Raw genomic sequence first — 70,605 nt, forward strand, 5'->3', positions numbered from 1 at the left:
CGCCAGTCACCAGCTTCCGCTGAGCAGTGTGTGGAGCTGCGGGTGCGTGTGCCGTGGCACATCTCATGGGGAAGAGTGGCTGCTCCTTGAGGCTCAGTCCTTGCTCTGGGGCACAGCCCCAGTGTGGAAGGCCTGGTGCTCAGTCAGGGTGGGGTAAGGGCATTTCTCCCTAAGTCCCTTCGCAGCCTCGGGTGCCCAGAAGAGTTGGTGTCTTACTCAAGAGGTTCCACTCCATGTACAGGATCAACATCTATTCGAGACCAGAGCAGCTCCCACCTGCACACGCATGACCATGCGGTGCTTTCCGGCTTCTATAGATGCCTCTTCCCGCAGAAGCAGATCTCTCAAAGAAATGCCCAGCACCGTGTTTCCCCTTCCCCTCACAGAAACAGGTACAAGAAATTAGCCATCAGAGTAAGTTCCCACACAACCATCACATAATCTTTTGTCCAAACCAGCAGTCATATAAGCCTGGTTTTTTTCCCTTCTCTGCAGCCACGGGTTGAGATCCTGTGTCTTAAGGTGACACAGGCAGTAACATATCTTGTGTTATCAACTGAATAACTGAAGTTGCCTCATGATGCGTAACAGATCCTAAAACTCTATGCTTAGGTCCTGCCCCCGCCTGAGTGACAAAAAGGGCCATCTAACTGGTGCCAATTTTATTCTTCCTTGGATAGGTGGATACCAACCGTGACGCATTGCATGTATGCACAGCAGACAATTTACAAAGTGTAAGGTCCCTTTTTTGCCAAACTCTTAAGGTGAATTTACCTTCTCCTTTCCACCAAATTCCAGGTCTTCTCACGCTGACAAAAGAACTGCTTTCAAATTTAATATCTTTAGCATCTCTGAGCTTATCTGTATAAGCCATATTGAGTGCGCGTGCATGTGACACTCTTAAATCAGAATCCAGTACAGCAGAGCTTGTCTTCGAAAGCCCATCAACATTTAACTTAATGCGCTTCTCTCTCTCTCTCTCTCTCTCTCTCTCTCTCTCTCTCTCTCTCTCTCTCTCTCTCTCTCTCAATTCTGCTCGTGGCCTTTGTGTTACAGCAGGCCATGTTGCTGTGTGTGCTTGCAGAAAGACAGTGGTAAAAGATTGCTTTTCCCTTCCAGTTTAGCTGTCTGTAAACTGGCTTTTAGACGTTTATTAAATTGTTCAATTTTGCCATTTGCTTGTGGAGAGTACATAGATGACCGTCTATGTATGCTATTTTGTTCCACAAGAAAGTTTTTAGACTCCAGGGAAGTAAACTGGGGATCATTATCAGAAATTAATACTTTAGAGTTGCTTTCTCTACTAAAAACTACAGATAGAAAATCACAGCAGCAGAAGTGCCTTGTGATTGCCAGACTAAAATAGCCCATTGATGTCATAGCATGATGACAACCCGCAGGAGGAGTATCAAAGCCCCCCCTCCCCCCCCCCAAAATCTATCGGGGGCCTTTTCCATGCTGCCTGTGGAAATGGAACTGGCTGCAAGGATCATGCAACTGATGGAGCACGAGCATCAATAGCTGCTTCCACTAGAGAATCCATCCCTGGCCACCAGCACAGATCTCAGAACCGTTGCTTGGTTCCTTGAGGTGCACCATGAGCAGGATGTACACATGTAGGCTGCAGGTCTTCTGGAAGAAGAAAGCAGCGTGTTCCTCGTAAAATGCAGCCATTTGGTCATGAAAGGCTGCCATGCATCCTGAGGCAAGGCAGTCACCCTGGCTCAGGCCTCTGCATTGCTAGGCCATTTGTTCATCAAAAATTCCCTTCGCTTTTGCTGAGCTGGACACGTTAGACATGCAGCTTGGCATTTCTTCTCTGTCCCTGCAACAGCGGTCCCTGGAAGAAGTACCCCTACTGCTGCCTCCTCTTCAGGCAAAGTTTCTAGCACTGGCAGAGGCAACCGCGACAAACAGGCAGCTGTCACATTCAGTACTCCAGGCTTGGACTCCATAAATACAGGAAAGCAACTGTGCTCACCATCTAAGCATTTGATTTCTAGCCCTTTATAACCCTTTTAATGTCAGTAATGCCGTCAACAAACTGTGGGTGGACCCACAACTAAGTTCTCCATCCTTTGGTCACCCAAACACAACCACCACCACCAGATACTTCCTTCCGGCCTGGGCGAGTGCTCTTGAGGCTAATGCAACAGTCTTTTCAGTCTTATCCTCCTAAAACTGAGTCAACTCAGCTCCCAGTCCAGAAGCATCAGTTGTTACAGTTGTAGGCAGTGCTTGATCAAATAATGCCAAAACTGGACTATGGATAATCAAGGCTATTACAGTATCAAAACTGGCTTGTGCTGCTGTTGTCCACACCAGACTTGAATTGCCACACAAAAGCTCCCTAACTTGTTCAATAATCAAAGCACCATTTGGAACAAATTTTGCCTTATCATGAGCTGGGGGCCGGGGGTGCATGTTCTGCAATTGTCTCCATTCCAGCTCTTCCCTCTTGCCAGTGCTTGATCTAAGTAGCTGAAAAGGGCAGCTAAAATACCCAGTGAAAAGCAGTCGTTGCCACCACACCATCACAGGCACAGGCTGCAGCTAATCTTCGGAGTTCAGAGGCTGGTGTGCGTCAAGCTGCAGGGTGTAGGCTTAAACCCTGTGGTTTAAATGAGAAAATCTTATCAAGTACTTCTTCAAAAGTCCATTATGACATTGCAGATCTTACAGCAAAAGTAAATGCAGCCTAAATTTATCTTAGATTTCAAAAGGTGCTTAGTACAGTGCTTATTTAAAAGCTGATCTAGTCATGACCAGGCAATTAGCTTCATTTCTGTCAAGGAATATATATGAGAAGCATCGAAACCAGAGATTATGCTGTTCGATTTGAGGAGAAAACAGATGCAAAAAAACCACCAACCAACCCTTTATTTCACCTCTCATAAACTAAAGCTTGCAGTCACCCTAAGAAATTAACTGGAAGTAGATGGAGGACAAAACATAGAATTAATTTGTGGGAACCAGTGGTTTATCACCAATAAACATGGAAAGCTGGGCTCTACCCATGGAGAAGAGGCAATTGACCTCCTGTGGCAGTACCATTATAAGGGACACCCTCTCAAACTCAGAACATTCTTGGGCAGAGAAGGCAAGCTCATGGTTCAATCAAGGTGCCTCCCCCTCCACCCCTAGATCCTAGAGGAGGAGAAACAGCCAGATCTTGCCAGCAAACCTGTACAGAAACCTCAGAGTGGTGGTGGTGGGGGGGGGGGGGTTAAAAAAGAGCTACCTGCCTCACAAGCATATAAGGACATACACAAAGCCCTGCTGGATCAGAGCAAAGGGCCATCTAGTTCAACACTCTGTACACACGGTGCGAGCCAGCTGCCTCCAGGATCCCTCATGCAAGAGGTGTGCAAGACTTCAACCCACCCAAGCTCCTCAGGAACTGGTGTATGCAAGCAAGCCACCTCTTGTAAAAAGATAGCATATAGCCTGCAAAGCTAGTAGCCGCTGAGAGCTTTCTGCTCCTCCAAGACTGTCTGATCCTGTTCCACCCAGATTTGTGTCCCGCACCACTTCCTGTGGCAGTGAATGCCATGGTTTTAAGTATATGCTGTGTGAAGCAGTGCTTCCTTTTAGCTGTCCTGAACATCCCCCTGCAATCAGCATCATGGGATTATCCCGTGTTTGAGGGTTACAGGTGAGGAGGGGAAAAGGCTTCTATCCACAGGATTATTTTAAACACCTCTATCATGTCTCCCCTTGCACACCTTTTTCCTAAGCTGGACAATCGTGATGATTGTAGCCGCTCCTCACAAGGGGGCTACTCCAGCCCCCTGGTCATTGTCATTGCCCACCATCTGCAGAATCTTCCCCTTCTCCAGTGATCATCCTTCGGCATCTGCATGGCCCTCCCACTTTGGTTTTCATGGCAGTATCTCCAGGCAGTGGCCATCAGTCTTGAAGAGCAACAACTGAAGAGGCGGGATTAGCTTGTGACCAAGGAATTCTGTAGATGGCTGTCTACTCTTTCCAGGGGACACTGAATTAGCTGGTCCCACCCATTTCATGCCTGGCAAGAAAGCTCCCCTCTCTCTACCCAAACCTCCCAAAGTGAAGGATCAAGCCTGCTGCCTTGGTAAGCCAGACTCAGGGTAACCGTGAACAGTCTGGACTACTTTTTTACTCAAGTCAAGATGGATCGTGTCCACAACATTCCCACAGTCCATTTGGGAGGTTACCCAATGAAAAAACGGAACTAGATTGGTCCGACAGGATTCGTTCTTGAGACATCCATGCTGGCTTCTAGCAATTACTGCATTGTTTCCAAGGTGTTTTGGCAGACTGTTTCTTTTAAATTTAGTCTATGTTTGCTTCTCTTTCTCTGGCTGCCAGGGATGTTGTCCCAGCCGTTTCTTCTTTTTGCTGTTAAGTCGGTTCCCTGCTGAGCATCACTGATCCATGCAGAAGAAACGTCCTGCACTCACATAAGTCCTCCGTACACACGCGCACTCAGGGCCCTCCTCTCCTACTACCCTCCCGTTCCCTGCCTGTATGCAACCAAAGCGCAGCAAAATGGGCTGGTCCAATCCAGTTCCTGGATACACTGATGCTTCCCAGTACTGAGGAAACCGCGGCATGTGGGGTGGGGCTTACGAGATTCCTGATGAGCCTCTGGCAATGCAGTAACCTGTGCCTCAGAGAAGTCACATCCAACCAAACACACATGTTGCTGTTTTTTTATTAAATTCCATTAGTTTTTCTCCATATATTTTTTCCTCTAGGCACAATACAATACAAGGACTCTGTAGGTTTGACACAATGTACAGAAACTTCAATAATCTACAACTGCTCAAGGAAGTTACAAAATCTTCCAACTCACACCAGCCACAGCCGTTATTGTACAAATAAAAAAGGGGGGGCAATGTGCTCCAGGCTATGTACAATGTCTCAGGGCTTCGAATAACACTTCTATGCCTTTTAAAGAGAGCTGGGGAGGCTGCCGTCTGACCTGTGAAGAAAGCAGGCTACAGGACTTGCTTCAGGATTAAAGCCTATGCTTGGGGCGAGAGGGCTCAGTCACAGGGTCGTTAGCTGCATCCAAGAATCTCTCCCATGCCCATAAACACCTCCAACAATGCCAGATAATCCGGGAGCCTGGGAAGCCCTTCCCTCCCCACCCTGGGCTTCCTCACTAGGACAGTGCGAGCCCCAGCCAGCCCTCCACTGCATCAAGCCACTGAATGAGCAGAGGGCAGGGCAAGCTGTGCCAGAGGTGACGCCTGCTCCCTCTCCCCACATCCCAGAACAGGGGGCCACGGGCTGCAGACCCACACAGGCCCCGGCATCCTTGCCTGCTAGACTCGTGTGTTCGAGGCCTGTAATACTGTTCTACCCCAGCGGTGCCCCCTGAGCGTGCAGCTGAGCTTCTGGCCCTTTTCCTGGCGCAGCTCATGGCACGCTTGTTCAGGAAAGGAGCGACACGGAGGCCTTCTGGATCGGCCACTGCCCAGGAAAAGCAGGGGTCCTCCCACCTCGTGACTCCCACTAGCCCCTTGCTCCAGCAAGCAGGCCTGCGCTGTCCCGGCAAGAAGCGGCCACCGGTAGACTGTGGCACAGGCTGCAGAACAGCCCGGAGAGCCAGGCCGAGGGCCGTGGGAAGGGCGTTCTCCCCGCACCCTGTGCCTCCTTCGGTCCCAGTGCACCACCAGTCCGGCCCTGCTCTGCTTGCGGCAGCCCGGCAGGCTGCGCGAGGGCGACTTCAGGCATCAGACAGGCAGCTCTGGATACGGTCGATCCACTGCTGGGACAGCTGCACATCCTGGGCGCAGAAATTGTAAACACGCTTTGTCGTCTTCACCTGCAAGGGGAGAGGAGCGAAGCAGAGCGATGCAGGCATGCAGAGAAGGCAGGCTCTCTCCCTCCCTCCCTCCCTGAGAGCTCCACATGGGCAGATGCAGCGCAAACCAGGCTTCCTGATGGCAGCCAAGAAAAGGGGGAACGGGCTCCACCTCAGGCAAGGGCGGCTTACATCAAAGAAGGCCTTTTCATCCACCATCTTGGGAGCGCCCATGGTGGGGGTGCCTGGAGTGATGGACTCGACCTCAGCCAAGTCAATGACGCCTTTGCACTCGGAGTCCTGCCGGCTGTCATAGTACCGCAACTGAAGGAAGAGATGGCAAAAGTCATAGCCCCGGGGCAGGCAGGCCAGGAGAGACGCTCAGCAGTGGTCCCTCCCACCGCCACTCTACATCCCCCCCCTCAACCAACCTACCTGGTGCTTGGTTTTATCCAGCACAAACCAGCGGGGCTTCCACGGCTTCATGAAGGCTCCTTTCTTATAAAGGAATCCCTCATATGAGCTGCAGGGGACAAAAGTACTGTAGTGAGCAGAGGAGAAGAAGTGGGGGGAGGCGAGAGAGAGCAACGCCAAGGAGCTTTGTTCTCTGAGCAGCACCTCCCCTCCTGCCAGCCTCTGCTGCAAGGCTGGTGAGCCTCGTGCACCCACCGGTTCTCGCTTTCTGCTGGCTGGAACTGGCTGTAGAGGGTGCTGGTGCTTCGGCGGCCCCCCTGCCTCCCTCCGGAGGGCGTGGAGGTGCTGCTGGCATCACTGTCCAGGCTGAGGTTGATGGTGGAGCTACCGCCAGCACTCTCCTGCAGGTAGACGCCAAGCGAGCGCCGATGGTGCGACAGGCCGGATGCCATCAGCAGATTGCTGGCTGCTAGCTGGTAATGAAAGACCACATGCATTGAAAGGAAGCTTCTGGCAGCAGCTCGCAGAGCTGCCCCCGAGCCTCTGCCCCCAGCTCAAGAGCCCTTACTCTGCTGCCGGTGTCTGCCTGGGCCTCTGACCGTTGGAAAGCCTTTACTTTGTCCCATGTCTCCTTCCAGCGCCCTGGAACTTGCCCCAGTTCCATCTCCAGGTTTTGCAGCTCCTGCAAGGCAGTGGGTGTAGTCAAAGTGGGTAGTGAAGAAACTCATGGGCAGCCAACCCTATTCAGGGTGACAGCAACTCTGCAAGATGCCTCTCAAAGAACATACATTAACATCTGTTCTGGGTAAACTGCTTGAAATAATCAATAAAGACAGAATCAGCGAGCGCACAGAGGGACAAGCCCTGCTGAAAAAAATCGGCATTGCTTCTACGAGAAGTCTTGCCTCACTAACCTACTGGAGGTCTTTGAGTGTATTAATAAGCATGTAAAGGTAATGGTAAAGGTTTCCCCATGACATTAAGTCCAGTCATGTCTGGCTCTAGGGGGCAGTGCTCATCTCTGCTTCTTAGCCAAGGGAGCCAGTGTTTGTCACAGAAATGGGAACAAAGCAACAGGCACTCACCCTGTCATGGATTTGAACTGCTGACCTTTTGATCGGCAGGCCCAGCAGCTCGGCGGTTTAAACCACTGCGCCACCTGCATCCCTAATGAGCATCTAGAGCGGAGGGCAATCCAGGAGACATGGCTGGTTTGAATCTCAAGAAGGCCTTTGACAAAGTCCCTCCCCAAAGGATCCTGAGTGAACTAAGCAGTCGGGGCACAAAAGAGGGGTCCTCTCTTGGATCACCCACTGGTTGAAGAATGGAAGACTTGGGGTGGGAATAAATAGCAATTTCTCCCAGAGGAGAGATGTCGCCAGTGGAGTCCCACAGCGTTCTGTATTGGGACCAATACTTTTCAACCTATTCATAAATGATCTGGAATTACAGGTAGGTAGTGAAGTGGCCAAGTTTGCTGGTCACATTAAACCTTTTAATGTGGTCAAAAGGAAAAGGAATTATGAGGATCTCCAAAGAGACTTCTCCAAGCTGGAAGAATGAGCATCAATGGCAAATGTAGTTCAATGTAAGCAAGTGTAGAGTACGGCATGCTGAGGCAAAAAGAATCCCAACTTTGTGTATACACCGATAGGACCTGAGCTAGCAGTGAGTTAGCAAAACAAAGGACCTTGGGGGAGCGGCGCATGGCTTGATGAAAAATTCAGTCTAGTATTCAGCTGTTGTGAAGAATGCTAACTCAATCCTAGGCATAGCTGGGAATGGAACAGAAAACGGAACTGCCAAAATCTGCTTCTCTTAGGCACATCTTTGGTGCAACTGCCCTTGGAATATCGTGTTAAGTTCTGGTTGGCTTACCTGAAAAGAGACACTGAGTTTGAAAAAGTACAGAGAAGATTGGGGGTAAAAAGAGCAGGGGGCTGGAGCAGATCCCTTATGTAGAGTGACTACGACAACTAGGACTGTTCAGCTCAGAAAAAAGGACAGAGGCGGCATGATAGAGGTGTTCAGCATCATGCATGGAGTGCAGAAAGAGGAGAGAGAGAGAGAGATTTTTCTTCCTCTCCCATAACGCTTGAACCCGTGATCATCCCATGAAGCTGACTGGTGGGGTGCTTAGGACAGGTAACAGCATATAGCTCAAGTGTGGAATTTGCTGCCACAGGAAGTGGTGGTGGCTGCCAATCTGGGTGGCTTTAAAAGAGGACTGGACAGGTTCATGCAGGAGGGGCCATCAGTGGATCCTAGCCTTGCTAGCTGTGTGCTACCCCACGATGGGTCGGGCACGACTTTGCAACTAAGCACAATGGCATGCCTGCACACAACAGCTGTTAAGGAGCTTGGGCGAAGCCGAGGCTTCACACCCCTCCTGCGTGAGGGACCCTGCGGCAGCTGCTTGTCAGTGGACTGCTGGGCCAGGTGGACCTTTGGTAATGCAACAACTGAAGCCCGCGTGAGCTCACAATATTCCCTGGGAGGCTTCAGGAAGGTCGCCCCATTGTTTTCTCACTCGCTAAGCCAGAAAAAGTGGGGCAGTTGCAGTTACATCCCACCCAAAGAAAGCCCCAGGGCCAGTGGTGGGGCTGCACAGAGAGCAGTCAACAATAGCCCTGCAGGGTAGCCTGCTGCTGTCACAACCACACTGCAGATGGCACGCGTATGGCGGAGTTGCTCCCATCGTTTTGCTGTCCAGAGAATGGAAAGCTTTCAGAACGGTGCTTTTTGCAGTTTACCAGGTCACTGTTGGAAAAGCAGGTCTTGTGCAAACTGGAGAAGAGGGATCAAACCCTAACCCTAACCCTAACCCTAACCCTAACCCTAACCCTAAGGGGAAAGCTGTCAAAAATAAGCTCGAAGGAAGAAAACCATCAAGTCAAGGAATGCATTTATGAATGGACAAAGCCAAAGCCCCTTGCGAAAGACTCCTGCACTCACTCGGCAGGCATCGCATGAAAGGAGCGGGGAACCCTCCTCTGGAACGATGACCAGAAAACAGAGAGAGGAAATTTCACCCAGTGGAGGGACAGAAACAGGATTTTGGACTAGGACCAACGCTTTCAGGCTAAGTTTGCTGATACTACTGAACGTTTTTGTTGTTATTGTTTAGTCGCAAAGTCATGCCTGACCCATCGCGATCCCATGGACAACATCCCTCCAGGCCTTCCTGTCCTCCACCATCCCCCAGAGTCCACTTAAGCTCACACCCACTGCCCCAGTGACTCCATCCAGCCACCTCATTCTCTGCCATCGCCTTCTTCTTTTACCATCTATTGCTCCCAGCATTAGACTCTTCTCTAATGAGTCCTTCCTTCTCATTAGGTGACCAAAGTATTTGAGTTTCCGCTTCAGTCCCTGGCCTTCTAAAGAGCAGTCAGGGTTGAGTTCCTTTAAGATTGACTAGTTTGATCTCTGTGCACGTGAACTGTGTAATGTGATTAAAACCAGAAGGGAGGGTGCCAGGGGGATCTCTCTCAGCTGGGAGAATGGGTATCAAAACAGCAAATGCAATTCAGTGTGTCAAATAACGCGTGTTGGAGCAGAAAAATCCTAACTTTAAGTAAGGACAGATGGCATCTGGAGTAGCAGTGAACGAGCAAAAGCCAAACTCCAGGTTAAGTTTAATTAGGAAAGGAATTGAAAATACAATTGCCAAGAGCCAACTCCTCTAAACAACTCGTTGGTGTGACCTTACTTGGTGACTGCACCTAAAAAGGGCATACTTTGAGTTGGAAAAACATAGAAACAGAGAGAGTCAGAAGGGCCCTCCTGAGCCATCTAGTCTGACCCCCAGCTCCAGCTGGCTCTGCTCATGACGTGCCCACCACGTGCATGTCCAGCCTATCTTTGAAAAAGTTCATGGAAGGGCAAGAAAAATGATGAGGGATGGCTATGGGTTAGAGTTAGGTTTTAAAATAATGCCTGGTGTGGAGAAGGTGGAAAGGGAGGCATTTTTCTTCCTTTCCCGTAATACTAGAACTGAGGGGTATCCCACGAAGCGGGAGCTTTCGGAAGTGCATAGTTAAAACTATGGAATTCACAGCCACAGGAAGCGCTGCTGGTCACCAAACAGGACTGGAAAAATACTTGGAGGAGGTGGCTCTCAGTGGCTACTAGTCTTGCTAGCTAAGTGCCGCCTTCATTATGAGGGGCCACAGCCCTGCAATGCACCAGCTGCTCAGGAGCTTGGGCAGGGGAACTCCTGTTCATCCTGCTTTTGGGCTCCTGTGGGCAACTGCCTGGCTATCATTGTGCTGAACTGGACAGAGCGGCACATGGACCCCGCGTGGCCCCTCTTCTCTTCTGAGGACCTTCTCCAGCTGGAGCTGCTCAGGGTTCTGCAATATGGGACTGACCTTCCCTGTGTTCAAGCAAGGTTTTTCTTTCCAGTAACAGACAGGCTCTGTGTCCTTTTACTCTCTAATTTTAAGAATAATCATGGAAAACACCAGTTCACGATCCCTGGCATAATATTCTGAGAAGTGCAATGCTGCAGGACTTGCGCTTTCCCCCTTCTCTCACCCCCCCCACCCCACTTTGATGCTGTTTCGGGGATAGCGGAGACCTGCCTTGCCTGGGGCTGACCAGACGTAACTGAGCTGCTGAGGGGAGGAAACGGAGCGCCCTTCCTATAGATTCCTCACAGCAGCATTGTTCTTTGAGGACTGATGCACCTGGGGCAAGGGAAGGTAGAATGGGACTGCAGAAGAGTTTCAGCATCCCATGGATTTCAAGAGACAATCATCCTGACCCATGGACCAGTGCCTAGCCCCCCAAACCTCCTGCATTCGTAACCCCGAAACTGAAGACTCCAAACTAACCTAAGGGCCTGGAATCCACCCAAACACCACGTTCAGCACAGTTCTGCCCTCAACACCCCACCCCCAAAGGGGTGCGCTTGCTTCCCACATGGTCCCTCTACATCCCCTCACACCCCGTCATTCTTAGAGGAGAAACAGGAGGGCTGGACCCCCACTGACCTCCAGCAGCCGAGAGATGGCATCCGGCTCCGTGCGGCTGCGGTTATCGTAGCAGGGCCAGATGATCTTCCGCTGGCTCTGGGGGGTGCTCGTGTCCTGTTGACCAGCCTCTTCCAGGGGCTCCGCCTGGCCCTGCACCAACTCCCAGTCATAGGAGGGGCCCTCGGACAGGGTCTCCTGGGTGTAGTAATCCCACACCTTCAGGTTGGAGATGTTGCTGTAAGGACGCAGCACCTGGAGACGAGGCAGGGCCCAGACAAGTCACACACAGCAGGACTGGTCGGCGCAGCCTGCGCTGCGGGGACAGCAGGGCCCGGAGGCTTGTGGCTGTCCCCCCGGGTGACCAGCGGCTGCCAGGGAGGCGCACCTGACCCCCAAGCAGACGGGCCCTGCTGACGTGCCAGCCTCACCTCGCCATCTTCAGGGGCGTACATGTAGTTGAAGAATGCAGGCGTCTTCTTGTTCAGTCGGTCCATGTAGTCCCAAATGGAGCAGAACAGTGGGGGGCCCTTCCGCTCCCCTTTTTCCTCATAGAGGAGGCCTGGCGTGAAAAAGCATGTGCTGCAGCTTGTACCACGGCCTCGGCAACTGCCCCACCACAGACCCCGTGCGGGCCCTTACCCAGCTCCAGTCTCTCATAGTCAGAGTCCAGCAGGAAAGTACGGAAGCGACCGGACACGCAGTGGTAGCTCAGAAACTTCAGGTAGTACTGGCTGAACTCAAACTCCATGGGGAACTGCAAGTGGATCTGCGGAGGAGGGAGGGAGGGAGATGCCAGGGCCCGAGGGAAGCGGCCAGGGCCCACAGGTCATGGCTTCCCTCCTTCCCACCACCGCAGGCAGAGTGGTGACCGGCTCTTACCTGATGGACGCAGTCTAGGAATTGCAAGAAGATGGGCGTGAAGCCGCTGCCCTGGCTAGCAAAGGTCTGGGCCCCGCGATGGCCAAAGCGGTGCCCGAAGGAGAGCCATTCCTTCTCGACGAGGAGGCGGAAGCCCTCCATGGTGCGGTAGTAGGGATCCGACAGCAGCTGCACCAAGGACACGACCTGTGCGGGGGGAGCGGCGTCAGCACCCCCGGGTGGGCTTGGGGGGCCTGGGGCAGGGTCCCGAGCCTTACCTGGGTGGTGATATCCCAGCCTTCCTCCAGGCTGACCAGCACAGAGGAGCCCCTGTCAAGCAACTCCACCACCAGCACGGAGATCTGCAGGATCTTGTGGATCTGCCAGGAGGTAGAGGGCACAGAGCACGGGGGTCACGACTGCCGGCACTGCCCATCCAGGCAGCATTCCTCTTTCCCCAAGTGCCCACAAGAGGGCTCGGTTTCCCCTCTCGCCCCGGTCCTGTGGGTCTGTGTCGGACTTCAACAGCGAGCATCACCTCGGCATGCGCAGAAACAACAGTCGTGCTACTGGGCCACCTGAGACACTGGGAGACAAGGTCCTGCGCAGAACTGAAAGGTGGCCAGTGCCTCCCTGGCCTCGTTGCGTCACTGATAGCTCCTTGCCAACCACACCTGAGCTAGTGGACGGGCAGCCAGAGGATGTCTCCCTGTTCCATTCTGTCCAGTGTGGTCCAGCCCCGCACCTGCTCCACCGTCTGGCTCGCTCCTTCTTGGCCTCCCCACCAAATCCGATGCCCAACACCCCACGTGCCTCTATGAGCTGGCCCTCAGCTGGCTTTTGCCTCCCTGCCTGGCCGCTCACCGTGTCTCCACCGTCCTTCCCTCATCCGGGTGCGGTACCTCAGGGCCCAATTCTCGCCTGCCTACTACTTGCACGGACTGCTCCGGGGCAACCGCTTCACAAGCCACAGCATTCAGTCCCTGCCCGGCAGTGTCCTCTTCTTGCAGACTGCCACTTCGAGGCCGCACAACGGGCCTGTGCCAGTGCATCCAGGCCAAGCACTGCCTGTCCCCCCAACCCTGCTCTCCTCGCACGCTCGCCCGGCAGGATGGTGGCCCTGCTCCCCACCATGCCAACTGGGCAGCGAGCACCAGCTTCCTCTTGGGTCCCCCGTCCTTTGTTCTCCATATTCAGCAGAAGCGTGACCCTCTTCATGGACGGCCTTGCACAAGACAGCGGCCCTCACCCTCGCCAGCCCTTGCTCAGGCCACTGGTGCCAATTTCGCTGAGGCCGGAGTGCAGGACACGGAATATGCAATTCAAGTTGTGGGCACCCAGATGCAGGCTAGAGATCAGGAAAAGTCTCCTCACTGTCAGAGCAAGACAACAGCAAAGCCAGTTGCCTAGAGGTTGTGAGACACTCAAGGCAAAACTGGACAGTCCTCCGAACGGGACGGTGTGAGCTGGTGTCCTGCCGCAGCAGGGGTGGATGCAACAGCCATCTTGGCCCCTTCCAGCCCTACTCTTCCATGCTTCTCCATTGCTCTGTCTGCTCTGCTCTTCCTGCTGCCTCCCCTTGTTACACTAACTTCTGCTCAGCCTGTGCGGCCAGCATAGCTGAACGCTCCCCTCTCCCCAGCTGGAATGCCCCCTGTGTACCCTGCACTGCCCCCCCCCCCGCCCCACAGGCCCCCTTCTCACAAGCTCCCTGCCACCCTGGCCCCGTCCCCACCACAGAGTCCCTCCGCTCTGGCTACTAAATGGCTCTGCCTTCGTGTCCTGCCAAGTATTTCTTTAACACTCGGCTCCATAGGTTGGGGAGGGGGACTAATTTAGGGCAGGCATGCAGGCTAGCAGCTGCATTTGGGACGTGATCCACTGGGTGCAGCCCAGCCTCCTGCAGCCCTGCAGCCCCCAGGTGTACGAAGAAGGGGGCAGAAAATGGACCTCCTCCTCGCTGGCAGAGCTTGGCATGGCCCAGCCTCTTCCCTCGGCCTCCCTGGCCAGTGTCGTCTGGCTGCACCCATGACAACTGCAGAGCCTGCAGGGGGTGACGCTCAGTCAAGCCTCTGCCACCGTCAGGCGATTCAGGAACACCCTTTGGCTGGCTTCCTTAGAGCCCTGCACGGGACTCCTGCGAGCCGTTCAACCAAAGTTCCCGGGGACCCACACCCAGAGCAAGCACACAACCCACCAGCCGGCTCTTGCACTCTGTTTCTGCGCCAGACACCCTTCAGTCTTCCAGTATTTTTACAGTTCTTTAGTTTTAATATTGCATTTTATCCTGCACCACTGCTATGTGCTAATTTCTTCCAATTATTGTGGTTTTATGTTTTTTTCCCCTTTCTTGCCTGTGTGCTTTGAACTTTTGTTAACTGCCCAGGGAGACTTGGCTATAGGAGGGTATAAAAAGGGAAATTTCTGGATGCCGAGCTGGCTTTGCTGTGGACCCCGTGAACCACGTCCGTCATCCAATGCGCTGCCTCCTGCTTGACTCCAGCCCTCCGCGCAGAACTGACCAGAGAACGTCCACCCGTGCCCGTGCACTACTGAAGAACGGGCCTGTCCTCCTTCTGTAGCAAACCACTTCCTTCCTACTGGGCTGAAAAAGATCCCTCCTGTTTACTGCTTCCTCCGTTTCCTTTCGCCTCTGCTGCAGTCTTCCTTGAGGCTGCCTTTGGATGGCAAGTCCCTTGGAACAGCGACTCCTTCCTGCCCTCTACACAGTGTCATGCTGGGAGGAAAGAGGCTGCAGGTCCTCATCCCACTCAAGGCCTGACCAACGGGGCTGTCAGCGGAGCGGGCAGGGAAAGGACGATGCCACGGGCACAGAGCGGGCTCGCCCGTGAAGGAGTCATGCTCTCCTCGGCACGCCCCCTCCCCATGAGCCAGTGGAGCTCCAGACCCTGGCCAAGAGGCATCCAGAGGAGGGGAAAGCCTTGCGCCAGCCCCTTCCCTGCCACTGACCTGCACCAGCCATTCCGACTCCTCCAGGGAGCGCAGGTAGGTCAAGCCAGGCTCCATGGAGGGACTGCTGGGCACACAGGCCTTCATCAGCTTCTTGAAGCTGGCCTTGACCTGTCGCGCATCAAACACCTCGATGGGCACCAGCTCCCAGTGCTGCAGAGGGTCAGGCTTCACACCCTGACGAGAAGGAAGAAGTCACTCAAGGAGCAGCCAAGGGCGCGCACCACCCCTCCGCTGAGCACAGGATGGGCAGTGGAGGGCACCCCCTGCCCCCGAGCACCATACCCGCAGCTGAGACTTGTCGCCGATGATGTAGAGCGATGCCCGGTGCTGGCGCAAGAAGCTGGCCTCGGAGGGGGACCCGTTGGGCTGCGTGCCGAGCAGCTCTTTCCCAGCCAAGCGAGATCCAATCTCTGCATTGAGAGCATAGCTGCTCAGGCGCCCGCTGGCTCGGATGCTTCCCCATTTGCCTGCAAGGGAGATGCGCTCAGACGGTGGGGCACAGGTCCTGACACCCCGCTTCCGGGCTGGCCTCTGGCCAGGGGACTGCTGCCTCCCACCCGAGCTAAGCCCTCCCTCTGGCTCCGGGCCACAGGCTGGATCAACAGCCCCAGGTTGACTCACACCGAGGTGGACCCCCAGGCCAGCCGATCTTACCGAGGAGGGACTGGCAGGCACTCCAAGCCAGGCGGAGCATGCAGTAAGGCTGCTTAGTGGTTAGCGCAGAGTGGCGTGCTGGCCAGGCTGCCTGACTGCTCGGGCAACCATGAGGGAGTTAGTGTGTGAATGTCATGTCATGTCAGGGGAATTAATGTCCCACAGAGTACCTCGCGGGGAGCCACGTCCCTTTGCTGCCATGCTCTTGGGGCTGGAGAGGGTGACTACCCTAGCTCTGTGACCTGGGGCTGAGAGAGGACAGGATGAAAGGCAACTCAGCAAGTGATGGGAGAGAAGAGGGCTGGAGATGGTATGGCAGATGGTCGCTTCCTCTCATGGGGAGGGGTGGGCTGACGATGGGCAGACAAGATGGGTGGACAAAGCCATAGGGATGCCTGGGAGCCCCACCTCCACCTGGTTCCTCCACGGAAGCCCTGCCCTGCCCTGCCCAGCTGATCCCCTGGGAAGCAGAGACTAAGCGGCTGCTCTGCTCTACAAGCTGCTCACACGTCTCACCTGCACGGCTCATCGGGCCGGCCCCTTCGTCCTTCCCTCCCATCACCTGCTTCATAAGAGATCCCAGCTTGGGTTGCCGCTTCTCAGAAGAATCTGCAGCACCAACAGAAGGTGGACACGTGCCAGAAGGCAGGAACCCAAACACTCCTGCTGGCTCCGACTGTGTCCAGCAGGGACAAGCCATGTGCTACTCCCCCCCCCCCCCGCCTTGATGGGAGAGCAGAGACCCATGATCTGAACCCCACCCCTCCCAAGCGGGGCAGCCCTGGGTCGCCAGCCAGTCCCAGCAGTCCGCTCACTGCCCTGGCCAGGCCTGCTTCTCTAGAATGGCTCTTCACACAGACAACGAATGGAGGTGGAGACACGCCGAGCAAATGGCAGAGGACAACTGAGCAGTTCTGCAAGCTGGGTGGGAACAGCACGCGACTCACCTCCTCCTGGGCCCAGGTGGCCCAACCGGGCACCACTCCGCCGTGCCGGAGGGCCAGCCCCGCCCCCCAGGCTGGGCCCCAATGGCCCCGTACCTGAGCTGCTCATGTGGGCAGAGGTGAAGCCGCTGAGGGTGTTACGGCCGCTGGCGTCAGCGTGGTGGGGCATGGCGTTGACCACCGCCTGCAGGTACTTCTCCTGCTCCAGGCTGGCAGAATCTGCCTGCGAGGGACCTGCGGGGAGAGGCACGGGGCGCTCACACGCCATGCTGGGGTGGCAGGCTGTGGGGCGGGGTGGCCCAGGGCAGCCCAGAGGGATCCTACCTCCAGTGGCAGGAGTGTTCTGAGACTTGAATAGGCCCACCACACCCTTGCCGTGCAGGCCGCCCGATCTCAGCAGCACTGCCTTGGTGCGCGAGTTCCGCCAGCAGACGACGGGGAAGCGGTTCTGGCGGTAGCAGCGAGAGATTCGCTGGATGGTGTTGTCAGGGACGCTCTGCGGGACGATAAGCAGCCCTGGGTAGCTGTGGGGAGGCAAAGCAGAGGCTGTAGCCACAGAGCAGGCTTGTGGGAAAGCAGCAGGAAGTCACACAGGCCCCCAGTGAAATCCTCCAGGAGAGGAGAAGCCCTGGACCTTCTCCGGGAAAGCACAAGGAAGCTGCCTCAGCCACAACTCTTTCCTTACAGAAAGCAAGGCAACTTTACGATTAACCCACAGAAAGCAACTACATGCTTGGCTGCAGCACCAAAGTGGCCGGCGATCCACAATGACCAACATAAAAATATCATCTACAACAAAACAAAGTCAAACTGGAGAGACAAGCAGCAGCCACTGCCGCCACCAACTGTTTTCCTTGGCTCCTGAAAGGACAGAAGCGTCAAGAGCACTACGTGAACGTCTCTGGTGAAGGTGCCATCAGGGAGCATTCCATTCAAGAGGCTGCAAGCGAGGACCTGGCCAGCAGCAGGGACCAGATGCTCCACAGAGGCCGCCCCACGCGCGAGGCCCCGCAGGAATCCCACTGGGAGGCGTCCAGAGCATGGATCACGGTGGCTGGGCTGTCCCTTCCAGAACAAGGGGTGCAGCCGACACACCAGCAAGTGGAGGTGGGAGGTGTGGGGAGCCTTTTGGATGGAACAGTGTGCCAGGAAGTGGCATGGTTGTTGTATCCTGCGTTTTTTCCTTCCAAGAAACTCAGACAACAGAGGAAGCCCACATGGCTCCACAAAAAATTAAGTGACAGCCTGAAAGAAAAAGGACATATACAGGAAGTGGAAGTAGGGCAATGTCACGAAGGAAGAATATGAACAAATAGCAAGGAATTGCAGGAATAGCATCGGGAAGGCTAAAGCAGGAAATGAACTGAGAATAGCAAGGGAGGCTAAGCACAACAAGAAAGCCTTCTTCAGACACATCCAGAACAAAAGACATGAGAAAGAGAAGGGTGTCCAGCTACTTAAAGTGGATGGAAGAGTGATAACAGATGACAAGGAAAAGGCAGAGGTGGGCATTTCCTACTTTGCCTCAGTCTTCTCCCACAAGGAAATCTACAACCAAGTGGAAGTACAAGCTGAATGTGAGGGACAGCAGCCCAAGAATGACGGACAAATGCTCAAGGAATACCAAACGGAATAAACACGTTCAAACCTCTAGGGGCCAGTGAACTCCATCCCTGAGTAATAAGAGAGCTAGTGGAGGAACTCTCAGAACCACTGGCTATTATCTTTGATAAAACTTGGAAAATAGGAGAAGTGACAGACAACTGGAGAAGGGCTAACGTTGTCCCTATCTTCAAAAAGCGGAAAAAAGATAAACCTGGGAACTACAGACCAGTTAGTCTGACATCAATCCCTGTAAAAAAAAAATTGGCAGCATCTGGAAGAAAATGCAGTGCTTAACAGAAGCCAGCATGGATTTATCAAAAATAAATCCTGCCAGACCTTTTTAATCTCATTTTTTGACTTGGTAACCTCCCAAACAGACAGAAGGAACATAATCTACCTCAACTTTAGTAAAGCTTTTGACATAGTGCCCCACAACATTCTGAAAAGCAAATTAGCAAACACTGGACTAGATAGAAAGCTGTTAGGTAGATCCAAAATTGGCTGCTAAATTGGACACAAAGATGGCTTATCAATGGCTCCTTCCCAGATTGGAGGGGGGGAACGAGTGGGAGGGCGCAGGGCTCAGTCCTGGCCCGATGCTCTTCAGCATCTTTATTAATGATTTAGAGGAGGAAGTACAAGGAAAGAGAATCAGATTAGCAGATGATACAAAACTGGGTGGAATAGCAAACTCCCTAGAAGTCGGAATGAAGAGCTAAGGTAATCTTGATGAACTTGAACGCTGGGCTGAAAGCAACAGAATGAGATTCAACAGGGACAAGTGCCAAGTCCTCCACCTGGGAAAGAGAAACCAAAGGCATCGATACAAGATGGGGAACATGTGGCTCAACAGAACTGATAAAGAAAAAGACCTTGGAGTAATTGTCGACAATTACTAAATATGGGCCAATAATGCAATGGAGCTGCAATAAAGGGCAAATGCTATTTTGGGATGCATTAGTAGAAGCATTACTTCCAAATCACAAAGTAGTTCCTTTGAACTCCTCACTAGTCAGACCACATCTAGAATACTATGTCCAGTTCTGGGCAGCAAGATTTCAGAAAGATGTCAGAAAAGTAGAAAGAGTCAAGAGGAAGGCAACAAAAATGGTCCAGAGTGTGGAAACTTTGCCCTCTGAGAAATGGGCATGTTCAGGCTTGAGAAGAGAAGAAACAGAGTGAATCAGAAGGGGCCTCCTGGGCCATCTAGTCTGACCCCCGGTTCCAGCTGGCTCTGCTCATGACACGCCCACCATGTGGAAGTCCAGCCTGTCCTTGAACACCCTCACCGATGGGGCTTCAACCACCTCCCGTGGAGGCCCATTCCACACCCTGGGGGCCTAAGTGTCAGGAAGCATGGGCCCAGTGCCCAGAGGGAGGGGGCTCCGGCCCGGTGCCACACCCACCTCCTGCAGATGGCATACATCCGGTTGACGGTCGAGATGCGGAAAGGCTCGTTCTTGGAGCGGGTGAGGCTGTTGCTCAGTGTGCCCAGCCCCAGGCGCTGGTAATCCCGACAGCAGGCTCGCTCCACCAAGTGGCTCATGGTCATCTTGTCCGAGGGCTTGATGGTGGTGGACGGAGTCAAGGTGCTTCTGTCCACTTCTTCAGACACTGCAGAGGCCAAGGCAGGGTTGGGCAAGGCGTTGGAAGCCCCACACAGCCCTCCCCTCCAGGCATGGCAGCCATGCCAGGCACAGAGGCATTCCAGCTAGCCCACAGCCATGGCGGCATGAAGGGTGGCTCTACCTGAGATCTCATCCTCATCCTCTGGGAAGTGCTGCTGGCTTCCCCGGTGTTCCCACGGAGGGGGAGTGTACTTCCTGCGTGTCACATACTGGCGGCCAATGGTCTTCTTGGCATTCTTCACCAGGTTCCTGGAGATAGTTCTAAAAGGAGGAAGAGGAGTACCTATAGGTCAGTTCAACCACAGGGCTGAAGAGAGAACACCAGGTACTCTCCCTCTGCGGACAGTGAAGGACCCTGACCGGTCCACCAGCACCTGGGCTCATTGAGAGCAAAGAGCACAAGAAGGGGGGCCTTTGGCACAAGACCCGGTCCACGCGGTCCTGAGGTGCGAGGCCAGGGCCCAGGTGAGGGGAAAGCACAGCTGTGAGAAGAGGGGGGAGGAGAAACTGTCTTCTCAGGGGGCAGGGTGAGGGCTAGGACAGTGATCAGCAGGTGCAGCAGCCACCAAATGAGAGGCCCACCTGGCTGCCTGGGTGGCCCACCACTGTAGGTGCCCATCCTGCCCTGGGAGACATGGGCAACAACTAACGGCAGGTGAAGGAGGCGCAAGGGTAAGCCCTCGGCTGGCACTCCCTGCCCCAAGGGATCCCCTGGCCGGGGCAGCAGTGGAGTGCGGTGCACCCCACTTCCCTCTGCGCCACAGGAGGATCACGGCGTGGCCAGGGAGGCCCAAAGGGGCCGTGGAGGCGGGGGCGCTGGCAGCCCAGCAGCCACCCACCGCAGGGGAGAAGCCCCTTGACTGCTGCCTGGACACTGGCCACCCCTGCCCAGAACTGCCTCGCATGCCTGCTCACGGGGGCTCTGCGAGGCCTCCCTGACCCAGTGCAAGTGGTGCTCCAGGGGCAGGGGGCATGTCTGCTCTCACCTGAGCGACGGGTTCTTCTCCTTGGCTTTGGGCTGCAGTGCGGGCTTGTTTGACAGGCCCACCGTGAAAGCGAAGGTGTCCGAGATGTGCTGCGGGTAGCGGAGTTTGCTGAGCTGCTTCCGGAAGGTCTCCACACTCTCAGAGGCGACCTCCTCATCAAAGGCGATGCGCAGCAACTGCAGAGCAGAGCGAGCTGTGCTCAGGCCTTGCACCAGGCACCCAAGGCAGGCCCTGGCCACTGGCGGGCCGGCTGTGCCCCCCCCCCCCACAGAGCACCCGCTCTCAAAGCGGGGCACGGGGCAAGACACCCTCCTCTGGGGGAGGCACAAGCCACGTGTGCACACTCGACAAGCCTGCCACGACCCCACCAAAGCTCACCTGGAACGTGCAGGAGCGCAGCTGGAGCTGAGCACAGCCCTCCTGGATGAACTGGTCTACTTGTGCCAGCACTGGGATCTTCTCCTCTTTGGTCAGGGAGGCAACAGGAAAGGAACGGACCACCACTTGCTCGCCAACTGCAGAGGAAAGCAAAAGGGGTCCTCTGCTGCAGCCTAGACAGCAGCACAGCTGATGCGCAGCGGGGCCAGCCAGCCTCCTGCTGGAAAGCGGACTCTCCACGGAGACCCTGCAGCAAGGAGCTGCTCTGGAGAAGAACACTCTCTCCCAGAAGCTCCGCAGAGCTCTGCAGCCAAAGGGGCTCATCTCCTCCAGCACTGGTTCCAGAAGGTCCATCAAGCAGAACAGGAGGATGAATCCCACACCCCCCTCCTGTGCCCAGCAGCTGCTACAGAGAAGTCTCTGGTGCGGAAGTGGCCCAGAGCCATGCGGCTTGCAGCTGCTTCTCAGCCCCATGATCTGTCTAGTTTTCTTAGTGGAACTGTGTGCCACATGCCAGCCTGTCCTTTGGCTTGTTCTGAATCTCCCCCTACCCAGCATCACGGAGACCCCAGTGAGTTCCAGCTTTACCTGCCTTGTCTCATACATTTCCTACATGCCAGTCTGTTTCTGAAGCTAACCCCCCGCCCCCACTGTAGTCTATCCTCGCCAGAAAGCTACAGGTGCTCTTGGGACACCCTGCTGCACTTCCCCCCACAAAGCTGGTGCCCTTACCCAACGGGTCTGTGGGGGTGCCTTTGAAGATGATGCGGTAGGTGGTGAGGAAGATGGCCCCTTCAGCAGGAAGCAGGGGAGGCCCGCCGACATTCCCGCCAGCAGCTTCCTGCCTGCCATCAGGCATCAGGTACACCCGCAGGCCGTCCATCACGCTTTCTTCTCCCAGCAGCAGGGCGGGCTGGAGAAGCTTGGGCTGCAAGCAGCAACATGGTGGCGCCTCTTAGGAGCACCCAGGGCAGCCCCAGCCCGGGTGGGCCACTCCGGACACCTCCAACCAGGGTAAGAGGCTGCCGCTGCCAATGCCCACCCCCCGGTTCAGGGCTCCCAGCCCTGCATACACCTACCAAGGGGGGGGGGGGCTCTCACCTTCTGTATGGGAGGGAGCCTCTTGCTCTCCCTGTGCACGGCATCCAAGGTCTCAATGTGCATCTGGACAATGTCTGGGAAGAGGGGATGGCAGTGTCAGCAGCCCCGCATGCCCCCTCAGAGTGAGCCCCTCCCACCAAGCATGCTCCCTGAGCATACTGCACGGAGAAGCACACACACCTGGAATCATGACATGCAGCCCCTTGAGGTGTTCGTTGGTGACCCCACTCTCTGTGCAGACCTTGTCCACAAAGCGGTTGATGAACCGAACTACGTAGTTGGCCACGTCAGAGCTTTCGGCATCCTCAAAGCCACTCTCAGTGTCGTAACTGTCAGCCACACTGCCGGCGATACTGGCAAATGAGCAAGAGGCCTGAGCACCCCTCAGGTTTGAAGCACCCCGACAAAGCACCCGTTCCCCCAGCTGGGAAGCAGCAGCTGCTGCTGCTGCTGGCCGTGCATGCAGCTGGGGCCCAGCCCTTCTCTCCTGCAGCAGGCAGGCAGCAGCGGCTCCAGCACAGGCACTGAAGCAGGCGACCCGCACCCTCCACAGTTCGGCCCCAGTCCAGCTACCTGTTTGTGATGAAGCTATTGCTGACACTCTCCGCATCTCCGAGGCCCGAGCCTCGCAGGAGACGGTTCTTGCTGGTGTCCAGGGGCAGCAAGAGGTAGCTCATGCGGTTGGCGTAGTGAATCGCCTGGCTGAAGACGGTGCTCTCTTCCTTCTGGATCAATTCCTGCTGCTTTTCACAACTCATGGTGGGCCAGAGGCGGCACTGCCCGGCTGCAATCTCCAGGGCCGACTCCTCCTCCTCCCCCTCCTCCAGCGGTGCACGCTCAGCCACCTGGTGGGCCAGAGGAGGATCAGCCTTCCACAGAAAAGGCCAGGAGGCCCTGGGCCACTCCTCCCCGGGCAGGAGGGCCAAGCGCCTGCCTTTCTGCTCGTGGCTGACAGGCGCCTGCCTTGTCTTACCTGGTCCACATGGTTCTCCTCACCGGACTCCAAGTAAAGGGCCCGGATGTGGTTCTGCACATCACAGTAGAACATGGCCTCCCAGAACTGGAGGTTGGTCCACACCAGGTGCTCCTGCACGCAGCTATAGGCAAACTGGGTGACGCCAGGACTGAGTTTCTGGTGCAGGAAAAAGGACAAGTGGAGGGAAGTCCCCCGCTTCGTTTTTGTTTTTGGACCTGCCATCACAGCCCCACAGCCTCCCATCCCGGAGCAGCTGGGCTCCTCAGCAACTCCCAAGGTGCAGACGGGGCCGGCAAGATGATCCTCAGACACCTGGGCCACAGGCGGAGTGCTGTGAGCTACTTACACGGCAGAATGCGGTGACCAGCGGCAAAAGTGCGGCTGCAACTCCATGCTCATCTGCGGCACTGCAGTCCTGTGGGCGAGATAGGAGGTGGCCAGTGAGGACGGCAGAGGCTGGTGGCGAGCCACCCCAAAGAGCCCCAAGATGCTGCTCCCACTCCCACCCCCGGCCTCAAACCTGCAAACAGCAGTTCATCATGCGGACAATGAAGTCGAACTGCTGGTGGTCCAGCATGGCTCTGTTCTGCTGCACGTGCAGATTCAGCTCCTGTGTCAGGCAGTGCCGAGCAGCCCGACTCTTCATGGCTCGGAGTACCGCAGGGAGCAGCTGCAAGAGGTCAGGTACGAAGCTCAGCAGTAGGAGAGCGGCATGTGGGCGACCGAAGGACCACCACATGTTGGGGGTTACATGAGCAGAGCTGGAGACTAGATGGCCTGGGAGGCCCCTTCTGACTCGCCTGTTTCTAAGTCTCAAGCTAAAAGGATGGGACGGAAGGAAGCTCCTTTCCTGCAAGGTCAAGGGCAGGCCAAAGAGGTTCCATGTGTGGCCTTCCCTCAGGACACAGAAACATAGAGAGTCAGAAGGGGCCTCCTGGGCCATCTAATCTGACATCTGGCACGAGCCGGCTCCACTCACGACATGCTCACCATGTGGATGTCCAGCCTATCCTTGAACATCCGCACCGATGGGGCCTCAACGACCTCTTGTGGAAGCCCATTCCACACCCTCGGGGTCCTAACCATCAGGAAATGCTTCCTGGCATCCAAATGGAACCTTGGCTCCCTGAGCTTGGCTCCATTGGAGCACGTCCTGCCTTTCTCTGCAGGGGAGAACAGGGCTCTACCCATCTCCATGTGACATCCCCTCACATACCTGTATGTCGCCAACACATCCCCTCTGAGTCTCCTCTTCTCCAGGCTGAAGAGACCCAGTTCCCTCAGTCTTGCCTCATATCCCATCCCCCGCAACCCGGCCACCAACCTTGGGGCCCTACACTGCACTGACTCTAACCTGGCTATATCCTTTCTGTAATGAGGGGCCCAAAACTGAGCACAATACTCCAAGTTGCGGGCACACCAGAGTCATGTAGAGTGGTAGTAATACCTCTCTCGATCTAGAAGCCACACTTCTGGCTATGCAACCAAGGGTGGCGTTTGCCCTCTTGACCACCGCATCACACTGCTGGCTCATGTTTAGCCTGTTGTCAACCAGCACCCCGAGGTCCCTTTCACAAGTGCTGCTCTCCAGCCACTTGTCCCCTAACCTGTACTTATGACACCTATTCCTATGCCCCACACTGAATGCCATCCTGTTGTCTCCTGCCCACTTCCATAGTCTGTCCAGATCCTCTTGGAACTGGAGTACCTGCTCCTCAGTTGTGGCCACTGCTCCAGTTTTAGTGTCGTCTGCGAATTTGATCAGCAGACTGTTCACCCCTTCTTCCATGTCATTTATGAAAAGCTTAAACAGGATGGGCCCCAGGACAGAGCCCTGGGGGACCCCGCTTGTCACTGGCCGCCATCCCGATGATTCCCTGCTAATGGTTACCTTCTGCTTTCGGTCAGTCAACCATGCCCTAATCCACCGGACAGTGCTTTGGTGTATCCCAAAACCCCTCAGTTTCTCCACCAGGATATCATGGGGCACTTCGTCAAAGGCCTTGCTGAAATCCAGGTATACCACATCCACTGCATCCCCTCCATCTAGCCATCTCGAAACCTTGTCATAGAATTCCACAAGGGTTGTCTGGCAGGACCTGTTTTTGCGGAAGTCATGTTGTGTGGCTGTCAGCCTCCCTTCCCTATCTAGCATCACTAGCAAAATAGTCATTTAGCACTATTTTAGGACATCCAGTGAGATCCATGCAAAGTGACAGGACAAGTCCATGCACTAAGCACAGACCTTTGAATTAAGCATACAGTAGAGAGAGTCTTGCTTTTTCATTTCCTGAACCGCAGCTTGGCTACTGCTCTCACAGTCATAAAGGAAGCCTGGGAGGGGCTCAGGCATGCCTGGTGCAGGCAGCCAGCGGACCGAGGCAGAGGGAGGCCTCTCTGGAGGAGCTCCAAACAAAATTCAGAGAGATATTATGTAAAATAAGCTGAAGTAATAAGTAATCGGTTTAACTTTGATACTTTCCACAGGCTGCCATCCTCATGCTTCCTGATACTCTCCCTCTTTAATTAGTCCGGCAGGCAAGACTCACCAGAGAAACACTCATGTTAGGGAAAGCCAAAGGCAGAAGGGAAGCCCCAAAACGAGCAGCACAGACTCTCTAAAGAAAGCCACAGCCCCCAGCGTGGAAGAGTTCAACAGAGTTGTCATGGGCAGGACATTCAGAGAGGTGCCATAAGTGGAGACAACTTGATGGCACATCACAACAGACAATTTAGTGAGCGGTTGGTAAAGGAGCCTGACAGAGGCAGGGAAATGCTAACTCTCAACATAACAAAGACATTTTGTCTGCAACTGCTGCCCCTCCAGGAAGGGTTTTCAAGGCTCATGCATGTTTCCAGAACCAGCAGGCCCTACGCAGGGTTGCCCTGACAGACAGTCTGGAAAGTTCAGACACTGCCATCACTGCTGTGCTTCGCCGGTGGATACAAGGCGCCGATATTTTTAGTCAGTTTTGTTTCCAAAACCTCAGTTCAAGTGCTTCTCTATAAAACCCAGCACAACCTGGGCCTACATGCCTTCTGACGCCAGGCATGGGAAACCTCAGCCAGGTGGCTTCTTTTCCAGGCAGGGAGCCTCTCCCTCCATGTAACAGGGAAACACTCTTGTTTCCTGCCAGCTCCTGTTCTGAAATGAGTGTTTGCATCTGTTGGATACCAACAAAAGAAATACCCCCTTCTCAGCTAATCTGCGCAGATCATTCGAAAAGGGAAGAGGTGGAATTGGGGGCTAGGTGGGAGGAGAGCTGGACACACCACCTGATGGCATGTGACCTATGTGAGCCTCTTGGGTGCAATTCAGCCTTCTGCCTCAAACAGATTCTCCACCTTGCTTTGCAGCATCTCCACATACTAGACTTAGAACACAGAAACAGAGTGAGTTGGAAGGGGCCTCCCGGGCCATCTAGTCTGACCCCTGGCTCCAGCCAGCTCTACTCATGACACGCCTACCATGTACATGCCCACTTAATTTTAATCATCTTCTCACACCTCCTCCAATTTTTTTCTGCTATTGCCCTGAGCACCGACACAGCATCTAGCAAGCGGGTTTTGTAGAGAAATGACGAATATACAGCACTTTCTTGAATTCTATTTCCAGTTTTGCATGATTAAATACCATCTCTATTTTATGAGTTATGGGAAAAGGGTTAGTGACGGAGTCTTAATACATGCACATGCTTTATATCATCATCGTATTATAGTCTTCTGTTCTAAATAATATTTTCCTGTTTCGGTCAACTTGAAAATGTAACTCAGCTTTCAACAATGAAGACTTTTGAGATCTTTTGCCTCCCCACCAGCCAAATGGCTGAAAAGCACCTGGGGTCTCACCTTTTTGGCCTCCAGCATCTTGCCCTCAAAGACGTAGGAGATGCAGTTCCTGACCACCTCCAGTCGGCGGGCACTGTTGGCCAGCACAACTCCGTTGCGCTCCATAAGAACCCCTGCAGTGGGGCGGGGGAGGGGAGGGGAGGAGACACGCCCATCACAACCCGACCCATGGAAGGCTGACCTTCGCCCAGCCACTCCTCCTGGGCAGGCCCTCAGTGATCCACACTGGAACAAAACAGAACACGCTGCCTGCCAGCCTAGATGGGAGAGCCAAGGAGATGCGATGTGCCGGGGGGTATCAGCAGGGCAACAGCCAGCACCCCAGTGAAAGCAGGCTGCCAGGGCGCAGCACCCATGGGCATCCCTGCCTCACTGGCCACTGGATTCAGCCAGCCAACTGGGCAAGCAGGAGTACAGCACACTGAAGCAGAGAGAGCCCCCCACCCTGGGCTTGTGCCAGCTACTCCCTTCCTGAGCCAAGAGTCCTTGCCTCAAGGTCTTCCAGGTCAAGCAAGGCAGGAAGAGTGCGGCGTCCCTGCATCCAACTCAAGAGCACCCCGAGGTGGGGAAGGTGTTCCTTCGTACTCAAGAGACCAGCTGCCTCCAGGAGGTCCGCCAGTGGAACAGACAAATCCAGTTGGAGACCAAAGCGAGATTAAGGCAATGGTACCCACAGTGGGAGCAGCACCACCAGCAGAGGTAAGAGACACACAGAGCATACCCAGCAGAGGCCCCGAAGGAACCATGCACTTCTTCTCCACCTTCACAGCAGGAGGGGCTGTCTGCAGCTTGGCTGTGGCCTGGTCGATGATCCACTGGATGGTCCCCTCATCCAAATGGGGGAAAGGCCTCTGGTGCAAGCGCAGGTGGCAGCCTTCCGTGGGCTTCTGAACTTTGTGCATGGTCACAGCAGGGTAGGGGTTCTCCTGCTCCAACAAAGCCAAGCACAGAATCACAGAGCTGGAAGAACCTGGGAGGTCATTGAGTCCAACCCCAACACCAAGATCTGCAGCACAGGATGCAACCACAGCATTCCTAACAAACAGCACCCAGTGGTCATGGAAATGTTTCAAATCAAGGAGGACCCACCTCCTTGCAAGGCAGACTGTCCCACTGTCAAACTGCTCTTCCCATTTGGAAGTGCCCCTTCCCCTGAAACTTCTACCCATTGGCTCTAGTCCTGACTTCTGGAGCATCAGAGAGCAGCTCTGCGCTATCTTCTGCAAGGCAGTCCTTCAGAATGCTGAAGCTATCAGAAAGCTATTGTCCCCTGAACCTCATTTTCTTTAGCTGAAATGGACCCCAGCTGTTCAGCCATTTAGCAGAAGATTTTGTTTCCAGATCCCACACATTCCTGGTTGCTCTTCTCTGTCCTTCCTAAAATGGGGTATCCAGTAGTGGACAGTGTACTCCAGATGTGGCCTGACTAATACAAAATATAGTGGAACTATTCATTTCTGTGATCTGGACACTCCGCTTCTGCTAATGGAAATCTAGATTGCATCAACTTTCTCAGCTGCCATATGTCTTACTTCATTGAAGTGCAGCCAATAAGGAGCACTAGTTGTTCACCTATGAAGAATTTACATTTTTCCTGATGACCAAACAACAAGGCTCAGTTACTTAGCATTTTATCAGAGAGATCTAAGAGGGTCACAAATATAAATAATTTCAAGAGGGTCAGAATTTGTAAAGATAAGCCTGGAGGCATAGAATCACAGAATAGCAGAGATGGAAGGGGCCATTGCGTCCAACCCCTGCTGCTGCAGGACATCAATTTACACCAACCCACTCAGATGGCTGTCCAGTTGCTTTTTGAATGTCTCCAGTGTGGGAGAGCCCCCACCTCTCTGGGCAGCTGGTTCCACTGTCGTATTGCTCTGGCAGTGAGGAAGCTTTTCCTGATGTCCAGCCTGAATCTGGGTTGTCGAAACTTGACTTGATCATTCCATGCCCTACACTCTGGCATCAGCAAGAAGAGAGCTTGACCTCCCTCTTTGTGACAGCCTTTGAGGCACTTATAGAGGGATATCATGTCCCCTCTCAGTCTTCTCTTCCTAAGGCTGAACGTGCCCAGTTCTCTCAATCTCTTCTCACAGGGCAGCATTTCCAAGCCCTGGATCATTTTTGTTGCCCTCCTCTAGAACCTTTCTAATTCTCCTGCATCTTTCTTAAATCTTAAAGGCAGGTATTTTCACACCAGATGTCCTAAAAAGAAGTGTACATATTCAAAAATAACTGGATGTTTTCTGTTGTGATGTTTTCTGTCACTAAACAGTGCAAAAAGCTAAGCATGTAAATTCACTTTGTATGATGACTGTAGCAGCTGGTCCCAACAGGAGATGGGCTCACTCTCTATTGTTAGCGTGCACCTACAATAAAGGGTCCTTTTTTATATACTATTACTTGGTGTTGCCTGTCTCTCTCATGGTTAGGCAACGAGCAAGAGGGCCTTCTTTTTTTGTCCACAATAGCACCCCAGATGGGACTGATCTGAATCTCTGAATCAGGGCCATCGAGTTGGCTCTGCAGCAACACAGCACACTATCTTTGTTCAAGGCAGCCAGGACCGTGTGCTGGCAGTAACATGTTGCCCATGTGACCAGCTCTTGCACCAAAAAAACTCATGTATGAATAATGTCACATACCCCTCAAGTAGGTTGGTAAGATGTCTCCGTGTTTATTTGTCTGTTCCATGAATCTGTGTATGCGTCACCTACAGTAGCCTAAACATTTCCATCCTGGGGTGAGCTTGCCTCCCGCTGCTGAGCAGGCTGGGCTCTGGCATGTGCAGGACCCTCCCAAGAAGCACACTCCCACGGTGGCAGTGGACCGAGGAGCACCGTGCCGAGACGGAGGAAGAACGGTCTGTCCTCCCTGTGTAGGACAGGAGGTCCCCGCTGCTGGCGAGGGGTCCGAGTGCTCCCCGCCTTGGGAACCCAGAGGGGCTCAGGTGGCCACCCCAGCACAAACATACGTTTTTGTACAGCTGCTCTGCTAGTTCCTTGATGTGCCAAAGCACCCTGGCCTTGTTGCCTTCATCTGCTTGCATCCGGGTCGCTTCATTGGCCACCAGCTAAGAGAAAGGAGGCGGAGAGGGTGAAAAGGCAGGGTCAGGCTTTCCTCCCATGCACAGAATGCTGGGACCGAGCAGATCTCCTCAAGGAGCACCTCACCTCATCAAATAGGTCTGTATCCCGGTATGGGGGTCCCCTCTCTGTCACAAACCCAGCAAAGGCCATGCCCTCCAGCACCTTTGGAAGGAAGTCATCTTCCACCAGGCCCCTCTGTCCAAGAAAGGCTGCCTAAATCAAAATAGAGGAGACCACAGTCAGCAAAACAAGCTCCCCGCGCAAGGATACGCGCCTCACACTGTCTCTGTATTGAAGCGTGTGTATCAGTGGGCAAATCCCTTTGGGATGGGCTGTAAGCGGGGTTTCTCCAGAGTCCAGAGGCACCTGAGCAAAGATGCTGGAAGAAAGGCTAACAACCATCAAACCATGGCACTCCTCCAAGCTGCAGACAGACACAGGGTGCTTATCCGCGACAACGGCATATGCCACAACTACCCCCACTGTGCTATCCATACTCCTGGAAGACAAGCAGTTCCATCTAACTAAAGGTCTTTGCGAAGTGGCCAAGTGATCAAGCAGCCTAAAGACGAAGAGGACCCCTGAGCGGCCCCATTCCCTAAGCCCTGAAGGAAAACCCTTTCTCCATATCGCATCCATGGAGGGGGAGGGAGCAGAAGAGCCCAGGGAGGAAACTGCCCAGGCAGCTCACGCGTTCCCCACCCCTCCTGCTGTCGGTCCAGCAGCAAAGGCCTCCCTGGCCTGGCAAGATCCCGTCTTGCCACAGACATGGACTGGGACACGGGGAGCCTGAGTCAGATTTCTTACCTCCCGAGCCTGTCTTCATGGGCATGTTATTTTTGTGTCAGTGCAGACGCGCGCACACAAACACACACACACACACACACACACAGTTTAAGATGAGATTGTGGTATCTTAACCGTTGCAAGCAGCTTATCAGTTCTTGTTGGAAAAGTAGGATATAACTCTTTTAAATAATATTTATGTTTCAAAAAGGGAACATACAAGACCGTTAAAAGCCCCCACCTCCCCTACTCCTGGTGATGAGCCCACAGCAGCCAGGCCTGCATCGTTCCACCACCTCATCCCAGCCTCACCTTGTGAAAGCGAATGACTGGCTCTGGGTGGATCCGGATGATATGCAAGCACCATCGGTAGCCCTGGAGCAACTGTGCAAATAGGCGGAGGAAGACAGCACGGATCTCCTTGTCCTGCAGCCCAAGAAGGAAGCGTCAAGCACTGGCAGGTGGCTGAGGAGGACAAACCTGAGCACTGGAGCACCAGCTATGGTCTCTGTGATGCCTCCCTCCTCTCCAAGGAGGATGTGGGCTTTCTCTGCAGCCTCTGCCGGCCATTTCTAGCTACAGGAGCGCTATGTGCACTTCTCTGCTGGGAATCAGGGGAAGAAACTCCAACGAGCCGAAAGGCTCAGTTCCTTTGACTAAAGACAACCTGGTCTCTCTCAACAGCACAAGGCATCTACCCAAGTGTGTTCCTTAGGGAAATCAGAGCATTGCTGGCTAGTGAGAAAGTCTATTCTCTCTAAGCCATTAATAATTTCACAAACCATCCTTTTCTCTTTCCTCTAAACTGAGAAGCTCCACTGTGTTCCCAGAAGCTTGGCAGGGCCACACTCAAAAGAAGGCCCTCTGTGCCAAGCTTTCAAAAAGGCCGCATCCTCCTGAGGTCTGCACCTGCGATTCTCCTTACATCGCCACAGCTGAACTGGCCACTGGTCGCCTCCTTTGCTTCATTTACTACAGGCCAATCTTTTTTCCTTGATACTGCTTCTTCTAAAAGCTGAAGCGTGCCCCAGATGCCTAGCAAGGAATTCATTCAACCTTCTTTCTTCTTCGGCCACCTGGGCAAACCTTACCAGAAAGTCACAGGGGGCGCTAGATGAGAACAGATGAAGATTCATGCTGGATCAGACTCCAGGTCCATCTAATTCAACATTCTGTTCCCACAGTGGCCAGTCAGCGAACTTTAGGGTGCTTACAAGTAAGAGGGGAGTACAACAGCACCCTCCTGCTCATGGGCCAATCACCTCTGATACTGGAGGGAGCACAGAGCAGCCTTGGATAGCCTTCTCCTCCAGGAATCTGCCCAATGTCCCTACAAATTGGAGGCCCTCACTCCATCTCACGAAAGCGAATTCTGTGTGGAGAAGTCTTCCCTTTCTGGAATCCTCCACCCATCAGCTTCTTGGGACAATCCTTGTGGGTCCTGCTCTTCTAGGAGAGGGGAAAGCTCCTCATCTGCTTTCTTCACACCAGGCATGACTCTCTCCCTCTCCATCATGTCCCTTCTTACTCCTCTTTTTTCAAGGCTAAAAAGCCCTAGTTAGCCACTAGAGGCTCAGGTCCCATTGCTCTGTGCGTGAAATTCGGACCCGCCCCCCCGCCCCTCAGCTAATTCTTAAGGTAGTTCTTCATGTGTGGTTGCTTATTTATGGCTTTTGTCTCTTAAATGCTTGTAAAGGACTTTGGTCAGTTCCACAAAGGCAGCACAGAAAGGCAATGAAAGGAAGCAAAAAAGACATTCCATATGAAGGCCCTTTCTCCCTCTTTGGAGATTTTGCATATACTGCCCGGAGGAGTTTGGGGCTTCCACAAATTTTGTTCCCTGGCCTGCTGGGCAAGATTGTTTACAACTATATAAGAAGGCTCCTGCCCAACAGAGATTCTCCGGGAGCCCCCTAAGTCTGCTTCGGTGACTTTAGCAAAGGGCTTCCTTTTGTGGAAGTAAATTGCACAGCTTAGCTAAGTTCTATGTGAAGAAGTCCTTCCTTTCATCTGGACTGAATCTTCCACCAATCAGCTTGGTGGGATGGGATGACTCCTTCCGCTGGAGTATGTAAGGGGGGGAAATGGCATATCTGTATACATTTGCACTGTGTACCTCTTTATTTGCCTTTTTCCTAAGCTTGCTGATCACAGATGTGACTCTCTTTTCTCCAGCCCTTGATCAGTTTTGTTGCTCTCTTGCACTTTTTCCTACTCTACAATGTCTTTTTACATGCATTGACCAGAACTGTACACAGTAATTTAAATACAGTCACACAGTACATTTTAAGGGCTGTAGGATATTGCCAGGTTTAGTTTTCATTCCTTCAGCTACAGCTGCCAACTTTTAAACTCATTTTATATTTAAGATCTGACTGGAGACAGTACCATCATCCTTACTGGTTCCCTTCTGCGGGTGATGTGCGCAAGATTAGCTCTACCACACTGAATTTTACTCCACCAGGTCCACATTCTCTTAGTACTAGGCCCTCTAACCCCCACTTCCCCCATGCAAACTCATACCCCTTGGATTTCTGGCTTCTGCCATCAGCACTTCAGCCCCTGTGAACTACGTCCCTCTCTCACCTGTGTCCTTTTGCCCACAACACTTCAGCCTTGACTGGAAACCACGAATTTCCTGAGTGGCCACTGCTCACTGCAATCCTAACCAGCCCTTGAGGACACAGAAAATTTCGAACTTCTCTAAGGCAGGAGAAACCAGCCATGCCAGATGCTCTTCAGAACTTGCCAGCTTTTCTACAGCTTACCCGCGCGGCCATGGGACCAACCGGGTGACCTTGGGCCAGTCACAGACTCTCAGCCCAACCTACCTCACAGGGCTGTTGTTGTGGGGATAAGATGGAGGAGGAGATGTTAGCTGCCTTGAGCCCTTTGTAGGAAAAAGGCAGGATTTAAATCGAAAAATAAATAAAAATAAAATACCTGCATCTTGAGGGAAGATGCCGAGATGGTGGATGGGGGGAAGGCCAGGTCTGCAATCTCCAGCTCTGGGTCCAAGACCTGCACAGACAAAGACCAGCTGCCTTCTTGGTTGAGAAAGGGCCCCAGCCACACCTCCCCTGCACGAGGCAACGCGGAAGTGCCCCTCTTTCTTTGCATTTCTTTCTTGAAGAATCACACTTCAGTTGAAATGCAAAAGCACAGGGAACGCAGCCCACTTTGTAAACCATGGTGGTGAGCTTGTATCTTGACTGTGCTTTTGAGACGGCAGGAAAAGGTTACATGGTCAAATGCTGCTGCCCACAAAAATGAACCAAACTTGATGTATAATACACCAAAACAAACATAAGGAGTTGTGCTATGAAAAATCTAACAGCAGTGGAACTCTGTCTTTGAAAGATCAATTCTGTTTGAGTAACAAACACATCCAAATTATCACAAATATGTGACTTTGGGCTACAGTACCATTTTGGCCCTCCCACACAGCTATTTCAAGGCTGTTATATATTTAGAAGCCAACATATTTCCTACCTTTTTATACATGGAATAGCCAGAGCAGGCTGATTTTTGAGAAGTTACAACGGGGGGAAATTAAAGGAGGAAGATGACAGTGCAATAAACAAGTTTCAGAGTTATGCCATTAGATTTGCATCATGCACATACTGTTGACAATTATGAAGAATGAAAATCTGTTGAAGTTATATTATACTGCATTAATGTAATGCATCTGTTTGTCACAGTTCCTCCTCACTGCAGACAGAGGCTGTAGACATAACACTGTGGACATGAAGCCTGCATCCACCAAGCAACAAAGAAATCCTGATCCCAACTGAACGTGCTGGTTATGATGCCCAGTGCAGCAGCGCACATCAAGAATGGAATTGTGTAAGAAAAGGAATACTGTGGCATGGAGCCAGCAACAGGGAGCAGCCACGAGCCGTGAGGCTGCAGGATCGTATTGAAGCACAGACTGGCAGCAGCACGAAACAAGGGGTCGCAGCCTGCTCTGATGCGGCTGCAAACTGTCGAACAGACCCAGTTCATAGCCTGGAAACTCTCTGTCCTGGTCTTTCTGTCAGATGCATCATCCATAGGAAGGGCTGCCTCTTCCTGTGTAGCTTTGGCTTGCATATGAACAGCGACACCCTTCTTGCTGAAGGCAGGCTCTGCCGTGCCTGTTTCTGGCCTGCTTACCTCGCCCTGGCCTACTGCAACGCAACCACCGAAAACCATTTGGAAACTGAAACCGCTGGAATGCTGACTAGATTTAAGCATTATGAGCACATTATGCCCACATCCTACATGCATGGGGAAGGGGAAGGGACACTTGGTACGACTTTGCTGTACCTACTACCCAAGTTGTTTTGAATGCATAACTTTGACGGTGTTGTATGTCACTTAAATTGAAGGATTACCGGTTTTGTAGCCACTGTGTTGCTACCCATTCCATGCTGTTACCATGAAGCTTTCAAAGACCCGTAAGAACCACCTGCTATGCTTTCCATGACGATGTGATCATGGCGCACACTCCTTCAGGGGTCACGAAAAACACAAAAGCCTGCTGCTGGAAGGCATTGTGAAATACCACATCATCAGTGCTATGGGGCAATATGAGCATTTTTCCAATCCAAGAAGTTTGCAGGCTCCAATGCCCAAAACCAACTACAAGAGCAAGGGGGGTTGCCCGCGTCACCTGCAACCGGCGATGCTGTTCAGCACCCTGCTACACATGATAATCCACTACAGTGTGGCAGAATGGATCCCTATCAAAGATACTTCTGCCTGAAAGGATGTCTTCCCTGTTGTCAGGAAAGTCCCTTCCTGTGTCCACTGCCTGCATGGAACCAGTGGTGTGTGCAAAGCACAACACAATAAAATACACTGGCTCAAAACATGGTGCATCTTGTTCCACTCTGGGGGGGCACGTCTGCTTATGCCCTGTGCTGTCTGCCTTTGCAAAATGGGCATAACTTTTTCATTATCAATCCAAACTGGATATTCTATGCAGCAAATTGCAGGAAAAACTTGGCAACTGGATATGAAACAGGATTAAAAGAGCTGTGTGGGATGGTGAGAACAGCACCACAGTGGGAATGTCATAGCTTTTGGTGCTTCTGCAGCTCTAGCCCTTGTGATAATTTGCCTCTGCAAGAGAGTTCCACTGCTATTAGACATTTGGGACCATGCACCATTCCAGCATCTTTGTCCAAATCAGTCATTTACCTTGAACCTTCAGAAGTTTTTCAAAACGCAACTTAACGTAGCCAATAAAGTCATGCACGACGTGGCACTGTGCTTTCGTCTCCTGCTTCACTAGGGAACAGCGTTCTCAGAGCAACGAGCACTTTGTGCCGTATGTAACATTTTGCAGTAAGGCTGAAAAGTGCAGCTTTGGTCTTATCAGGCCAGAGAACCCCTTTCCACATGTTTGCTGTGACTCCCACCTGCCTTCCCACAAACTCCATAATGGCTTTGGTAACAGGTTGATTTCGGCAATGGCTTTCTTCTCACCACTTATCCACAAAACCCAGCTTTGTGGAGTGCCCGGTTGATAGCCAGCCTTGGACAATGTCTCCTATCTCAGCTGCAGATCTCTCCACCTCCTTCAGAGTTACCGGGAAGTTGAATGCATCCCAGTCACTGTATTTTGGAGAATGGCCTTCTCTGGGCAGAGTCATGGTTGAGCCACACTTTCCCCACTTTGTAAGAATGTTCAGTTTGTAGTATTTTTATAACCCAATTCTAACTGGTGCTTCTGCACAACTTTATCTAGGAGTTGTTTTGACAGCTCCTTGGTCTTCCCTATTGCTGTTGTTTAGATTTCCTCTCCACCAAACTCTGGGGCCTTCCAGAAACGGCTGTATATAATCTGAGATCATGTGGTCTCAAACTGCACCCAGATGAACTCTGCTCAACTCCTGAGGGATGTAATTTCTGGAGGCAAGGAGATGCACCACAGCATATTTAAGAAGGTCTCAGTAAAGAAGCAAAGTTGGCTTTTGTTTACTTCAGTTTTGTGCCCCAAGAAAGTATTTTGCATCTTCACGATCCTGCATGTCTTGTGTACATCAAGTGGAAACAATGTCAATTAAATCCATTTCAGTTCCAGCTTGTGATGCAAGAACTGAGGTCAAAAAGGAATTGTGCAAAAACTAAAACAGCTTCAACAACTAAAACAATTCTGGTTTCAAAAAATCACAACAGTTAAAACTGCTGACTTGTCCCAACACGTGCCACTATGTGCCTGGGAGCAGAGGGCCATCTCAACCCGCATCAGAAAGGATGGGAACATTGGTGCCACATGGGGTGCACTGGGACAATCATTCCACGAGGGAGACCACACCAGAGAAGGCCTGGAATGCAAAGTGTAGCACATGGATAGATATGATTTAAAATGATTTAAATGTTGAATATCATCAGTCTTGCTGATACATTCCAGCTCTGCAATCTCACCCTGGGGTCTGCTGCTATGCCTCCAAAGGGCCATTTTTCGGTCCCCCCGCCCCACCAAGGGTAGCTGTGCTAGCCTACGGTAGCACACAGTACGGAGGGTTTCAGCATTTCAGGTTTTAGATACAGTACGTGGGGGTGGAGGGGAAGGGGCTCAATTTGTAAACAATGAGGTCAGAAGAAGTCAAACACAGAAAGTAAAATAATAACTACCACTTTGTAAACAGTGGTCGTTCATAATACAGTTGCTGCTGGTAACATTATGTGTCTTGCCAGCAACTGACCATTAACAGTGTGGTTTAAATTCTTTCTTACCTCACTGATTACAATTCCCACCTCCACCACACACATCTATGCAATATCCTTAACCTGGTCCTAACCCACAGGGAAGGCCTCGTGCATGGGTCCTCAAACTAAGGCCCACAGGCCACTTCTGGCCCGCCATGCCCATTTAACCGGCCCGCCCCACAGGTTTTGCACTCCCCGGGTGGGCACGCGGCTTGCTCGTGAGGAGATCATTTTGGACTCCATCAGAGAAAATGCTCTTTTCACGAGCAAGCCGGCACCTCGCCCTGCAGGCCCCCCATCCTTGCCTCTCCTCACGTGCATGTGTGAGCACACACCCTGCCCCCCCCGGCACCACCTTGGCAGCCTGTGCCCACCGCCAGCACCTGTCAACTGGCCCCCTGCAGAAAAAGTTTGGGGCCCCCCTGGCCTAGTGGACAGAGTGGCAGCAACAGGAACTCCGGGGGGGGGGGGGCAGTGACCACGCCTTACTTGAATCCTTGATCCTAAAGGAAGCAAAAGCCCAGGGCAGCCAAACATGGTACCCTGGATTTTAGGAAAGCCAATTTTAATAAACTCAGGACAATGACAAACGAAGTCCCATAGCAAGTGACTCTAATGAGAAAAGGAGTCCTTTAAAGCACTGGTTTTCAGTCTTTTACAGTTGTGGACCAGCAAAAATAGGAAAAGTATTTTGGGGACCACTGAGGCAGAAATAAAAGTATTATATACATAATGTAGTATTTTGTGTATTAGTTTGTAAATATAGTACCAAAAATTCTCTAAAATAACCAGAAACTGAGCAGTAAAATATTAATAAAAATATTAAAATTAAATGTAATCAAATACAGCTGAAATTTTTAGAGCAGTATGTAATTCAAATAAGGCTACTGGGAAATCTGTTGTTGCTTCTTTTAAAGAATACTAAAATTTACACTAGCAAAATACAAAATCAGTATAAATGCAATACTATGCTCAAAGCAGATACAACTTCAAATACAATATTAATAGCAGAGCAATACAAAATCAAATGAAGTTACTTAATACAATAATATTTATGATGCTAAATAATGAAATACAATGACTCCCCCCTCCCCCCAAATTCCCACACACCAGCACAGACTGGCTGAGAAAACACACCCAGCCCAAGCCCATCTCAGCATTTCCCATCCCAGCGGAAAACACCGCAGAGAAAGGAAAAGGCCTCACCGAGGGCAGATGCGCCATGGCTCCGTCAAGCTGCCTCCCCCCTTCCCGGCCTACTGGGCCAAAGAGGAGGTGAGGCGAAGAATCGGCAGTGTGAGCACAGCTAGCCCCGCGCTGGGCCTGGCGAGCGAGACACCGCGGTGGGGCGCATGCACGGCAGTGGCTCTTCACAGACCAGCAGGAAATGCTGGCGGACCGGTGCTGGTCCGCAGACCGGCGGTTGAAAACCACTGCTTTAAAGGAAAGCAAACACTAAAGACATCGTTACAAACCGTTCCAGCCAGGAGAAACATAGAAACAGAGCGAGTCAGAAGGGGCCTCCTGGGCCATCTAGTCTGACCTCCGGCACCAACCGGCTCCACTCATGACATGCTCACCATGTGGACATCCAGCCTATCCTTGAACACCCGCACCGATGGGGCCTCAACGACCTCTCGTGGAAGACCATTCCACATCCTCGGGGTCCTGACTGTCAGGAAGTGCTTCCTGGCATCCAAATGGAACCTTGGCTCCCTGAGCTTTGCTCCATTGGAGCGCATCCTGCCTTCCTCTGCAGGGGAGAACAGGTCTCTACCCATCTCCATGTGACATCCCCTCACATACCTGTATGTCGCCAACAGATCCCCTCTGAGTCTCCTCTTCTCCAGGCTGAAGAGACCCAGTTCCCCCAGTCTTGCCCCATACGGCTTCCCCTGCAAACCGGATACCAACTTTGTGGCCCTACACTGCACTGACTCTAACCTGGCTATATCCTTTCTGTAATGAGGGGCCCAAAACTGAGCACAATACTCCAGTTGCGGGCGCACCAGAGTCGTATAGAGTGGTAGTAATACCTCTCTTGATCTAGAAGCCACACTTCTGGCTATACGACCAAGGGTGCCGTTCGCCCTCTTGACCACCGCATCACACTGCTGACTCATGTTTAGCCTGCAGTCAACCAGTACCCTGAGGTCCCTTTCACAAGTGCTGCTCTCCAGCCACTTGTCACCTAACCTGTACTTATGACATCTATTCCTATGCCCCAAGTGCAAGACGAGCAGGTTGCTTACCTGTAACTGATGTTCTTTGAGTGGCCATCTGTGCAGTCACACATACGGGTTCTGCGCCTGCGCAGCGCCCTTGGCCAGAAGATTGATAGCTAATGGTTTGGCGGAAGAACTCCGCTCCTCCTCCCCGCTAGCAGTATATATGGAGCGGAGTGTCTGCCATTTTCCAGTCTTTGACAGACCAGATGTTCGCTCTTCTAATAAAAAATTTTGTTGGTATCGACGGAAGAAAAAACATCATGGCAATATGAAGAGCAAAGAAAAATTAGCTTGGTACCGAAGAAAAAATTACAACCACCCAATGACACCAAGCAGAGCCGGCGGGTGGGTTGTGTGACTGCACAGATGGCCACTAGAAGAACATCAGTTACAGGTAGGCAGCCTGCTCTTCTTCGTCGTGGCCTCTGTGCATCACACATAGGGGTAGAATAACAAGCTCACCCCATATGGTGGAGGGAGGTGTCATCAACGGAGAATAGCTGAAAGAACAGCTCTGCCAAAGGAGCAGTCCTGTCTAGCACGAACATCCAATCTATAATGCTTTGCGAAAGTACAAGGAGTAGCCCAGGTGGCAGCTCTGCATACATCCTCAATCGGGACTCCCGATGCAAAGGCAGCTACAGCTCTAGTGGAATGACCTCTGGGAACTGTAGATAAGTCTATCTTGGCCAACTGATAGGACAAAGTAATAGTGTGAACTATCCATTTGGACAGTCTCTGAGGAGTAACTGGGAAGCCTTGAGTTTGTTCCGAGTATTTAATGAAGAGTCTATTGGAATGTCGAATAGACTCAGTCCTTGATCTGCAGAAAGCTAGGCAGCGCCGGACATCGAAAGTATGCAGGGACCTCTCGATCGGATTCGAAGAAGACGGGAAAAATGCAGGCAAGATAATCTCCTGGTCCATGTGGAAAGACGTAGCCACTTTTGGAAGAAAAGACGGGTCCATTCAGAGCACTACTTTCTCTTTGTGAAAATTCAAAAATGGGGGTCTACCCTGAGGGCACAGAGTTCACTAGATCTATGGGCTGAAGTAACTGCTATCAGGAAAACAGTTTTCCAAGAAACAAGACGTAAATCAATTGTTGCCAAAGGTTCGAAAGGAGGTCTTGTTAGTGCCTGTAGTACCACTGAGACTCCACATGGGAATAAGCCATCTGATTGTTGGATGAAGGTTGCAGAGTCACTTAAGAATGCAGAGCTTGGTGAAAACAAATGATATTCGGCAAAAACAGAGAACCTACGCCACTTCGCTGCGTACCATTTTCGAATGGACAGCCTTAGCACAGAATCGAGAATATAATGGATGTCCGGATGAAGAACTCGCGAAGCCGACAGAATATTCGTCGGATCGAGGACATAGAGGAGGTAGATGGACTCACAGCGTGGAATGGCATGTCGAATCTAGGGATAGGATCAGTAGGAACTGCAGATGGCGTTGGTACCGGACCGGTGTTGACTGCTATCGAATTCGCCAGGCTGTCAGTTTCAGCGACGCTAGATCTGGGTACTGGATCGTGCCCTCCCGCTGAGTTAAGTTAAGGAATGGGAGGGAGTTGAAGGTATTCCTCTCGGGAAATGCAAAGAAGTGTGGAGAACCAAGGCTGGCGTGGCCACCAAGAAGTTATGAGCAATCTTGTGGCCCCGTCGTGAATTATCTTTGATATTACTCTCATGATGAGGGGAATCGGGGGGAAAGCGTAAAAGATCATATTGTCCCAAGGGATCATAAAGGCATCCCCAGATGACCCCTGTCCAATTCCCACTCTCAAGCAAAAAGTCTCACACACCTTGTTTTGTCGGGTGGCAAACAGGTCTATATCTGGGAGACTCCATTGCTGGAACAGCCTGTTGCATGTCTGGCGGTCCAGTTCCCATTCGTGCGACTTGGACATGTGCCTGCTCAAGAGATCTGCTTCCACACTGTCTGTACCTGCTAGATGCACTGCTACTGGGGTGATGTCTCTCAGGATGCACCACTCCCAGATTTGCATCGATAGTCGGGCTAACTTCGGAGACTTTGTCCCCCCTTGCTTGTTCAAAGTAAAAGACCGTGGCCATGTTGTCCGAGGTTATTTGGACAACTCGACGGCAAAGCATGTCCTTGAATGATTGTAGTGCTTTGAATACTGCAAGAAGTTCCAGGAAGTTGATGTGATTCCTGGACTCCTGTCGGTTCCAGACACCCTGCGTGCGTAGGCCAGAGCACAGGGCTCCCCATCCCAGTAGAGGTGCATCAGTACCGAGAGTCACCGTAGGGTACCGAGGTCGGAACGGAACTCTGATGTTTAGGTTTTCTGATACCGTCCACCATAGTAGAGATTGTAGGACAGAGGACGGGAGTCGAATCAGCTTCGTAGGCAGACCCCTCTGTGGCTGGAACATTCCGCTGAAGAACAGCTGAAGGGGGCGAAGCCGGAGTTTGGCATATGGAACTACAGCAATGGATGCTGCCACGTGTCCCAAAAGTCTCTGAACAGAAACAGTTCCGCCTCGTCGAATTTGGCGGAGGTGTCAAGCGACAGCGCACAGTCTGTCTTGAGGGAGGAAGGCCTTTGCCACCGTAGAATCCAGCCGGGCTCCAATAAAGTTGATTGTCTGCGTAGGGACAAGAGAAGATTTCTCACGATTAATGCAGAGTCCAAGGTCCTGCATAAGTCACAAGCCATATTTACAGAGGAGCAAAGTCCTTCTCTAGTCCGGGAAACCAACAGCCAGTCGAGGTAAGGGTATATCTGAATTCCACGTAGTCAAAGGTATGCGCAGACGGGGGCCATACACTTCGTGAAAACCCTCGATGCGGTGGCCAGTCCAAACGGCAGCACCTTGAATTAGTAGATTTCAGAAGCTACTGCTAAATAGAGGAAACGCCTATGACATGGATGGATAGAAATATAAAAATAGGCACCCCTCAAGTCCAGTGAGGTGAACAAATCCTCTCTCCCCAGCAACTGCAGGATATTTTGAAGTGTGGTCATCCAAAACTTCTTTGGTGTTATAAATTTATTGAGAGCTCTGAGGTCCAATATCGGTCGAAGACCTCTGTCTCGTTTCAGGACCATAAAATATCTAGAATAGAATCTGTGGAGTCCTTCTGATAAAGACAAGCGACGAATGGCTCCTTTAGACAGGAGTTGGTGAACCTCAGCTAATAATACTGGCGAGCATGGAGTAAACCGGATAGGACTGGATGATGGAACGATGTCGAATTCAATTCTATATCCGTGCTGGATGATGGATAACACCCACCCATCAGATGTAATGGACTCCCAAATGGGGAGTCGGCTTTTCAGCCAGTCCCCAAATGAGAGGAGGGAGGGTGGGACTGGAAGAGAAGAAAGGTTCGTCCACCCCATCAGCGCTGGCGTTTGTCTCCTTCGAAGCGGCATCGGCTTTGCTAGAATCGCTGGGGCGGTTGTTTGCGGCGTTGTTGACAATTCTGTGGCTGTTGGAGGGCTGGGTATTGCTGTCTGTATTGTGGACGGGTCCAAGACCACTTATGTCGAAGAAAAGGTTGCATCTCCATATGCCGGGCCGTCATCCTCGACTCATGGATCTGCTTCAACTTGTGGTCACAGTTTTGTGTTGAAGAGGCCGGATCCATCAAAGGGCACCTCCTCAATCCTCCTCTTCATCTCTTCCGGAAAGTTTCAGTTACGCAACCAGGCATGTCTCTAGAGAGAGATGGCGCCGACGAGAGCCCTCGAGTCCGTATCCACGTGGTGCCTAGCTGTGGATAGCTGTTGCACCGCGACCTGCATGGCCTCCTTTACAAACACCCGCGCCAAGTCGACTTGATTATCTGGGAGGGTGGCAATGATGTTATCCAGGCGTTGCATTATAAAATATTGATAACGCGCCAGGGTCACCTCATAATTCGAGATTCTTAGGCCGAGTTCCGAAGCCACATAGACCCGGCGCGCGAGGGAGTCAATTTTCCTTCTCTCTTTGTCGCAGGGCGCTGTGTGACCCTGTGCCTCCCGGCCTTGAGAAGATTCTACCACCCCAAATTTGGTTTGGGGTGGTGGAGGAATGGAATGTCCCCCTCACGAACTCTATACATCACCTCTTATCTTCTCGAGGTCGGCTGAGGCTGAGCCGGGAGGTCCCACAGTTGGGTCATTGCTTGTCGGAGAGTTGTAATAAGTGGTAAAGCAATGGAGGTCGATTGTTCCACCTGCACTACATCGTAGAAGCAATCGGTGCTGGGGCCATGTTGTTGATTAGCCTCGATCTCCAATGACTGCACCAGTCTGGACATCAGTTCAGCAAACATGATGTGCGACTCTTCCGGTGATGCCGGGCCTTGTGAGTTGACTACAGCATCGGGTGAAGTCGAGTCGACCTCGGACTTGTCCGAGTCCACCCAATATGGAGGCGGGATGCTAGAGGAGGAGTCTCCTGGCGACTGTGATCTACCGCTCTCCCGAGATGGTGCACACCTGGCGCCCCTCAAAGCTGTAGAATGAGGTCGATCCCGATGTTCTGGTGGGGGGGATCGGCCTCTAGCAGCCAGGTAGTATCCGACAGATGGATAGTCAGGCCATCTTGGTGCAGAAGAGTACTGGGAATGGTACCAGTCGTCAGAACGAGCTTCAGAAGACCAGCTCCTCCGGCTTCTCAGCGGGGATAACCCGGTTCCAGGATCAAGCCCAACAGGCGGCATAGGTGTTGGGGACCGAGCCCTAGGCAGAGAGTCTTGAATCTTGCCATCAGAGATCGAACTGCAAGGTGGATCCTGGTGTAGTTCCGATCCCATACGGCACAGAGAGGCTGGAGGAGTAACTCTCATCGCCGCCTGAATGGTCGGACCCAAAGGCGTTGGTACAGGGATCGCAGTTGGAACCGAGGAAGCCGCCAAACCTGAGTGTCGGTGTTTCGAATGCTCGGGTTTCTTCGGGTGTTTTGGCAGTTTTTCAAACTTATCCCTTTTGGCCTTCTTGTGCACAAGCGGCTTCTCAGGGCCACTGTGTTTCCTCTTTTCCCGCTGTTTCTTGGGTGGGGAAACAGGCTGCTCTCCCATGGCAGAAGCACCCTCGCCTGAAGGGCATGAGGGCGGAGCAACAGAGGAAGGGGCCGGACACTGCGGCGGATCGGCTGAAGACGGACGGCGGTCAGGTGGGGCCGAGGTTGTAGCAGGCTTAGCCACCAGCCGGTCCGATTGTAGGAGGGCCTGATCCCACAGGAGCTTACGTAAAGAGTTCTCCCTGTTCTTCCTGGCCTGTTTAGAGAAGGCCAGACAATGGCCGCACTTGTCCGTCCTGTGGCCCTCCCCTAAACAGAGGAGGCACAGGTCGTGAGGGTCTGCAGCGGGCATTTTAGAGCCACACTCTCCGCACTTGCGGAACGCCGCTTGTTGAGCCATCACGGAAAAAGAAAGAAATAGAGGATAGTATAGCGGGAACAGATAATATTTGTGTGTGTGTGTGTGTGTGTGTGTGTGTGTGTGTGTTTTTATAGGAACGAGAAACATGAGGAACAAGAAAAAATGAAGAGAGTAACTGGAACAGTAAGATTAAGGTATGGTGGGAATACTAACTTGGAAAAAAGAGAAAGAGTTTGAAACAAGAGAGCACGAGGAATGATCTAAGTGAGAGCGAAGCGGCACGAGGCACAACGAACGGTGGTTGCAAAGACTGGAAAATGGCAGACACTCCGCTAAATATATACTGCTAGGGGGGAAGGGGAGCGAAGTTTTCCCGCCAAACCGTTAGCTATCAATCTTCCGGCCAAGGGCACTGTGCAGGCACAGAACCCATGTGTGTGATGCACAGAGCCCATGACAAAGGACTTGCACTTATCCACATTGAACGCCATCCTGTTGTCTCCTGCCCACTTCCATAGGCTGTCCAGATCCTCTTGGATCTGGAGTACCTGCTCCACAGTTGTGGCCACTGCTCCAGTTTTAGTGTCGTCTGCGAATTTGATCAGCAGACTGTTCACCCCTTCTTCCATGTCATTTATGAAAAGCTTAAACAGGATCGGCCCCAGGACAGAGCCCTGGGGGACCCCGCTTGTCACTGGCCACCATCCCGATGATTCCCTGCTAATGGTTACCTTCTGCTTTTGGTCAGTCAACCATGCCCTAGTCCACCAGACAGTGCTTTGGTGTATCCCAAAACTCCTCAGTTTCTCCACCAGGATATCATGGGGCACTTTGTCAAAGGCCTTGCTGAAATCTAGGTATACCACATCCACTGCATCCCCTCCATACAGCCATCTCGGAACCTTGTCATAGAATTCCACAAGGTTTGTCTGGCAGGACCTGTTTTTGCGGAAGCCGAGTTGTGCGGCTGTCAGCCTCCCATCCCTATCTAGCATCACTAGATCTCTCTCTATTATGAGCCTTTCCAGTGTTTTTCCTACAATGGACGTAAGGCTAACCGGTCTATAATCCCCCATGTCCCTTCTACTACCCTTTTTGAAAATTGGGACCACTGATGCCACCCTCCAGTCCTCTGGAACTTTACCCGTTCTCCACGAGGCCTCAAAAATGGAGGCCAGCAGGCGTGAGGGAACCCCTGCCAACTCTCTAAGTACTCTCGGGTGTAACCTGTCAGGGCCTGGCGCCTTTGTAATGTCCAATGCCCTGAGGAGCCCCTCGACTTCAAGAGGGGTGACTCTAATCTGTGCCCCTAAGTCCCCAGACTCATCTAATCTCCTATGCGGATATCCCCCATCCTGCTTTGGAAAGAGCACAGAGGCAAAATAGTCATTTAGCATCTGTGCCTGTATATCAGTCACTGGATCTCCTTCCTCCTTATTTAGTGGTCCTACCACTTGTCTCACCTTCCTCTTCCTATTTACATGCTGAAAGAAGCCCTTTTTGTTGCTCTTGATATTCTTAGCAAATCTCAGCTCGTAATCAGCCTTAGCCTTGCGAAGAATCCTTCTGCAATGGGCCTCCTCCTCCCAGTATAGAGTAGAAGTGGCTTCTACAGAGCATAGAGATGATCGGAAAACGAAAAAGGGCACGCACAGGAAGTGGAATGAAGGCCAGGTTACAAAGGCAGAATACAGGCAGATAGAATGAAATTGCAGGGAAGGTGTCAGGAAGGCTAAAGCTAGGAATGAACTGAGGCTAGTGAGGGATGCTAAAAGCAACAGAAAAGCCTTCCTCAGAAATGTCCAAAGAAAGAAAGAAATGGGGGCTCAACTACAATGTGGGTGGCATAATGAGAGCAGATGACAGAGAAAAGGCAGACACGCTCAATTCCTACTTTGACTCGGTCTTCTTTCAAAAGATCTATGACCTTTCTGATGAAGGGGAAGTACAAGCAAAGGAGCAGAATGGCAGCTTGAGAGGGGCAGGCAAATGGTCAAGCAACAACTGATTGGGTTGACTGAGTTCAAATCTCCAGGGTACAATGAACCCCATTCTAGAGTCAGAGAGATGCTGGAGGAAGCACTCTCAGAACCACTGTCTACTATCTTTGTGAAATCATGGAGGACAGGAGAAGTCCCAGATGAATGGAGAAGGACTAATGTCCCTATCTTCAAGAAAGTTTAAAAAAATACCCAGAGAACTAAGGAGCAGTCAGTCTGACATCAATCCTTAGGAAAATGCAGGTTATAAAGCTGTCAGTCTGCAAATACCTTGAAAATAATGCAGTGATGGATGAAGCCACTGTGGATTTCTCAAGAACGAATCCTACCAGAATGAGCTGCTTTCATTTTCTGATTGGGTAGCCTTCCTGATAGACTATGGGAATGCTGTGGACATAATCTAACTTGACTTCAGCTTTTGATAAAGTGCTCAATGATACCCTGATTAGCAAACTAGCTCAAAGTGGGCTAGATGGAACAAGGATCAGGTGGATCCACAGTTGGCTACAGAATTGGACTCAAAGAATGCTCATCAGAGGCGCCATCCCAAACTGGGGAGAGGTAACAAGCGGGGTCCTGCAGGGTTCAGTCATGGACCTAGTGCTCTTCAACATTTTCATCAATAACTTGAATGAGGAAACACAGGGAACAAATATCAAATGTACAAATGACACAAAACTAGGTCTGTTAGCTAATACCCTGGAAGAAAGAATATTCACAGTGATCTTGACAGATTGGAGCACTGGCCTGAAAACAATAGAATGAAATTCAGCAGGGACAATACCACGTTCTGCACCAAGGAAAAAGAAACCAATTGCATTGTTACAAGATGGGGAGTGCAAGGCTCAACAATGCTGCCAGTGAAAAGGAACATGGGATTTTTGTAGAAAACAAGCTGAGTATGAGTCAACAATGTGATGTGACTGCAAAAAAGGGCAAGTGCTATTTTAGGCTGCATTTCACTTTAGGCATAGAAATTTAGGCACGGAAATTTGACTTCCAAATCACATGAAGTACTAGTTCTACTTTACTCAGTACTGGTTAGGCCTCATCTGGAGTCCTGCATCCAGTTCTGGGCACCAAAGGCTCAAAAAGATGTAGACAAACTGGAAAGGTTTCAAAGGAGGGCAACAACGATGATCTGGAGACTGGAAACGAAGCTTTGTGGAGAGAGACTGAAATAATTGGGCATGTTAATCCTTGAGAAGACTGAGGGGAGATAGGATAGTGCTCTACAAGTATTTGAAAGGCTGTAACAAAGGACAGGATCTCTTCCCAATTATCCCTGAGTTCAGGACACAAAATAATAAGCTCAAGTTACAGGAAGCCAGATTCCAGCTAGATATCGGGAAAAATTTCCTGACTGTTAGAGCAGTATGACAATGGAATCAACTAGCTAGAGTGGTTGTGGGCCCTCTCCACTAGAGGCAGTCTAGCTGCAACTGGACAGCCATCTGAGAGGGATGGTTTACCTCAGTGCCCTGCACTGAGCAAGAGACTGGACCTAACAGCCTTCTGGCCCCTTCTACTATTCTACGATTCTATATGAAACTGGAGCTCTCTGCAATACTCAATTCATCTGACAAAGTAGTCTGTAGTCTGTAACAGCTTATGCCAGAATAAATTTGTTAGTCCTCAAGGTCCACAAGACTTTGCTCTTTTTGCTTTTGCTGTGATACACTAACCTCTTCTGCAATGTAAAAGTTTTCTTAAATATTTCAAGAGGATATGGCAACAACAAGACTGCATAATTGTGGCTCATACATATTAGCTTAGCTGGGTAACCATTTCCCCAACTCTGCAGCTCCCAAGGGCTTGCATGCCCTCCCAAGCTCTCCCTTCTTCATGTGCCACTCACCTGACAGAGATGGTTCATGCCCTCCCCCACCATTGCCCCCTTCCCACACATGCTTAAATCTGCAACCACTCTAGCATTTTGCGCAGTCCCTGCGCCTCCTGAGGGAGTCGTGTCTGTCCAATTCAGGATCTGCCTCTCTGATGGACTGCACTATGGAGTACAGAGCGCCCTCCCAGGGATGGTGTCTCTGTGTGGCAGGCTGACACGGTGCTCTGCTGGGCACACTGTGCCAGTCATTGGCTGTAACAGGCATGCCAGAGCTCACCAAGCTTCTTCCGTGGGGAGTCACTTACCATGGAGAGCGCCTCGTGTGTCTGATGCAGCAGCGGTTCAGGCAGCAGAGAGATGTGGATGCACTCGGGGACAGTTACAGTTCCACCATCCAGGTCTGCTATGATCACATCCAACTGGAAGAAGCAATGTTGCCATGGCAAAGTCCACAAATCCGAATGCCAACCATTTGCCCCTCGGCCCAACCAAACTTTGGTACGCGGGTGCCCCCCATGATCCAGTAACTGAGCACAGCATGAAAAGCTGCCCCTCCCTCTCCCTCAGTGGGGAGGACCAGAAGTGGGAAGAGCCGGCTCCCTTGGCACCCGTCACTTTGCGGAGCCTGGAGTGCCTCGGAGTGGCGGTTTCTACAGAGCGCAACTCTGGAGTCCCTTTCACAATCCTGACTTCCTGCCCTGGGAAAGAGGAGGAACAGAGAGCTAGCTCTATGCATGCACACCACAGCATGCGCGTGCACGAGGCACGGCTGTGAGGAAGGACATGTGGCTGGATGCCCCCCAGCAACTGGCACAGAGAGGCATGCCGCCACCCTGACCAGTAGCCACTAATCGCTTTCTTCCCACTTGAGCTAATTCCCTAGTAAATCCCTTCCGGTTGGCAGTCAGCAGCATGTCTTCTGGTAGTGCTATCCATAGGTAAGCCCCATGCTTTTCTTTGTCTGTTCTGAATTTCCAGGTGTTTCTTTTCATGCAACGACCCCTCACCCATGCTCTAATATTATGAGGGAAGGAGAAGAATGCACCTGTATCTACTTCCTCTGCACCCGACATAATTGGATATACTCCTTCATGTTAGAAACATAGAAGCAAAGCAAGTCAGAAGGGGTCTCTTGGGCTATCTAGTCTGACCCCCAGCCCACTCCACTCATGTAATCCCCAACATGCAGTTGTCCAATCTTTCCTTGAACACCCTCACTGATGTGCCATCCATCACCTCCCTTGAAAACCCATTCCATATCCTAAGGGTCCTAACCATCAGGAAGCTTTGTCCCACTGGAACACGTCCTGCCCTCCACTGCAGAAAAGAACAGGGCCCGGCCTTCCACCACATGACATCCCCTCACACACCTACCCATTGCTAAAAGATCCCCTCCAACGGCAGAGCAATGGGGAGGGAATGACACTCCTCACTCCATCAGGCTGCAAGCACAGCTGCGTTACCAATTTTCACAGCCAGCTTCCACCACTCAGTTCCTATTTGAAGGCCCAGCTTGTATCAGGCTGCTAATGTTAAACTTGCCCTGGGACTCACCAGCTCCTGGGTCTCCGATTGGAATGCAGAGCTGACACCAATGATGAAAGGTGTAGGTGTGCTGAGGACTTCCAGGAGTTGAGCAGGCAAGATGGGCACATATGTAAAGCTGTAACCAAGAAACCAACAATGCAGATGTCTTAAAGAGCTCTCCCACTGCTCAGCACAGAGGATGCCCCCCTGCCTGCCTTCTTCGGCCCAGGGGACTCCCCTTGTACAAGCAACAGGAGGCCAGGGCAGAGCTCCAACAGAGACTGTCCCAACACCTGCTGCTCATGACATCACTCACTCACCTGTACTTCAAGGGGAACATGAGGGCAAGTAGACCCCGACAGGCATCAGTCAGTCTCTGATAGCTGCTGGACAGAAACAGGATCTTGTGCTCCGTGAGGGCCGCACAAAAGAGACACAGCACATTTGTAATCCCTGGAGAAAGGGAGGGGAGAATTTTAGAAGGCCAAACAATGCAACTCTTCTCTACTCACAGCTGGCTGGCCATTTCCACAGCCAATGCCCAATGAGAAGCCTTCTTCTCTCTTACTAGAGCCCTCTGCTCTTTTTACCCACAGAGGCTGAAACATCAGCTTTATGAGTGCCAAGGTCCTCTAGCCTCACTCTTCTTCAACTAGATGAGGGACTTTTCTGGGAGCTTCTAGATTTCAGAGGAAGAAAGGCAAAGAGCAAGGACAGGCCTGAGCCAGGGCTCTCACCAAGCTGCCGGAAGAGGAGTGCCACGCTGCAGTTGCTGATGGGAAGGGAGTCATTAATGGGTGTTTGGATCACCTGCCTGTCGCCTGCGCCCAGAGAGATTGTCCTCTGAAAGAGACAAGTGACAAGCCCAACAGGTAGGAGTCAATCATGGATGCCCACCCAAAGCAGAGAAAGCAGATGCTCTGGAGCTGACTCCCAGAGAAGAAGCCCTTTTCCTTCCCTGGGAAGACAGTCTAGTAGAACTCAAGCAGAACTTTCAAGCTGCAGCAGGCAGCGTCTTTTGCCAGCTGGAGGCACAATGGAACATTTCTGCCTCTTATGACGACCACCTGCTGCATGACCCCGCTGCACAATAAAGCCCCCCACTGCTTGGCCAACAGAGCCCTCACACCGAGGGCACAGACAGACGGACGGACGGACACACGCATCTGCACACACGCACATCTCACACAGTCACTGGGTGTCTCTGGACACTGCGGCAGCAGCCGCTTCTGCCTTCTTTGTCTGACAGCTGAAGCACTCTTTGCCAGGCAGGCTGGTCAGGAAGCCAGCGCAGGCTTTGCCGCAGCCTCTCCCAGGCCTCAAGCACACAGTGGCCCAGCCCTCCTTGCCTTTCTTTCTGTCTTTCTGTCTTTCTTTCTTTCGCTTGCTCACTCCCTGCCTAACTCATGGGCATCACTGCACACAGAGTCAGGTGTGGAGCTGCACATGTGGTGCCTCTGAGAATGACACCAAGCAAGACTCTCAAGCCCCCAACAGCCTCCTCCTGCAGAAGGAGGCAGCCCCGAGGAGAGAAAAGTTGTGCATACCGCTCCTTCGTCCTCCATGTCAGGCTGAGATAGAGACAGACAGAAACAGCACAATCAATTAGAAACACAGTGCAGCACGGACAGGCAGCCGGGCAGGAGAGAGGCAAGCACACACAGCGGGACAGAGCAAGGCAACAGGACAAACGGGAGGCCTTTGGAGGTACCACAGAGAAACAAGTGGAGGCAGCTAGCTTGCCAGCCTGCACCCCCTGCCCCAAGAACGGGAGATCCACAGAGCTCAGACAATTCCACCAGTGTGTTCCCAGCATGACTCCATCTCCCCACTCACGTGGGGTGGCCAAAAAGGGGCCCAGATCCTTGCCAGACTGCTTCACGCCCCAGAAAAGGCAAAGAGGACATGGACAAGCTAGCGAGTCAAGCCCACCCGTTCCAGAGACCATCTGATGAAGCTGCTGGAAACGCACCACCATTCTTGCCCAGGTATCCTTTGCCTGAGACCTCACGTCAGACACCTGGGCAGCACAACACCCAGCCAAGCAGAGGAAGGCTGCTTGTTCCTGGGCAAAGCCAGCCTGCAAAAAGCCAGCCAGCCAGCCAGCCAGCCAGCTCCACTGCCTTCTGCTTTTAGCTGCAGCTCTCCACTTAGCGCTCAATACTTTCGCATCCAAGTAATGCCAGCCACAGGGACTGCAGGGAGGGGCATGCTTGGGGGAAGGAGAATAGAAGACTTCCTCACCTCCTCCCACCCGTAAGACCCGCAAGACGCCACCTCCTCCATGGACAGCCCGACTGAAATGCAGGGTAGAAGCTGAACCTACCTGAGCACCCCCAGTGATGGGGATGGTACAAGTGAGGAGGTTCCCAATGACGGTTTCCAGGGAGGTGCTCAGTCCGTCTACATAAATAGTATAGATCAACCCCAGGCAGTTCTGTGAGAGAAACAAGAGCGGTTGTGGTGATTCAGGTGGGGCCATTTGCGAGACTCCAGGCAGAAAGCAGCAGCAGCACCCTGAGAGCAGAACATGCAAGCTGAAAAAGGGGCTGGTCCCACTGGGAGCTCCGTGTCCCTGACTTGGGACGCCAGCTTCTTCCCACCATGAGCGGGGAAGACAGGGAATCATGGAACAGTGGAGCTGCAAGGGGCCCATACAGGCAATCAAGTCCAGCTCCCTGCTCAGTGCAGGACTCTGACACATGGCTGTCCAGCTCCCTTTGGAATGACTGCGGCGTGGGAGAGCCCACAGCCTCCCCAGGCCATTGGTTCCAGCACCATCCCGCTCTAGCAGTCAGGAAGACTTGCCTGAAAGTGGCTTCCAGTAACTTGAGACCATGATTCCATGTCCTGCACTCCGGGATGATCAAGAAAGGGCCCTCCCTCCTGGTCTTCCTCTGTGTGACAAGCACTTGAACAGTGCTAGCATATATCCTTTCCCTGAGGCTAAACATCTCCAGCGCTTTCCATTTCTTTTAATGCGGCTTTGTTTCCGGTCCCCTGATCAACTTTGTTGCCCACCTCTAAACTTTTTCCAGCTTCTCTCATCTTTCTTAAGCCATGGTGTCCGCAAGTGGATGCAGTACTTGAGATGTGGCTTAACTACTGCCAAATAGACCAGCACCTCACACGATTTGGAAGCGATATTCTGTGTAACACACCCCAGTGTAGCATTAGTGGGTTTTTTTGTTTTTTTGCTGCCACAACACATTGTTGACTCATATTCAACCTGTGATCCAAGGTTTTTCTCACTGGTAGTATCTCGCATTTTGTAACTGGGCCTTTGGTTCCCTTTTCCTAGGTATAGATCTTGGTATTTGTCCCTACTGAATTTCATTCCGTTGCCTTCAGGCCAGTGCTGCAGCTTTTCAAGATCACTTGACTTCTGTTCCTGTCTTCCAGGGTATTAGCTATCCCACCCAATTTTGTGTAAGCATGCCTTGCACTTCTTTGCCCAAGTCATTAATAAAAACATGGAAGAGCACTGGCTGCAGGATTGAACCTTGCAATACCCCCACATTCCCTTTCCCCAGTCTGAGAGGTGCCGGTGAGAAGCACTTTCTCTGTCTGATTCTGCAGCCGACTGTGAATCCACCTGGTAGCTGTTCCATCTAGCCCACTTTTAACTAGTCTGCCCAAACCCTTACTCTTCAATGCAGTTCATCAGGCCCTGGAGAGCTGAACTCATTCAAAGAAATTAGGTGATCCTTGACTGTTTATTAATTTCAAGCTTCAGTTTGGACCCTTTGGTTCATACTTCATTTCTCCCAGTGGGGTCATAGATCTGCTTTTGCAAAAAGGCTGAGCCAAAGCAGAAATTGAGCTCTGGGAGTCATCTGTCACCAGTTTGCCCTCCTCACTGAGAAGCTGCACCATCATTTCTTTTCCCTGTTGGTTACTGTGAACACACTTGAAAAAGCCTTTTTGCCTTTTGGTGTCTCTTGCAAGCCTCAGCTTGTTCCCAGCTTTAGCCTTCTTATGCCATTCCTGTACTTCTGTGCCAACTGTCTGTACTCTTCTTTTGTAATGTGCCCTTCCTTCCACTTCCTGTACAAGTCCTGTTTTGTTTTACCTCGACTCAAAGGTTTCTGTAGAGCCACATTGGTTTGTTCTGTCTGTTATCTTGTTTCTGTTGCAATTGTCTGTAACTGTGCCTTTAAAATTTCCTTTTCAAAAAAACTTCCACCCATCTTGGACTCCTTTTTTCCTCAGGGTCCCTTGTCATGGGACCTTAGTTATCATTGTCCTGCATTCATTCAAATCAGGTATTCAAAGATAGGCTGGACGTGCACATGGTGGGCATGTCGTGAGTGGAGCCAGCTGGTGCCGGAGGTCAGACTAGACGGCCCGGGAGGCCCCTTCTCACTCGCTCTGTTTCTATGTTTCTGTATTTCCCAAAATGCAGAGTATGTGTATGACTGTGCTCCACTGAAGGGAGCATGGCGTATATTTACACTGGCAAGATAAAACAGGGAACCACTGGAGAGCTTTAGAAAAAGGGGGGGGTGCAGGAAAGCTTGTGCTTCCTTGCTCTGCTAGATGGCGATGCGGGCCAGGCGAGGGGAATGGAATGAGATGCCTGAGCAGGAAATTGTCCAGAGATCAGGCGGTGTTTCATCACACAGATGCAGGCATCTAGGCTCAAGCCAGACACCCCTTTCCTGTCACCAGTAGTTGTAGGGGCTCCTGCAGCACCAAGCAGCCAACAAAAAAGCACTAAAGCTGTTTCCAGTCTTATAACCCAGAAAAGCAAGTTGGGCAAAAGCAGGCAGATATTCCTTCTTTTGGCCCATAATGCAGGTTCTGTTGCTGCAGAACAAAGACAAAATAAGAAGCCTCGGGTGGGTGGTAATTTAGGGTCCCTTTCAGCTCTCATTTAAGGGGTGGGGGAATGTTTAGTAAATCAGCAGGGAAAATGTGTCCTTAACAAAACAAAAGGACAGTTTGCTTGGGGGTGCTTGTGTCCTAGAGGCCTCTTCCTGCTCTGATCCTACAACCAGGGCAGCTGGCCAGTGCCATCACTCTGATTCAGAGCGCAACCTGGGGATGGCAGGAAGCAAGACTGGTGTTCTATCAGGAAGCTGAAGACCTAAAAACAGATGAACCAAACAAAAATGGGCAGGGGGGACACCAACATAATAACATCACAAATGATAGTGCAAATGTTTCAAGAATTTAAGTGCCCCAAGCGTATGAAATGTGATAACCAAAGAAGGATTCCCACTGGGAGGAATGCCCACATCACACACGGGAGGCTGACATCCTGAGCACTTTAGATTCAAAGGTAAAGTGGTCTATCCTGCCAGAAACCATCACTGACATTTCATGTAGGAAAAAGAAGCACCCTATGTTTTCTCTGTTCTCCCAAAAGCTAACACATGAGCTGTGTCCTCTATGGGCTCTGCTAGGTATGGTATGGTATGGTATGGAAATGAATAATGCACAACAGGTAGAGCGGTATCTTCCCAGTGTCCAAATGGCCGAACAGCATTTTGGGGCCATGCCACAGCCTTCAGGCTGCCAGCCGGTTAGAGAGAACACCGGGGAGAATTGCCCTGCTGCTGCCTTCTGCAAACATCCTGCAGAAAAGAGCTGCCTTTGGGGTGCAAAAAGAACTGCCTGATTTGCTGAAGCAACTTCATCCCCCTCTCCCAGGAAAGGCAGCCACAGCCCTATGTGTGCACCGGCGGACCACAAGGTTGGGGAACCTATCGGGATGGATACTGATGGTTTCCAGAAAACTGCCTCCTAAAGAGGGGAGGGTGGAAGCAAACAGGAGAAGAGCCTTCTCAGTGATTGCACTCCATTTATGGAATATGCTTCCCAGAAAAGTATCCCCAGCACCCCCGTTGTTATCTTTCTGGCACCAGGCAAAGATGCTTTTATTTACCAAACATTTTAAGAACTGTTGAATGAATATTGTATATTTTTTAGAATTTTAATTATTGTTTTTATCACTGCTATACCTGAGGTAATTTTACTGTTGCAGTTGTCTGCTAGATGGTATTGTATTTGTATAGTATTTTATTGTGTATTTTTATTGTATTAATTGAATGATTGTTTTTATTCATTTTGGATTGTATGCCACCCCAAAAGCCCTGAAGGGCTATGGGGGAAGCACAGAAATGTAAAAAAATAGAGTATGTAAATTACTGGGAGGTAGGAGCTTTGCAGCATCCACGGCGAGAGGCGCTGTTGTCGGTCCTCAGCCTGGGCAGAGGTACTGATGTCCTGCTGACCCAAACAACTTTGGGTGCCTATGGAGCATCTCCGGCCCACCCAGGGAACCAACGCAGCCACAGGTAAGTGGAGTGCATCCATTTCTGGCTTGCTTCTATTCCGCATCCATATTCCATCACTGCATTCAATAGGCGGCATCTCATCCGTGAAGCAGGTGGCTTCGCTTCATCTTGGTGTGTCCCTCCAAGCTAAGGTGAGGTGCCGTGGCCCATGCTGGACCGAGCATCTGAAATTTAGGCATGGTGTAGCCAAGAATCATATTCAGCCTCTGGGCAAACCTGCTGTATAAATTAATGGTGCACTTAAGAAGCTGTTTCAGGCAGGGTTTTTCAGCTGTCCACAGCTGAGGGGCTGGCGGCACCAGACTCGCCCTCCATAATGACCCAACTCACGGAGTGGCCACTTCAAGTGCAGCCAGGACAGCCTCTCCGAAGGCATGCTCGGCAAGCTTCAGCAGTCCTAGAGAAGCTTGACCTTCTGCTCACTAAACAGCACAGCTGAAAGCAAGCAAGGTTGAGGTGGCAGTGGCCACGGCCGCCTCCAGGAGGTCACATTTGCGCTGGCAAGGCAGAGTGGCCAACTTCTAGCCACCTGCAGGCAGGGGCTTCAGCAGAAACTGTCCTTCCTCCCCACCCTCCCTTGCCTGCAGCTCACCCGGAAAACCTCTGCATGGTCCAGGCGAGACACAAGCACCAAGCTCTTCGGGGCAAAGAGCTGCGCTGGCTGGACAGGCGCTGCCACCTCCTCCACCGCCGCCTCCTCCTTCCTCAGATGATTCTGAAGCTGCAGCAAGAGAAAGGGTCCCAGTGTTCATGGCACAGTTATGCAGCCCAGGCTGACGCCAGGAAGGGGCCCATGGGAAAGGACCGGGGGGTGGGCTTGGGGGGACCTTCCCTGGAGGGTGCAGTTTGTCATTGTGCACCACTCTGCAGCCAGTGCCCGAGCAGGGCTGGTAAAAGATGCAGGAGAGAACGCCTGCTGTCTCCCTTACCTGGGTGCTTTCCAGAGCCTCCCAGAAAGTAAAGCAGGCACAGTAATGCCGCTCTGAGTTGATATCGGTCAGGACAGCGATGAAGAAGGTGGGAGGGTTTCTCTCGCTGAAGAGCTGCCATCCACTTGGCTGGCAAAACTGCAAAACAACAGGCAGAAAGGCGGCTGTCACACGGCGCAGGGCACCTTGCCTCCCAGTTTCTGCTGGAGTTCCAAACCTGCTGTCAGGGAGAGCAGAGCCCTTGGAACTACCATCTACCTCCAACCCAGGGGTGGCGAGGCACCAGACTTCCTCGCTTAGCCCACAGCAAGGAGGAAGGTGGCTGAGCTGGAAAAGTCTCCTGGGTGTTCTCAACAGCCAATGGGCCTGCCACTCACTCCAATGAGAAGAGATCCACCCACCAGAGCCCCACCCAGGCCATCAGGCAAGAGAAACTGGGACCATGCACTGGAGGTCTGCCCCCTTCCTGCAGAACGCCCAAAAGTCACTGGACCCAGTTCACAGCCAAATGTTCCAGTCTCACTGCACTATATTGGTGTCCTGCTGCCCTGGCCAAGGGCTCTCCTTCACGTCCTGTCCCAGGTGTCTTGGCTGACTGAAGGGGCCCAGGACCTCAAGGAAATGGCCCAGGCTGTGAGGAAGGAAGAGATGGACGAGGGACAAATCCTGATGTCCATCTACTGTGCACAGCTGGCTGGAGGCCCAAAATGACGCCCTTCCTTTAAAACAATCCAACCCCTGCTTCCCTTCCCACCAATAAAAAAAGGAGGGTGGCACTGAACTTTGGTGGCAAACCAACAGAGAGGCTTACAGCAAACAAACATAGCTTTAAAATGAGCTGACTGTGTAAGTTCTAAGCCTTGGTAGCAGCTGCGGTGACATCAGAGACATGCATCTGTTTTCAAGCTAAACGTTTGTTTCAAGCCTCTGTTGTGGTTTGCCACAGAATTTCTGGGGCAAACGACTGGTTTCCATACCCGCTTTGCCAGTGGTCGCAGAAGCGTGGTCCTCAGTAAGTTAGAGAAGGGGGTCTGGCTCCTGGAAGGCTTGAAGCTGTCTTCTCTGCTGTAGGTTATCTAACTCTGGCCTCCTTAGCTGGCCACAAATCCTGGGAACCCTCCAGCTAAGGCAGCAAGAGGGGATGCAGCGGAGCAAACCAACCCTGACCAAGACCCAGGGTCCAACCCATGCCTCCAGCTAGCCAAGGAAGAAGGGAGACTGAGAGGGCCAGAAGTCTGCAATTTCCCCACACATAAAGGCCCCCTCCTTTTAAAAACTTCCCTGTCTGAATGGATGTAGGGTATGAATGGGATGCTGCACCTTCCTAGCTTTCCACTTTCACCCGGAAGTTGAGGGGCGTCTCCTTCCAAATTTGACCGGTATGTTAACTCTTCAGGCAGCATAAGAACATGCCAAGCTCAACCATTCTTCTTAAGCGCCATGAGCCAACTCAGCCTGAATGAACACGGCCTCTAAAAGGCAATGCCCAAAATTCCACTGTTCCAAGTGCACTAACAAGTCCCCATTTACTATTTATTCATGTAGTTATGTATTGATTTAAACAAATGTTACAGCATTAGCAATCTCTTTTGGATTTCAGGGTGATGCACATAATTCAATGTAACAAAATACAATGTAAATACTGAATAAAATCCCTGAAAATCAACTTAAAAGACATTGGTGAACAAAAATGTTTTTGTTTGGGACTTAAAAGATTCAAATGTTTGACCTTCTTTGAGTAGGATGTTCCGGAACCTGAGCTGGATGTTCCATTCCACCACTGAAAAACATCCCCCATTGTTGCTGAATATTATAAAGACAAAACCTGAAGGAGGGCTTCCCCAGAGGATCTCAACACAAAGGCATCTTGACATGTGAAGAGGAGCCTGTTTAGAACCCAAGCCCTTGAAGACTTTAAAATAGCAACACCTTGAACTAGGCCCAAAAACAAGAAGGAAGCCAGTGGAGTTGTCCAAAAGTGGGTGATCTAAGCATGGACCTACCCATACCAGCCAACAATCCAGTAGCCACGCTCCATTCTTCAAGGGAAGTTACCAAAGCATAAATTGGTGTAGCCTGATTATCCCTGCCCAAAAACAGCGGCAGCTGACAAATCATGCTACTAAAACCATCTGGCCTCTAGTGACAAAGCTGCATCTTGGGGTACACCCAAAGTATCCTTTTCAAGGAAATGCAGTCCCATCCAAAGCAGAGCAGCCACCCCTTTCCTGGACCCATGAACCATCTACTCCCAGAATCAGGATTCAGCCTCAGTTTATTAGCTCTCATTCAGTCGGTTAGTACATCCTGACACTAGTTTAGCAGTTTTATGTGCAACCTCATCTGAGAAGAGGAGGACAGGCAGATCTGAGCATCTTCAGAGTAGCAATGGCACTTCATTCCAAATCCCCAAAGAATTTCTTCCAGGTGCTTTATGAAGCAGTGAGACAAGGACAAGATGGAGCCACTGGATCAAGGACCAGTCACCACAGTATAACCACCTGGAATCAGCCTTGCAGGCCAGAGCAGACCCACCATATTCCTGCCACAGTCTGCACTCTTCGGACAGAGGCTGTCCATCAGGGTAGCCAAGGGTGTTGTAGTGTCAAACCCAGGCCGCATGCCAGTCTGAAATCAACCTAGATAATCCATTTCATCCTAGAGTGTCTCAAATTAAGCTCCCTCTTTGCACAAAAGTGGAGTATTTGGAGTGTGCTCTCAGGCCCTGATCCTGGCAGCTGGCATGCATGGCTGCTACAAATGGTCATCAGTGGGGAGAGGAGATGAACCCCAACCTCAAGCATGGATTGTAACCAACAAAGAAAGCCGTCCAGATGCAGGTGAAAAAGAACCAGGGAAAGGTGGAACTCATCCCATTATCAGTGAAATATGCTTTGACTGAAAGCTCTAACAATCTGCTTATGAATCAAAGCCTATGAGCCAGCTGCAATGGAGCCCTAGATCCAAAGTGCAGAATGCAACCAGGCTGCAGCCTAAACCAGTCCTCATTTCACTTTCTCCTCCAGGTGGAATCCTTGCTGCAGACTTCGGCTAACGCACCACCACAGAAACAGGAAAGGGGGGTTATGCTGAGCATGACATCTGAAAACAGAGTGGTTGCCTTCTTTGTGAACAAACTGAGTTGATCGTGGAATTCATCCTTTAGGTCAGTTAACAGGATCGGAACACTTACTTGTTACAATTTTCGGTGTTGCAGCTTAGATCTCACTTTCCATCAGTGACAACCTTTCAAATACTTGAACACCGCTACCATATCTACCCTCCATTTTCTTTTCTCCAGGATAAACATGCCTGGTCCTGCCAATCTCTCTTCACAGAGCTTTGTTTCCAGTCCCCTGACCACCTTTGTTGCCCTTCGTTGAACCCTTTCCAGCTTCTCTGCGTCTTTCTTAAATTGTGGTGCCCACAACTGGATGCAATTAAGCCTCCGGATGAGGCTTAACTAGTGCGGAGTAGCAGGGAACTAGTACTTCACATGATTTTGAAGTGATAGTTATGTTAACACAGCTCAAAACAGAATTTGCATTTTTTGCAGCCACATCACATCGCTGACTCATATTCAGCTTGTCATCTGCAGTTTCAAGATCCCTCTCACTTTGCAGTATTGTTAAGCCAACTCTTCCCCATCTTGCACTGATGCATTTATCCCCCCCACCCCACTCCACCCTTAGGTGTATTACATGGCATGTGTCCCTACTGAATTCTGTTGTTCTCAGCCCAGTGCTCCAACCTATTCAGATTACCTTGAATCGCCTTTCTTTCAGGGTATTAGCTATCCCACCCAGTCTGTGTCATCTGCAAATCTGATAACTGTTCCCTCAACTTCCTCATCCAAGTCAATAAGGAAAACGTTGAAGAACACTGGGCCTAAGACTGAACTCCCCAGTACTCCACTTGCTACCTTTCTGCAGTCTGAGAAGGTGCCATTGATGAGCACTCTGAATATGATTCTGTAGCCAACTCTCAACCCACTTGATAGTTGCTCCATCTAGCCCTCTTTTAGCTAATTTGCTAAACAGGATATCTTGGGGCACTTTGTCAAAAGCTTTGCTAAAGTCAAGATTTTTTACATCCACAGCATTTCTAGCATAGAAATGTTGTTGTTGTTGTTGTTGTTGTTGTTGTTGTTGTTGTTGTTGTTGTTATTTCCATAGTCCACCAGGAAAAATGATTACCCAATCAAAAATGGACATACTTCTAGCTTGGAAAAACAAAACACACACTATTACTTCTCTTCTTGCATTTGAACATATTTCCTACAGTTGTCAGTTTTATGAGGATGCTTTAAATACATGATCCACATATCAATGTATATATTTGAAAAATACGTTTTGATTTGCTTTCCTTTTCATTAACTGAGTTGTAAATTATAATTGTTCCTGGTTATGCTTTAGTTCACATTTTTTATCTTCTTTTCTTCTCTGCTGCTGATTTTGTTTTGCATCCTCTTTCTCCTTTATTTCTGTTATAATTGCAAGTTCAAAAATTAAATAGGAAAACATTAAAGATGCCAAGAACCAGAGCCTCCCCTCGCCTGGCAATTGGCAAGATGGCCTTGTTGGATATTCTGTACTCACACATCTTCTTTTGATGGATGGCTCAGCAAGGCAACTGGCTTGCTAAAGTCACCATCCTGCATCGCTAGGGGAGGGCCCTTAAAACAAGATCTCAGCAAGCAATGAGAGAGCAGTTCTGACAGAGAAGTTAAAATTCTCAGTATCATAAATGACTCTGCCCTGGAGCAGTTAGTCATGGAACCAATCAGAGGAGAGGCAATCCTGGATTTAGGCCTAGATGGAGTAGACCAGGACATAGTACAGGATGGAAATGTTGTTGAGCCGTTAGTGGCCATGCTGGTTGTCAGGTTTAAAATACAGTTAGGCGGAAGACTGCCAAAGAGGTAGAATACAGTTGTGTTTGACTTCAGTAGAGGAAATCTCTCAAAAATGAGGAAACTGATAAAGAAGAAGCTGAAGAGGAGAATCAAGAAGTTTAAATTGCTTCAAAGCACTTAGAGATTACTCAAAAGCATTATAATAGAGGCACATATAATGGGCATACCACAAGTGAGGACAGGTAGCACCAAGTCCAGGAAATCACCAGCATGGTTCATACACAGAGTCAAGGAATTTTTAAAAAATCATGAGTGGAAGACAGCTAAAGGGGGAGCATCCCACATACCTTCGGGAGCAGGCAAGGTATTCCGCAGCTTATGCCACAGCTAGCCATGGTTCCTGCTTGGGCAAAACACAGAGCGCGGATACTTTCCTGGGTCTTAGGCTGTGGCCATGCCAGCCCCACTGCTCAAATGCCTGTCCTCAATTTCCTCCTGCAAAGCAGAGGAAGTAAGTGGGCCCAGCAAGATGCTACACAAGGGAACAGTCCCTCACTGCTGCCTGATTGCAGACTGGCTGCAGCAGCAGTCCTAGTTGTACAAGGGAGCCAAGTGGCACTGCATGCATTTCTTCTCATCAAGGCAATGCAGGGGAAGGAAAGGCAGCCAAAAACAGAGTTGTATCTAAATGGTCTTATGGGAAGAAACTGGTAAATATAGAAAGCTTTGATCAGCGAGGAAGATCACAGACATGCCAACTTCCAGCAGGCAGTGTATAATCAAGGACTTTGGAATTAGGTCTTTCATGTATCAGGCATCTCATAAGGAATTCAGCAACACCCACCCCCCAGAAAAATGCTAGCGAACTCAACTGTCTGCAAGATACTGATTTAAGTACGTATGGGCCATCTTTTGGAGTCATGTCTTTCAAGACAGATTGCAACACGCTAAAATAATCTATAATATATTAGGAACAAAATCTTAAGCTAGAAGACAATTATGCAGCTAAAATAAATATATCAGCAGCAGAGGGAAAAGGTTGCAGCTGATGGGAAAGTCTCTTTTCTGGAGGGGTTTGTAGCTCAGTGGAAGAGCACCTGCTTTGCAAGCCAAAAGTTCCAGGTTCAATTTCAGGCATCTTACAGGCAAAACTGGAAAATAGCGTGGCTCAAATCCTGGGGAGCAGCTGCCAGTGTGTGAATAGGCTACACTGGTTTAGATGGGCTAAGGGTATAAGGGACTTAGAAGAAGGCAGCTTCTTGCATTCCTTTGCCTGAAACAACATGGAAAGTTCTGTTTCCAAAGTATGTGCTATCCTCAAAAGATTAGCCCTTGATTAGGAGGCACAGGGCCCAAATCCTTGCTCAGCCATGTGCTGCAAGGTGGAGTTCTCTTCATTCTTCAGCTCATGCCTTGCTCCTGCCTCTCAAAAAAACTGGACCCTAATTTTATATTTAGGACTCCACAACTACAGTGAAAAAGAAAGTGTGTGTGTGTTTCTTTGCTTAACACTGGCCAATAGTCAAGGCTTTCTGAGCAGTTAACAAAAGTGCTCTGACCAGCTATCCCCCAGGGCCAGGAAGAAGACAAGAGAGCACCTATCTAAGAAATCTGGCATACAGGAAATCTCTGGCTCTTTAGTGTAACATCTGTTTGAGGTGAATTGATGGAAAACATGATTAAAGGCAAAATCATCAAGCTACAGAAGGACAAGTCCTGCTAAAAAGGATTCAACTGGGTTTCCACAAAGTTAAGTCCTACCTCACTAACCTGTTTGAAAGTGTCAATAAACATGCCGACAGAGGTGATTCCATAGATACAGTTTACTTGGACTTGACAAAGCCTCACCAAATACCTCTGAGCACAAATGCAGCAGTCATAGAATTAGTCCACTTCCAGAGCAGTAATCAGTTAAAGAACTGAATGAAGAAAGTAGAAATAAAAATGCTTTTTTCCTAATGCAGGGATGCAAGCAGTGGGGCCACACAAAGATCTATACTGGAATCAGTGTTTTTTGACTTATTCATAAATTATCTAGAATTAAGAGTGAACAGAGAGGTGGCCAAATCTGCCAATAACACCAAATGATGTGGGGTGATTTAAAGAACAAGGCACCACAAAGAGCTTCAAAATGGTTTCTCAAAGCTTGGAAAATGGGTATCAAGATGGCAAATTATTGTCTAATAGCAAGTGCAAAGTGCAGCACATTGAGGCAAAAAAAATCTCAAAGTCATGGACATGCTTAAAGAAACTGCCCTAACAAAGACTAACAAAGGGATATCAGCGTTATTGTTGACAGCTCAATTAAAATGTTGATACAGTGCACAGCTGCTGTCAAAAAAGACAAATTCCATGTTAGGTATAATTAGGAAAGAGATCAAAACTAAAACTACCAATATCATACTACCCTTATATAAATCCATGGTGGAATCACACCTGGAATAGCGTGCAGCGTTCTGGTTACCACAAATACAAGAGGATACTGCAGAGCTGGAGGCATGCAGAAGAGAACAATTCAAATGATCAAGGAATTATACTGAATAATTATAGCATCTGGGGATGTTCAACTTAGAGAAAAGGCTAGTGAAGGGAGCTATGATGGAGCAATACAGAATTAAGCATGGTGAGGAGACATTCTTGCCATCTCTCTTTATACTAGAACTATACTTTACAGTATCACATGAAGATAACTGGTGGGAGATTCAGGACAGATAAAAGGATGTACTACTTCACATAGGACATAGTCAAAACATGGAATTTGCTAAAAGATGTAATGAATTATTCGCATGGCTTTAAAGAGGGATTGGACAAATTAATTAAGGATGCCAAAGCTTCTGTTAGTTCCTGGGTTGGAGTTCTATGGAAGAGAGATGTCACAAAACCGACACTCTACTACAGCCTGCCCTTCCCAAACTGAAAAGTTTCCCAAGTTCCATCACCAAGGCAGGCCTTTCCATGTGATCACTTCCATGAATGCAGGTTGTTTTCAGTGCCGTGTGACTCTACACTGCCCCTTCCTTTTTCATCCAATACGAGGGGCGTTCAATGTATTCTCGGTATCAGCATGAAGAAAAAGGAATAATAAATTGAAATAATTTTTATTTTTCAATGTAATCCCCCATAACTTCAATATACTTATTACATCTAGAAATTAACTTTTCAGTTCCCTGTAAAAAATACCCTTCCTCCTTATCTAAAAAATGTGTGTTAATTACCACCTTGAGCTCTTCATTGTTGGAAAATTGCTTTCCACGAAGATCTTTGTTTAAATTTGGGAATAGGTAGTAGTCACTGGGGGCCAGGGCCAGGATATATGGTGGGTGGTTTATTTCTTTGAAACCACAGACTCGCACAGCAGCCTTCGAAACACATGCCGTGTGAACGGGTGCTTTGTCGTGAAGAAGCAACAAACCTGCGGTCAGTTTTCTCCACCTTTTTTCTTTAATTGCTTCTCTTAAATTACACAGAGTGGTTGCGTAAGATGCTGCATTTATGGTTTCACCTTTTTTGTTTACACGATCAATAAAATTCCCTTTGAGTCCCAAAACACTGTGGCCATGATTTTTCCGGCCAATCGAGTGACTCTGAATTTCTTTGGAGGGTCAGCACCTTTTTTATGCCACTGCATGGACTCCTGCTTACTTTCAGGGTCATAGTGATGAACCTAAGTTTCATGTCCAGTAACAGTCCGGTTGCAAATACTCGCTGGATCTTCACCACAGAGCTCTAAAAATTCCCCACAGCACTTGACTCACACTTGTTTCTGACGCCATGAGCATTTGCGGCACCCATCTTGCACAGACCTTTGAATGGTTAAGATTGTCATGAAAAATAGTAAATATGGTACCAACGGATAGGTTTGTCATCTCTGCTAACATTTTGATTTTTATTCGGGAATCTTCCAATAGAAGTTTCTCAATTTTTTTCACATTTTCTTTCATAGTGGCAGTAACCAGCCCGCCCAAGCGAGGGTCGTCTTCAGTGCTTTCTCTGCCCCTTTTAAATTCACTTGACCACTTTTGAACAGTAGATAATGAAGGTGCAGAGTCCTGGTAAATGGTCACCATCTCTTCGTGAATGATTTTTTGACTTTTTCCTTGTTCCTGCTTCAGTGACTCCATCTAGCCACCTCATTCTCTGCCATCCCCTTCTTCTTCCCAGCATTAGACTCTTCTCCAGGGAGTCCTTCCTTCTCATTAGGTGGCCAAAGTATTTGAGTTTCATCTTCAGGATGTGGCCTTCTAAAGAGCAGTCAGGGATGATCTCCTCTAGGACTGACTGGTTTGATCGCCTTGGAGTCTCCTCAGCACCACAATTCAAAGGCCTCAATTCTTCGGCGCTCAGCCTTCCTTATGGTCCAACTTTCACAGCCATGCATTGCAACTGGGAAAACCATAGCCTTGACTATATGCACTTTTGTCAGCAGGGTAATGTCTCTGCTTTTTAGTACGCTGCCTAGATTTGCCATAGCTTTCCTGTCCAGGAGCAAGCGTCTTTTAATTTCTTGGCTGCAGTCCTCATCTGCGGTGATCTTGGAGCCCAGGAAAATGAAATCTGTCACTACCTCCATTTCTTCCCCATCTATTTGCCAGGAAGTGAGAGGACCGGATGCCATGATCTTAGTTTTCTTAATGCTGAGTTTCAAGCCAACTTTTGCACTCTCTTCCTTCACCCGCATCAAGAGGCTCTTTAGTTCCTCTTCACTTTCTGCCATGAGAGTGGTATCATCTGCATATCTGAGGTTGTTGATATTCCTCCCAGCAATCTTAATTCCAACTGGTGATTCATCCAGCCCCGCCTTTCTCATGATGTGCTCTGCATATAAGTTAAATAGGTAGGGCGACAGTATACAGCCTTGCCGGAACTCCTTTCTCAATTTTGAACCAATCAGTGGTTCCGTGCCCAGTTCTCACTGTTGCTTCTTGACCCGCATACAGGTCTCTCAAGAGACAAATAAGATGGTCTGGTACTCCCATCTCTTTAAGAACTTACCACAATTTGTTGTGATCCACACAATCAAAGGCTTTAGCATAGTCAATGAAGCAGAAGTAGATGTTTTTCTGGAACTCCCTAGCTTTCTTCATGATCCAGCGTATGTTGGCAATTTGATCTCTAGTTCCTCTGCCGCTTCGAAATCCTGCCTGTACTTCTGGTAGTTCTCAGTCCACATACTGCTGGAGCCTAGCTTGTAGGATTCTGAGCATCACTTTGCTAGCATGTGAAATGGGTGCAATGGTAAGGTAGTTCGAACATTCTTTGGCATGGGAATGTAAACTGACCTTTTCCAATCCTGTGGCCACTGTTGAGTTTTCCAAATTTGCTGGCATATTGAGTGTAGCCCTTTTACTACATCGTCTTTTAAGATTTTGAATCACTGAGGATTACTAGGGAACTAATGATCACACTTATTTGAAATTTTGCATGTATACCCTCAGATAGTGTCATTAGCTAATGAAATAATTAAATTACTCACATCAATAGCAAACCAACCCAATACCGAGAATACATTGAACGCCCCTCGTACCTAACTCTTGGGTCTCATATTTCTACCATACTTTTACCACCTCCTCATCATAATTAGGACCCTGTGTTCCCATAGATTCAGAGGGCCCAGCTTGGTGATGCTCTGACAAATTAGAAGACAGCTTTGCTTCTCCCTCTCTGTCCCTGCTCTTGTCACCAGCATCCTGCTCCCACAGCCTTGGTGCCTTGACAATACCTCCCACTCCCATCTGCCTCAAGAGCAATTGCCATGTCTTCTGACAGTGCATCTGCAGAGGTGCTGAGTCCAATCTGTACAGTAAGGATAACACAGTCTACTTGCCTTGATGGCCATATGCTACCTCAAATGTCAGAAGTGACACATCTATGTATTCCAGATGCTGAGAAAAATAAGCAGGAGAGTACTACTGCACTCACATTCTAAGTGTGGGCCTCCCATGTGCATGTGGCTGACCACTATGCGAACAAAGAAGCAGAAGAATCCTTTGGACAACAAGTATAGCTTTCCTTATGTTCTCATGCCATTGTAAGGATGAGAGCTGTCATCCAGAGATAAATCACTTGTCTTTATCTACAACAACGAGGACATACAAGCTGAAAGTGAAAGATGGCAGCCCAAGATTGACAGACAAATTGTCAAGGAATATCTAGATGGAATAAAGATGTTCAAATCTCCAGGGTCTGATGAACTCCATCCCACAGTCACAAAAGAACTAAGAGAGAAATTCTCAGAATCACTGTCTATTCTCTTTGATAAATCCTGGAAAACAGAAGACATGCCCGATGACTGGAGAAGGGCTAATGATGTCCCCATCTTCAAAAAAGAGGAGAAAAGATGAACCTGTGAACTATATACCAGTTAGTCTGACATCAATCCCTCAAAAAATTCTGGAGCAAATTATTAAACAATCAGTCTGCAAGCTCCTCAAAGAAAATGTAGTGATTAATAAATGCCAACATGGATATTATCAAAAATAAATACTATCAGACTACTTTAATCTCATTTTTTACAGGGCTACCTCCCTGTACAGCAGAAACCCCTAATCTACTCTGACTTTAGCATAATTTTCGATATAGTGCCCTATGACATCCTGACAATCAAATTAGCAAAAAGTGGATTAGATAGAAAACTATTAGGTGGATCCAAAATAGGCTGCTCAATTAGACACAAAGAGTGCTCATCAATGGCACCGTCTCAAACGGGAGGAAGGTACACCGGGCTAAAAGCAACATAATAAGATTCAACAGGGACAAATGCCAAGTGCTCTACCTAGAAAAAAATAAACCAAACGTATCGATACAAGATGGGGAATACATGGCTCAGCAGAACTGAAAAAGATCTTGGAGTTATTGCAGGCAACAGGCTAAATATGAGTCAGCAGGGTGATGCAGCTGCAAAAAGGGCAAATGCTATTTTGAGATGCATTAATAGAAGCATTACTTCCAAATCAGGAGAAGTAGTCATTCCCCTATACTCCTCACTAGTCAGACCTCACCTGGAATCCTCTGTCCAGTTCTGGCCACCAAGATTTGAGAAAGATGCAGGAAAATTAGAAAGGCCCAGAGGAGGGCAACACAGATGATGGCGGGTTTGGAAACACTGCCCTGTGAGGAGAGACAGAGAGAACTGGGCATGTTCGGCCTTGAGAAGAGAAGATTGAGGGGGAACATGATATCCCTCTATAAGTACCTCAAAGGCTGTCACTTCCTGCTGATGCCAGAGTGTGGGACACGGAAATAATCAATTCAGGTTGCAACAACCCAGGCTGGACATCAGGAAAAGGATTTCTTTTGTGTGCATTTTTGCATTGGTTGAATTGATTTCAGCAACTCAAACATTTTCTTCTTGAGACTGTGCTAAAGAGACTCAAAAAAAGGACATAGACTTTGCACTTTATGTTGTGAGCCGCCCCGAGACTTCGGCGAATGGGGCGGCATAGATATGTTTTAATAAATAATAAATAATAAAAGCTTCCTCACTGTCATAGCAACACAATAGTGGAACCAGCTGCCTGAAGAGGTGGTGGGCTCTCCCACACTGGGGACATTCAGAAAGAAACCGGACAGCCCTTTGAGTTGGACTCGATGGCCTCCATGGCTCCTTCCAACTCTACTATTCTATGACTCAACGGGACCTTTTTAGAACAAGGAGGTGATGGCTTCCAAACAGGCTGCAGAGACCATTGCTGATAGGAACCTTAAGGTGGGAAGTGGATGGTATTCAAACATGCAATCATGCAGTCAAATACCAAGAACCCATAATACTTGGCTAAATGTGCACCAAAGATCAGTGAGTCAATATGATCTGATCCCTGTAGTCAAAGACCCTGCCTCTGTCATTAGCCCATTTCCAAT

General features: G+C 50.6%; 1 protein-coding gene across 6 annotated transcripts; it reads right to left on the reverse strand.

Annotated features, from left to right (window-relative positions):
- Positions 1 to 4,680: 4,680 nt before the first annotated feature.
- SBF1 (SET binding factor 1) lies at positions 4,681 to 57,458 on the reverse strand. 6 transcript variants are annotated; one of them, XM_044429713.1, is made up of 39 exons: positions 56,816 to 57,458; positions 52,989 to 53,099; positions 51,400 to 51,505; positions 50,983 to 51,115; positions 50,690 to 50,798; positions 49,441 to 49,554; positions 33,960 to 34,037; positions 31,329 to 31,442; positions 30,316 to 30,444; positions 30,117 to 30,215; positions 27,861 to 28,065; positions 27,140 to 27,252; positions 23,811 to 23,960; positions 23,637 to 23,705; positions 23,288 to 23,446; positions 22,888 to 23,159; positions 22,495 to 22,655; positions 22,315 to 22,388; positions 21,946 to 22,141; positions 21,214 to 21,350; positions 20,836 to 21,011; positions 19,971 to 20,110; positions 19,628 to 19,835; positions 16,941 to 17,140; positions 16,713 to 16,850; positions 16,189 to 16,281; positions 15,843 to 15,920; positions 15,301 to 15,485; positions 15,016 to 15,192; positions 12,324 to 12,425; positions 12,067 to 12,252; positions 11,827 to 11,953; positions 11,616 to 11,746; positions 11,206 to 11,439; positions 6,777 to 6,890; positions 6,464 to 6,681; positions 6,230 to 6,317; positions 5,987 to 6,118; positions 4,681 to 5,815 (listed from the first exon to the last, which is right to left on the reverse strand). In XM_044429713.1, exons 1-39 carry the CDS (start codon positions 57,038 to 57,040, stop codon positions 5,717 to 5,719), a joined length of 5,580 nt encoding a protein of 1,859 aa, XP_044285648.1. In that variant the 5' UTR covers positions 57,041 to 57,458; the 3' UTR covers positions 4,681 to 5,716. The 6 variants fall into 6 exon arrangements, with proteins under 6 accessions (XP_044285648.1, XP_044285656.1, XP_044285639.1 ...); XM_044429721.1 differs by having other exon boundaries at positions 15,301 to 15,428; positions 22,495 to 22,667; positions 56,816 to 57,455; XM_044429704.1 differs by having other exon boundaries at positions 22,495 to 22,667; positions 56,816 to 57,455.
- Positions 57,459 to 70,605: the final 13,147 nt, after the last annotated feature.

This window comes from Varanus komodoensis, unplaced genomic scaffold (assembly GCF_004798865.1).
Source record: "Varanus komodoensis strain SLA01 unplaced genomic scaffold, ASM479886v1 scaffold1, whole genome shotgun sequence".
In the NCBI taxonomy this organism is placed as follows: domain Eukaryota; kingdom Metazoa; phylum Chordata; class Lepidosauria; order Squamata; family Varanidae; genus Varanus; species Varanus komodoensis.

What these genes read in the sequence shown, in the direction of transcription:
- SBF1 (XM_044429704.1), bottom strand. Translation starts at nt 57,040, where the DNA reads ATGCCGCCTATTGAATGCAGTGATGGAATATGGATGCGGAATAGAAGC. An exon ending in GCTGGGATATCACCACCCAG is followed by an intron (nt 12,253 to 12,323) that starts GTAAGGCTCGGG and finishes CCCCCCGCACAG; the next exon opens with GTCGTGTCCTTGGTGCAGCT. An exon ending in TCCTAGACTGCGTCCATCAG is followed by an intron (nt 11,954 to 12,066) that starts GTAAGAGCCGGT and finishes CCTCCTCCGCAG; the next exon opens with ATCCACTTGCAGTTCCCCAT.